This window comes from Saccoglossus kowalevskii, chromosome 20 (genome assembly GCF_978046115.1).
Source record: "Saccoglossus kowalevskii chromosome 20, keSacKowa6.1, whole genome shotgun sequence".
Classification (NCBI taxonomy): Eukaryota; Metazoa; Hemichordata; class Enteropneusta; family Harrimaniidae; genus Saccoglossus; species Saccoglossus kowalevskii.
Genome location: NC_140660.1, coordinates 24333729 through 24405817, shown reverse-complemented (window position 1 = coordinate 24405817; position 72089 = coordinate 24333729). Strand labels below are relative to the sequence as shown.

General features: G+C 37.4%; 3 protein-coding genes and 1 pseudogene across 3 annotated transcripts; 2 read left to right on the top strand and 2 right to left on the bottom strand.

Annotated features, from left to right (window-relative positions):
- Positions 1 to 14061: 14061 nt before the first annotated feature.
- On the top strand, positions 14062 to 30178 carry LOC146730160 (3-hydroxyisobutyrate dehydrogenase, mitochondrial-like; annotated as a pseudogene).
- Positions 30179 to 33391: 3213 nt separating this feature from the next.
- On the top strand, positions 33392 to 36643 carry LOC146730159 (fas apoptotic inhibitory molecule 1-like). The gene is made up of 2 exons (XM_085494326.1): positions 33392 to 33525; positions 34949 to 36643. The coding sequence occupies exons 1-2, from the start codon at positions 33517 to 33519 to the stop codon at positions 35105 to 35107; spliced, it is 168 nt and encodes a 55-aa protein (XP_085350452.1). The 5' UTR covers positions 33392 to 33516; the 3' UTR covers positions 35108 to 36643.
- A 7521-nt stretch (positions 36644 to 44164) lies between these two features.
- On the bottom strand, positions 44165 to 47209 carry LOC146730158 (bifunctional purine biosynthesis protein ATIC-like). The gene is made up of 4 exons (XM_085494195.1): positions 47097 to 47209; positions 45028 to 45149; positions 44677 to 44736; positions 44165 to 44191 (listed from the first exon to the last, which is right to left on the bottom strand). Exons 1-3 carry the CDS (start codon positions 47109 to 47111, stop codon positions 44703 to 44705), a joined length of 171 nt encoding a protein of 56 aa, XP_085350321.1. The 5' UTR covers positions 47112 to 47209; the 3' UTR covers positions 44165 to 44191; positions 44677 to 44702.
- Positions 47210 to 56433: 9224 nt separating this feature from the next.
- On the bottom strand, positions 56434 to 63711 carry LOC146730157 (bifunctional purine biosynthesis protein ATIC-like). The gene is made up of 5 exons (XM_085494461.1): positions 63474 to 63711; positions 57865 to 57991; positions 57465 to 57541; positions 56852 to 56918; positions 56434 to 56530 (listed from the first exon to the last, which is right to left on the bottom strand). The coding sequence occupies exons 1-5, from the start codon at positions 63709 to 63711 to the stop codon at positions 56434 to 56436; spliced, it is 606 nt and encodes a 201-aa protein (XP_085350587.1).
- Positions 63712 to 72089: the final 8378 nt, after the last annotated feature.

The following is a 72089-nucleotide window of genomic DNA, read 5'->3' as shown; positions in this document are numbered from 1 at the left end:
TGCCAAAAAATAATTTTTGGTTCTATACCTAGTGAATTTGTATGAAGCTTACTTACTAATAATTTTCTTAGTAATCTTCATCAAGTGCACAAAAACATAATAATAACTATAGTGTTTCTGGTCTCAGTGTGAATGATTAATTTTCATTTTTTTATTCAGAAATTAACATCATAAAATATAAAAAATAAACGTGTGTACCAACATCATGATTTTTTTTCACTCTGCTTTAAAGGGCTTGTACTACTGCTATAGTGTGTTGTGTTAACACAAAAACATAATTTTGTGGGGTTATGTATTGGGTTATTCATGTTATTCATTATCTTTTGTATATGTCAAAGTAAGGTGTCACAATTATTTATGTTTAAATTTTTGTTTTAAAAAAGGTGTGGATTGTGAAACCTGGATTGAATATTCCGCTGGCAAAAGTTGTGCATTGGGAAGGTGGTACCACATTGAATGTGTAAATTTAGAAGAAGATAACCTTCCAGGAGAAGATGAAGAGTGGTGGTGTTCACCAGACTGTGAAAAAAGTGTTTCATTTTGTTGTAAGGTGTATCAACCTGGTATAGAAGTTGTTAAATGTATGGCCGGTAATAACTGTCTGAATGGTGAACGTTTTCATGTTGACTGCAAAGGATTAGTTGAGTTGCCAGGTAATATATATACATTCATCAAGCCCATAGACACTTTCTTTTGTAGACTATATAATTACCTTCTCATGTATATTTATTTAAGAATACAGATAAGCTGTATGATTCAGAACTTGTTGTCATTATGTAAATATAAATTGGTAGCTGCAGTGTATTTGCTTGCTTACATTCAAATGAAGAAGTGTTTTAAATGTGTACTTTAATTATGTTTGCTAACCTATAGACAAACTTGTAACAGACAGCCACACAGCTATTACATTTTGTTCATCTGACAAAATTTTATTATCTAGTTGATGACTGGTATTGTTCAGTTGCCTGTTACAAGTATAAAGAAGCATCAGATAAAAAGGATCACATTGCAGAGTACACCACTGCATTGACCTGGAAAGGTTTGAAGTATTTCTGTGAAAAAGATTCGGAAAGAGAAAATGATGGTGAAGCAATGATGCGGACTTGGAGAATCAATATGATTGATTTTTGGTCAAACAATCACTACAAGTATCTTATACTTGGGCACAGATTATTGGCAGGTAATGATATGTTGCTATAATTATAACATGATTAAGTGCATACATAATTACTGTATTTGCTCTATTAATAGCACATACCGGTACTAGTGTAAATGACAGAGGTACTGATAAGGTGATAATTTGATAAATCATACAATTTAATAAATCAGTATACAATCAATGCAACTGTTGGCTTACAATTGGAGATGCTCTTCTAATATAGGAAATACGGTAATAGTTGCAAGTCAAAAGTCTCCATCACAAGGTATCTCTCACTATTATCACCACTACAGACAAAATCTGAAAGCTTGTATAAACCCAGACACCCATAATTGGCAAAGCACAACGTTGCAGAGAAGAACATTTTTACCTCTCCAAATAATAGTTTTCTTCATGTTTCAAGTTTGAAAAAAATGTTGGTGTGAATAATTGAACAAAATTTTACATTAAATTGTCTTTTATTTTCAATACAATTCTGAGAGTGCTAGTACTGGTACCACTGCCCCAATAATGTCTACAAAATATGTACAGTAAAACATAAGCTTTTACTATGCAAGATTTACAGATACTCTGATTAAGAGTAGATTGGTTTCTTATTAGAGATCATGCACTATGGTGCTAGTTTTTACAGTTAATCATCATGGGCAAATAAATAACCACACATGCAAAGTTATTAAGACAATATAAAATCACATTTATAGGCATAAATGGTTGGATGACACAAAGAATTAGGCATGAACTAAAGTATAACAGGACTGCAAAATTGACAGGTGGAGCTGGACATAATATTCCATTAGATTTGGTAAATGAATTCCTAAATAATGAATTCAAAGGTAAGTCTCTCTGACTAAAGTTAAACTCTTAACATATCTTGCATGAAATGGGATACATAATGCAATTTGAAATGAATAATTATACATGGTCAAGCAATTAATGAGCTATTTGGAGCACAACCAAACAAAGTATAGGTACATTTTGTTTCAGTCCAACATACAGTTCTAAAATTAACCTAAACAATGAATATACTGATCAGCTTTTTAATATCACCAGATATAATTGTCACCCTAAAGATCCTGTACAACACTTTGAATTATCTACATACCGTATTTGTCTTTTATGTGTTAAATACATCTTTAGATGTCTTTTCAATAGCCATAAACCCAATTGAATCATGAACTGTATAATTACATTAACTACATAACAGCTTAGCTAAATCAGCCAATATATCATGCTTGCTAAAAAGACATGTTTTACAGTGTACATGTACATACAATTTGGTTAAAAGTATTTCTGCAGACAGAAAGCACACACTAAACTTGCTTTAATACTTTTTCAGATAACTTGAAGCACACACATGGACAGTACAGTGATTCTCAGGTTGCACGTACCAGTCAATTGGTCGGGAATCTGGGCTCTAAGATGGACCAAGCCTATTTTTCTAAGGTCATTGACATTCATATTTCAAGGAGAAGAGCATCCAAAGAATCTTATGTAGATGATGTTAGGAAATTTATTTTAACATACAGACATGATGGCCTTTTTGATGTAGTGGATGGCAGGCGGCATAAAGATTTTCCTGACTTTGAAAACAAAATCACAATAGAAATGCCACAGAAATTAAGAACCAGATTGCACAAATATTCTACAAATTTAGATGCTGAAAGAAGTTGTCTCCCAACTGAGTAACATCAATTACAATAAATAGCGCCAAAATATATGTGGGGAAGGCTAGCAATTTGCCAAAATGGTCACTGCAGCACTGTATTTTGCCACCAATACATACTTTGTTTCCATGACATTCTATATATGTTTTTCATGAATATTATCACAACATCTGTTGACAAGTGTACATATGTTTTATTTATATCTAGACATAATGTAAAGTATAGGAAAGACAGTTTTTAGACATTAAGTGTTGATATTAGATTTTTACTGTTTTGTATTATGGCTTAAAAATAAAATTACGTGAAAATAAAGTATTACACAGTATTGGGTCATTCCAGTTTATATCTGCATCCCTTCATGCATAGTTATATTTCCAAATCACAATTCACCATATGATATGATGGAAATCCAAAAGTATAATCCTTGTAGTGTTAGGGAGTTCATTTGTGTCACCTTGATAGTTGTTTCCATACATAAGATTTCCGGGTCTCTTTTATCAAACAAGTATACAACCTGAATTATGAAATATTTTTCCCATAATAGTTTTGGAAAATTCTGCCTCATCAACAAAGGGTGCAGATATAAACTAGTATGGCCCATTGTAAGTCCTGCCATTCTTCTACAAAAATGATAAATATGCAGATTTGGGTAGCAATGTTCAGACCTTACAATATGTTTTGAAAAGGATGGAAAGTTGAGTTGTTTATTTCTGCAAATCAGTGTCATTATTACACTCAAATGTATCAATATTAGATAATGCATGTGGGCAATATATGTTGTAATGAAGTTTGGATTAGTGTGAAGGGGTTGTATGGCTATACTCCAGCTGATACATTTTGGCATGGACAGGCTCCTCTACAGATGCAGCAACATACACAGTGATGACATGTACATTTTCCCCCACATGCTTGTGTACACCTATCTCGATTAGTGAGACCCTTCAGGTATTCTGCATTCATTTCAGGTATTGTCAGCTCTTGAAGAATTGCAATTCGGAGACACTTCATTTTGCCTGTATTCAAGTTATTCCAAAGTTTCTTCATGTCTTCGTCACACCTTACAATATCGGTTTTAACTGCATAACAGTAAGCCTCACCCTTCCTTGTGACATCTCTCCCACATCGCCCAACTTCTTGCCAATATTGCAAAATATTATTGCTCCCTCCCCAGTGCAGTACCAAATCGACATCTGGGATATTGATCCCCATGCCAAATGCAACAGTAGCAACAACGCATCTGATTGTGCTGTCTGATAGAGCAAAGTTCTCCAGTACTCTTTTCTGGTCCTCTAATTCCACATTGGCATGAAAGACATCGACCATTCTACACCTTACATTTTTTTTCTGGTCAATGTATGCATGGTTGCCCAAGTAATTCATGATATTACTCCACTGTCTACCAGTTTGGGTTTGAGTTCTGGAATTTGTATTGACAACACAGTAGTGTTAAATTTGACATTAAATTAATTTATACTGTTAGTAGCCTATTAGTAGAACATTTGCTTATATAATACATTGTAACCATGTAATACTATGAAATCAAAACGTCATACTTTAATTAAAAAGTGATAGTCATCGCACTGCTCATGTGCATCGTTTGTGTTAATAAACAATTTATGATTTACCGTTAACACATCACTTTTCTTACAAAAATTGAACCAAGCAAGCAAATTTCCCTTATTTCTTTAACTTAATGGAAGCTCTCTTTCAGTCACAGTTGTATTTGTATTGCTAATGTAAACATTGCATCATGGGGTGTGTTGTCAACAAACTGCATGGAGTGTGACCTTGCTCAAGCACAGTATGATGACTAGTATTGCCCTTTAAGAGATCAAGTTTTACAAAAAATATCATTTTGGATGTACTTCTACTGATGATGTACTTCTAATAAAGTTATTTTTAATTTCTGATAATAGACATGTATAATTCGCTGAGAGGAGGTAAACAGAAGATGAAATATTTAGACCTGGTCTAGTCCATATTGTGAATACCCACTCTGGCAATTAAGGGCTATACATTATATTTTAGCCTGTTAATGCCACACTTATCAGTATACTGTAAAATACTTTATTTTCGGTTGGATTTAATTTTCACTATTTTCGCTGAAGGAGTGATTCAGTGAATATACCTTTTTTTCCTTTATTTTACATTCAAATCACCAAAAATCAGTGAAAAAAATGCCATACAAAACATCCAAAAAGTCTTTTCAGGGAAAATTAATTCCAGCTAAATTTAAGTATTTTACAGTATTTACTGATGCAGCAATATACATGTAAAACAAATTCCAGGTTAATAAACAAATAAAACTTCAAAGTTAATATTTTGATTACACTGTGTTTGTAGTTTATAAGTAAATCATGTACGGATAAAATAAACTCTTAAAACGTTTTGTCTTTCAAATGGCGTCTAATTGTGCTATAATCTTAACAGGAAACCTCCAAGTTAATTTATTTTTTTGTAAAAATGTTCATGGTTTTGTGCAGAGTGACAATGCAGTACATTTCCAATAATGTCAGAACATGTAATTATTTTTTTTACTCCAATTACAGTGTAAATGTATATACAGAAACATAACAAAAGAACAAGCATGCAATAATATATGTGAAAACAAAACATTTATTAGCATAAAATTAATTAGTTTACAAAAATATTTACTTCAAAGACTAATAAAAATTTGTTCATGAGAGAAACTTTTATCTTTTGTTACCGAATATTTGATTATATGCAACATAGATTAATTAAAAATACAGACCTCATGTATATAATTGCTTTTCTTGCATTTTTCCCCATTACTTTAATTTCATCAATATACCACCTAACATCCTCTAAAAACTTCATTCCTGGCTGACTCTTCATTGATAAATAAATATTAGGCCTATATAAAATGACATTTTCTTACATTAAACATTTTAACTATTCTAAAATAAAGATCAACATTATGTAATATTGTAGTTATTTACCTGTCAGGATGCCTAGCTATTGTAAAAACTTCTTTGGCTTCTAAATGCAAGGTGTTTAAAATAATCTTCTGTACTTTATCTGTGCATGTAGCACTCAATATGGCCAAACTTGCTCCTGTGAAATGGCCTCGGAAATCTCCAACTCGCTTGTAAACAGGCCTAAAAGTTTCTCCCCTACAGGTATTATGAAACTTCCATGAATATATGATATAAGCATGTATCAAATGAAAGGCATAGCATATTTTTGAAAATAAGAACACAGATTCACAAATTCAACATTGGTTTTTGTGTTCCTTTTTTTTTGTAATATGACCAGGGTAGTTACCAAACTCATTTAACATAATCTAGAATCAAGTATAAATATTTGTATGCAACAATATAAATTTGTTCAAATGCAATGTACAATGAAAAAAATGCTCCCATGTATGAGGGAGATAAAAACACAATTAAATATGTAAATGAGCTATTAATTAGGTGGCAACTCATAACTACATATTATACCCATCACCTGCCAAGTTCAGTCACAATAAATTTCAGTAGTTTATAAGATACTAACAAAACTTAAATATCAGTTAAACCTGCAAAGCGACTCATTAAGTGGAACTCGATGGTGCATTCCTCATAGATTAATACACAGTATGTTTTTTAGTCACATTTAAACTAACAGTTCACAAAATATCAACAAAAATTCAAAAATCAATATGCTAATGAGCACATTGATTAAATTAAATTAAATTAATAATAATCAAGAGTACATTTCTTATAGCTAAACACTACGTCGCTATTAAAAATTTTGTCACATTTGGACTAACAGTTCACGAGATATATAAATCAAAATAATAAAATATGCAAAAGAACCCGTTAATTGAATTGAAACTCTATATGGCATGGTGCAAAGCTCGTATGGAAATGTATAAGTATGCTTATACCATGTTTAGTCAATAACACTATCGATAGATGTTTAATTAAATATGCAAATAAGCTAATTAATTAAGTTGCATCTCAATAGTGCATATCTTATATGGAAATATAAAGTATGCTAAAACCAAGTTCACAGATATCAAAAAAAATTCAAAATTAATTAAATATGCAAATGAGATTGTTAATTAAGCTGCATAGTGCACACCTGGTAAGAAAATATAAAGTTTGTTTATACTAAGTTTGGAGTCATTTCGACTATTAGTTCATAAGATATTAACAAAAAATTAATTGATCAGTAACCTAATTAATGTTACAGAATTATAATTCCTCTTCAGTCTATTCAACTGTACATGTGTACCAAAGTTCAGCTAAATTGGATCAGCAGTGTCCGAGATACTAACAAAAGGGGAAATTATTTAATTGGATTTATCTTGAAGTAAATATGGCAACGAGATTACCATAACAATAGAAAACAAGAGACTGCCACTCCCATAGAAATAAACATCAAGTGCAATGGAATTGAAACTTTCTCCTTTAAAAGACATCTGTGTTCATGCAGGGACAAACATGGTTAATTCCATAAACTTTCTATAAGCTTTTGAGCTAAAAACATGGACATGACATCATAACAACGATTTCTTGTATTATAAACTAATTTTTGCCATTACTTTTACCTGAATTTATAGTAACTTAGGGATGTCGTAGGATAAGTTTAATTCTGTATAAAATATGGATGTGTAAAATAAATTCACTAACTAAATTTATTACCATGTGCAAATAACATGAGCCTCATCCAGTGCTACAAGACATACGCCTTTCGTGTATATTTCTGATTCTAAAATAAATGACCAGTCATCTATTTCCAAAACACTCTCTGGTGACATAAAAATTACACTGTATCTTCCTCTTTTCAGACCTTAAAAAATAATAGAAAAAAATGTGAGTCACTTTTGATAAAAGATATTTTATTTTTTGGTTGTGTAACAAAGTTATTATTATTTTTATTATGAGCTACTTCTATAAATCAAAAACTTTATTTCTGGTTAATTTTTATTTTGAGAGCAAAAATAAATAAACTCACCCTCAATGGTCTCCACCTCCATTTAATCTCTGTTTACAATGCCAGCACATTTTATTCCTTTTAATGACCAGTTGGCCACTTGATCCATAACCAAACTTTTTAGTGGACTCACAACCAGGGATATGTGGTGAATACCAGGCTCTGCTTGGTCCAACAATAAAGGCGGGGTGATGTATACATCAGATTTACCAAAACCTGTAGGCAATATGCCCATGATATGCCTTTTATTCATAATATTTGTTATGAGCGACAGTTGGTCCTTCTTCAACTCATAACCTAATAAGGTTTCCATCTTAACGCCAAACAACTGCCTCACAACTTCTGTTGTGTATGAACTCATTTTATTGTACAACACTGGCTTGTGTGAGAAAATACCCACAATTCATTTTTATTATTATCATTTTTTTTTCAAAATAAATAATTAAAATAATACAATTATTAATTTATATTATGTTATTTTATTTCTAATACCATGTTTCGATTTTTTTTTATACATTGCATATATATTTGTGGTAGTTTTCATCCATAATATTCATTAAATCTCAACACAACTCCAATCGAGTGGCTTATTCGTGAAATTGCGAGACTATGACGCGCCGTCACGTCACGGGTCAAAATTTCCAAGATGGCTGACCTTGAAGCGTAAATAGTGGTTTTTCGCCGGTATTCGTCTGATTTTAGTAGATAGCGTCGGTAATTTAGAACATCCAAATCAGAATAGTTGTCAGATGTGTTTAGATAACGATCGATCATACACAGGTGAGCGTAGACAGCCAATTTTGCTAATAAAGTGTCAATAACCTGGCCGACACGGATTTGTGTCGTCCGGTATGGTAACTGACTACGTCTCGTACTGTAGCTCTAGGGTTTCGCAATTACCAATAGACGACCGAATCAGACTACCGATGCAACAGAAAACGCCAAAAACGGACACCAGCGAAATCCAGAGCTACAGAACTGCAGCTACTGGTCTCCTAATGTTGTCATTGGTACCACAGTCAGCTGGCATCGGTGTCGCTGGGTGTATATGATAGAGGGCAGTTATGCAACCAAATTTGCCGAGTTCGAAGTTTTTCGCCGATAAAAAAATAACTAAGGCAAAAACTCGCGTTTTTTCAGCATTTTTGTAATAAAGACATTATTCTCTATCAATAATCCGCCCAAAATAGGAACATTTCTACCAATTCTTGTGTTTTTTTGACGTTTTTCGAAAAACCTGCGATTAGGCTGCGAAAGTAGAACATTCCGGAGGGGGTGAAACGAAAGAGCATTGCCAGGCGATGGACGCGGGGCTCTTTGGCAACGACCGCAAACGTATCGTGTCCAGCCATTGGTTGGCCACATATAATAATAATAATAATAATAATCTTTATTGCGTTCGTATCCCTATTATGATTTTGACTAAAATGCAATACAGATGTGAATAAAGACAAACAAACAATTAAAGTGAGAATAAAAATACACACAGGGAAATAAAAAAAAATAAATAAATAAAAAACAACTAGCAAATAAAAGTAGAAAAAAATAAAAAAATAATGGTAAAGTAAATTGGATTGTTTTCCACATTTGTGTTGGTGAATGTTTAGATTACTATTGCTTGTACATGACATTATCTTGAGATAGCTGACTATAATGTTTTCAGTTTTTCCTCTCTTGTTTTGAAACCATTCTCTATGTATTTTGCTATTTGTATTATTGTTTTCTCATCTTTATTATTTAAAATATATTTTAATTTTTCTTTATTGTTTGCTAAGTGTTGGGGTGATAACAGCTGATAAAGTTTTTTTTCTTTCTCCCGCGTAGAGATCACATGTTAAAAGAAAATGTTCTTCGACCTCTATGGCGTTATTTTCACAACATAGACATTTTCTGTCAGATATATCTGTGTTGTTATATCTCCCAGTCTCTATTTGTAGTCTGTGAGCACTAATCCTCAATTTTGTCATTGATGACCTGTGATGAGTATTTTTGACTACGTGTAAGTAGTTTTCAAAGCCAAAGTCTGTTTTCAGTTCTCTGTAAGTGCGCAATTTATTTTTGTGATTTTTCCCTTTGTTATCATTGTCTAAAATCTGTTTACAATTTTTTTCAAACTTTGTTTTTAGTTTCTCTGATATTATTTTATCTATATTTTTTTTTAATTTGTACATTAGTCCAGGGTGCCACACTGAGTCAAATGCTTTTTTGAAGTCAATAACACATGCAAAAATGTATTTCTTGTTGGTTAAGATATTTTGTGACCAGTTGTTTAAATACAAATATGTGATCTCTTGTTCCAAATTTTGGCATGAACCCAATTTGTTCCTTAATTATTATTTTATTGTCCTGTATATAGTTGGTTAGACGTTGTTTCTGAATTGATGTGAATAGTTTACTTAATGTGCTCAGAAGGGTGATTGCCCTGTAGTTGCTAGGGTCTGTTTTGTCACCTTTTTTATAGATGGGTTTAATGATACCTGTATTCCAGCTGCTTGGATACTTGCCACTAGATAAAATAAGATTGAACAATTTTTGTAAAGGTTTTATTAAAATATGTCTGCCTGTTTTCAGCATTTCGTTTTTAATTTTATCCAGACCTGGGCTTTTTCCAGCTTTCTGCTTATTTGTCCCCGTTCGGACGTAGTCCGAAAACAGGGACTTATGTTTTGCTCTGTGTGCGTTCGTGCATTCGTGCGTCCGTGATCACCTGTATCTCGAACATGCATGGACCGATTAAGTTCAAACTTCACTCATACATCACACACTATATGGAACATATGCACATGCATTTTTTTCATGATCTGATTAACGATAGCCGAATAGCGGCCATTTTAAGGACGAAAATGCATCAAAATTACACATTTTCACCATTCCGGACCTGGATCTCAGTTATGCATGGACGGATTTTGTTCAAATTCGGCCATTTTGTTTTAAAGAATTCAGTTCTGGATCCGTATCTGAGACATGCCTGGATTGATCGAGTTCAAACTTCACACACACAAGGTACATCATGTCACAAATATGTATGTGCATTTGTTTCATGATCTCATTAACGATAGCCAAATGGCGGCTGCTTTAAGGCCGAAAATGCATTGAAATCGCACATTTTCACCATTCCGGACCCGGATCTCAGTTATGCATGGACGGATTTTGTTCAAATTTGGTACATACATTAAACATAATAGCACCTTGATGCACGTCATTTTTTTTTCGGATCAAGTTCGAAATGGCCGACTGGTGGCCATTTTGTTTTAAAGAATTCAGTTCTGGATCCGTATCTGAGACATGTCTGGATTGATCAAGTTCAAACTTCACACACACATGGTACATCATGTCAGAAATAGATATGTGCATTTGTTTCATGATCTCATTAACGATAGCCAAATGGCGGCCGCTTTAAGGCCGAAAATGCATTGAAATCGCACATTTTCACCATTCCGGACCCGGATCTCAGTTATGCATGGACGGATTTTGTTCAAATTTGGTACATACATTAAACATAATAGCACCTTGATGCACGTCATTTTTTTTTCGGATCAAGTTCGAAATGGCCGACTGGTGGCCATTTTGTTTTAAAGAATTCAGTTCTGGATCCGTATCCGAGACATGTCTGGATTGATCAAGTTCAAACTTCACACACACATGGTACATCATGTCAGAAATAGATATGTGCATTTGTTTCATGATCTCATTAACGATAGCCAAATGGCGGCCGCTTTAAGGCCGAAAATGCATTGAAATCGCACATTTTCACCATTCCGGACCCGGATCTCAGTTATGCATGGACGGATTTTGTTCAAATTTGGTACATACATTAAACATAATAGCACCTTGATGCACGTCATTTTTTTTTTCCGGATCAAGTTCGAAATGGCCGACTGGTGGCCATTTTGTTTTAAAGAATTCAGTTCTGGATCCGTATCCGAGACATGTCTGGATTGATCAAGTTCAAACTTCACACACACATGGTACATCATGTCAGAAATAGATATGTGCATTTGTTTCATGATCCGCTTAACAATAGCTGAATGATGGCCATTTTAAGACCGAAAATGCATCAAAATCACGTATTTTCACAATTCCGGAACCGGATCTCAGTCATGCATGGATGGATTTTGTTCAGATTTAGTGTATATGTTAAACATAATATAAGCTTGATGCACACCAATTTTTCTTTGGATCAAGTTCAAAATGGCCAACTGGCGGCCATTTTGTTTTATAGAATTTAGTTTTCGATCCATATCTCGGACATGCCTGGACAGATCAAGTTCAAACTTCACATACACATCATACATTATATCATACATATGCCTGTGCATTTGGGCCAGTCCTTTTAAGGTCACAAATTCACAAAAATTGCACATTTTCACCATACCGGAACTGGATCTTAGTCATGCGTGGGCAAATTTAGTTTACATTTTTTTTTGGATTGTGTTGAAAATGGCTGACTGGTGGCTATTTTGTTTTACTGAATGCAGTTCAACATCCATATTGTTGCTGCTTTGAATGTATATGTCACTCAAATATGAACGGAACGGGGACGTGTCATTGACAATGACTTGTTTATTTCGTTTTGTATCTCAAGTTCTGAGATATTTTTGTCAAGCATATGTACTGTCTGAGAGCTCCATTCTAATAGGTCAATGTCTGCATCTCGGTTATAGTCTCTCATCTGCTCGGAAGAATTCAGTTCTTTAAAGTGTTCAAACCACTTTTCATCTTTAATGTTTTCAACATAGTTTTCATTTTGTTGGTTATTTTTAAGTTCTTTTATTTAGTCCCAGTACTTGTGTGGATTAAAGTTTCCCATGTTGTCTAGTCTATTAAGTATCTCATTTTTAAATTCTCTTTCTTTTTTTGATTAGACGTTTATAGTCTCTTTTAAGATTGTAACATTGTATTTTTAAATTTTTGTTGCCAGGATTTCTACTAAGGTTAGAACACAATTTAAATACTTCTCTTTTCATATTAGCTAGCTCATTTGTAAACCATTTGGCTTGTTTAGTTATGTTTTTTGATTTAACATGTGAAATGTTTTGTCGAATTATTTTTTTCTTCAGACTTTTGTCAGCTGCTCCAATGTACATATTTGATATCAATTCACATGCATGGTTAATTGACTCTATATTTTGGTTAAAAGTCTTTTTTATTGAATTCATCAATTAGCTTGCCTATTTCTTTACTCTGTAAAGCCCTGTTAAAGTGCAATTTAGATTCGTTATTCCATAAATATATAGTGCTTGTTGGTGTCTCAGATTTGTAGTTTATGTTGTCATTTTTATCTGAGGTAGCTTTAGTGTTTAGGTGATAGGATATCTGGCAGTGGTCAGAAAGAGATAGATCAAGTGGGTGGACAAAAAATAAATTGATTTTTTCAAATAAATTATCACTAACTATTGTATAATCAACGATGCTACTGCCTCTTCTTTGGTGGCAAGTAAACCTGCCTGTGTTATCACCCATGCATCTACCATTCAAGATAATAAGGTCAGTAGCCATGCAAAGATGTAGAAGTGATTCATCATATTTGTTTTTAGTTGAGTCTTGAGAGACTCTTTTTCTAAAGTTACAAGTTATGTCTAATGACTGGTAGTTGTGGTTGTTGTAAATCGCAACATCATTATTTCTGGTTCTATCATTTCATATAGGTCAAAATACGCATTCTATTTTTAAGCATTAAGTTTGGCTCTTCCGTTCCACCCCTCCGGAATGTTCTACTTTTGCAGCCTAATCGCAGGTTTTTCGAAACGCGTCGAAAAAACACAAGAATTAGAAGAAATGTTTCTGTTTTGGGCGTATCAGAATAGATACGATAGAGAATAATGTCTTAATTACAAAAATGCTGAAAAACCGTGAGTTTTTGCCTTAGTTATTCTTTTATTGGCGAAAAACTGCGAACTCGGCAAATTTGGTTGCACAACTTCCCTTTATCATCTACACCCAGCGACACCGATGCCAGCTGACTGTGATTGGCACGTACTCCACAGAAACTGTACAACACTAGTATTACAGCATTTCCAGGCACTGATTTGACGCTGAAGTAGTGCTAGATGTTGATAACTTACTACAGTAGGTTACACACTTTGTTTTCAAATTTACAGAAGTTGTAACTAGAAATATAAACATCGACTGCAGATCAGAGGAATGATTGGCAGATATTGCCCACGATGTTTTCTATTTTTGCTACAAAGTCAGGTACAGCTAGACTTTGAGGCGCGTCTTTCATTCACTTTTGGTCGGTCATCGTGTAGTTTGCGTCTACAAATCGGCATTTGTCCAAGTTGTTTAAGCACCACGATGGAGAAGCAAGGAGTCAAAAAACCAGTTGAAGTGAGAACAAGAGTTGTCGATTTGTATTTTCGTGGACTGTCGTTTGCTGAGATTAGAGATCGAAATGGTGTTTCAAAGCAGACAGCTTATAATATCGTCAAATGGGTTGTTACCACCGAGAGTAACCTGCCAGGAAACTGAAAACGTATAGACTATGTCGAATATTATAAAACATTGCGACCGTGCATTTATGGACGGGAAATTCGACAAAAACTACTTGTGTACGGCGGCAACCCTCCCCCGACGTGTGATCGTGTGTTGCCAGTGATAAGCTTTTTAAAGCGATTATTTGGTGGCACATCAACCTTTTGGTTCTCATCGTCGAGAACTACTTATGTATTTAATTTCATTATTGATATACTGGATGAAGTCTTTATAGGACATTGGTTGCAGGCAGTTTTCAGTTGTATACATCGACGTGATACGGATATTTCCATAGTAGGAATAATGAATGCCCTTTGATTAATAATTCTGTCATGATCAGTCGGTCAGCTGGTTCTGTAAAATAACGTTCTTTACAGTGCCACCACTGTATGCGCCCTCTCACTGAAATAACATGTGACGCAAATTGAAGTACAAAACTGAGTTGAGAGCCTTTATCTTTTACTGGAGGAGAAATTCAAAACTAATGTACCGCCGCTTGTATGGGCGGAGCTTTCTTTCGGTGTGCTTCAAATTGCAGACATACTGTCTGCATTATTTGTAACAACTTATGTAAATGTTAAAAATAAAGTGTGTAACCTATTGTAGTAAGTTATCAACATCTAGCACTACTTCAGCGTCAAATCAGTGCCTGGAATTGCTGTAAAATTAACTTTCCTTAATCAAAGAATTGTCTCGCACTTTGAAACACCAACGACCCGTACTAGGATATGGCATTGTATAATTTACATCAAATCACGTGTACAATGCATCTATACCGGTAATTCAGTTCAGATTGTTTAAATTATAGTCCAAAATATAATCTGACAACTTTCTTTTGTGAAGCGCCCCCGCTGGTAGAAATATCCATCGGCAACGAGATGTTGTTTTCAAACAGCACAGGAAAAATAATGCTCTCTGAAAAATTGAGTAGCCATGTACAAATACATAATAAATTACACAGAAACAGAAATTTGTGTTTTTTTAGATATTTATTCAGGCATACATGATATCTCATCCATACCAATTCAATTATGTACTCTCATTTTCATTTGAATGTGTGCAACAGTACGGTATATAAAAAAATTATTTTCGTCCTTCTTGTGTTTTACACACTAAAACGTCCATGACCAATCTATTCAGTATTTTGATCCAAATTAGCGAAATCTTAAGGGCTGGGCTTGTTGCGCAGCATGTATCGGTCATGACGTCACATTGTACATTGTATCACCATAGGTGGCCACCTGAGTTACTAAGGCAGGTATTTCCAGAGGTCAGGGTTCATCTCATTTTCATTGGTCTTCTTGTCTGCAGTTGATAAATTTTGCCTAAATTCATCATGGTTTTCTTTGCAATGCACCTTCATTTCATGTTAATTTGTGTCACCGACGATTGAGTATGATTATAATCTATGAGCAGTAAAAGATGCATAATATATATAATAGGGTGATCATGAGAATACCACCAAGTATGTACTCAGGCAGTGCAGGATTGCAACTACCTCTGCTATACAATGTTGATACAATCACAGTACTGCCTTTGTGTATACTTGTAATAGAGTAATCATGAGAATACCACAAAGTATGTACTCAGGCAGTACAGGATTGCAACTACCTCTGCTACACATTAGTTGATACAATCACAGTACTGCCTTTGTGTATACTTGTAATAGAGTAATCATGAGAATACCACAAAGTATGTACTCAGGCAGTGTAGGATTGCAACTACCTCTGCTACACATTGATTGATACAATCACAGTACTGCCTTTGTGTATACTTCACTGTATTCTTGTGATAAACTTGTACTATTCTTGCTATAACATATATAACAATACTCTCTGTCTTGCATACCTATGAAATGAAATAAAAAAATTGGTGAGACATTCATTTACTCATTACTTTTACCTGACAACTTAAACAAGTAAATGAAGATTAAATATGTCCTGGCACCACCCTCATTGTCACCCGAAATAAAATAATTTGGTCCAAGATGTCATTGTTGCCTTGTTTGATAATGGTGTTATAGTGATACGTTGACAACGAGGCACGTACGTTAGAGTTTACAAGCCTACAGTGAAATTGAAAAGGTATTATACTGTAAAATTCTTTTTTTTCACTTGGAATTAATTTTCACTATTTTCGCTAAAGGAATGATTCAGTGAAAATAAAATCCAGCAAATATATCTTTTTTTTCTATATTTTACATTCAATTTGTCAAAAATCTATGAAAATAAATTCCATACGAAACATCCAAAATGTCTTTTCAGCGAAAATTAATTCCAGCGAAAATAAAGTGTTCTACAGTAGTACTCAGGTGTGCTTAGTAAACAGAAGTGCCATGGCAACATTTTTCAAAAGTCACTGACACGTTCGCTGCCTACAAAATTTCACAATTTTAGTTGACTTATTGAATTTGTCTTACTAGTAAGTTAAAAATAAAGTGCTTTACAGTATTTGAAATACATTGTTTATAATAGGTATGAATTTGCATGTACGGGCAGACATTTTTGTGAATATTTGGTCTAATTAAGATTTCACTCATCTTCCCTATTTTATGAACAGTAAAACTGCATTTCATTCATTTTGTGTAACATGCCACCTAATTTTTCTTTCTTTTTTTTCAGTTTCCAGCGAGAGTAAGGTATGTTTACCTTTTTTATCTTGAAATCAAACAAAACTTGTGTTTCTTATCAGTGGAAGAGCTACTAAACAAAGTGCTTTGAAACAGAATTGGTGGGCTTGTCCATTGAAATTCAATTTTCCTGAGTTTACTTAGTGGGGCCTTGCATGCACTTTCAGATCAACGTAAGTGAGCTCTGTGTATGGATGAGTATGCTTTTTGATGCCTTGGATCTGAGTTGTACTGTATATCATTTCACAAAGATGGAGAGAATTAATTGTCACATTAGACTCTCGACTGGTAGACCCAAGTTTAAATCCTACCTTAAGCCTCCATTGATATTATTAAAGACCAATCACTAGTAACATAGTGGTTGTCACATTAGACTCATGATTGGTAGACCCAAGTTTAAATCCTACCTTAGGCTGAAAGAAAATAGGTTGGCACATACACTGGTTGAGTGTGCCACAGACTCGATGGGAAGGCCAATTCTACTGGCCGAGATTCATTCGCTAACAAATGTGGCTTCTGGGGATCCAGGTGCTTGTGTTTGACTGAGCCTGGTTGACGCCAGGATAGTGCATTAATATTACCATTTGACAGAGAGATGGCCACACAGCCCTGTCATGTAAAAATGCACCGCAATGTATGTGTCAGTACTAGCACTTGCAATTTGCACATACAAAAAAAATCAGGAGCAACAGTGACATTCAAATTCCGGAACTGTTGCCTGGCTCAAACTCATTTTTGAAAAAAGGGTATGTGTGAGTTATTTATTAATGTGTTAATTATTGTTTATTGTAAATTAAATTTGTCAGGCAAATGGTTCACCTGTAGGATTCATAGGTTTAGGTAACATGGGAGGACCCATGGCACAGAATTTGATAAAACGCGGTTACGCACTCGTTGATTACGATGTCTACCCAAAGCTATAACACCCATACAAGACTTAGGAGCACAGGTAGCAGAATCACCGGCTGAAGTTGCACAGCATACAGATCGAATTATAACAATGTTACCATCTAGTCCACATGTACAGAGTGTATATGCAGGAAGTGATTGCATATTTAAGGTAATTGGTCAATATGGAGTTCATTATATAATATTGGTTCATATAAAGTTCATTATTAGTCAATATGGATCTGATTATTTTTCACATTTGCACATTATTGGCCTGTACGGAGTTTATATTGGTTCATATAGAGTTCATTATTAGTAAATATGGATTTGATTATTTTTCACATTTGCACATTATTGGCCTGTATGGAGTTTATATTAGTTCATATGGAGTTCATTATTTAATATTGGTTCGACAATTAGTCCTAAACCGTAAGTCCAAATGCTTTGATATTTGCAGAAATGGTACTTGGGGGTGGTCCTTTGTCAGATTTGTTAAATTTGTGTCAAAATATCCAATTTGAATTTTTAGTGAATATTTTTGACATTTTGCAAACTGTGACACCAGACAGTGACATTTACCGTTGAGTCGCCGCTAAGGAAATACAAGTCACGACAGTCTTTCATCAATCAATAATATACATGTAGTACAACAACTTATAAAAGGCATAAACAGTTCACCTCTCTGTACTCACACACTGTACACATGCTGCCACTTGGTTTATCTCATTTTTCCTCATAAATCAGTGACATCAGTTGTGGAATCTAGAAGCATGCATATTAGATGGTGTGCAGATAACAGTGTCCTTACAAAATTATTATTATTGTAAATATTAAATTCACTACGTTCAATTACCCACCATAGACTCCGGTCAGTCAAAATGACTATTTTGAACTGTAGGCATTAATCAGCAATTCTGCCGGTGACAGAGAGATAGAATCTAGGTCAGGGGAAGCCCCATGACCTCAAGATTCTTTTACCCCTTACATCACGAACCCACGTGACCGAGGCCACCTGGCAGCGCCACAGGTAGCCGTTCTTCACTCTTAATTTCTCTCCGCCTCAAGTGGAGATGAAATCTAGCGAGCTCTGCTGGATCGCCTGCTTTTTTTCCTGTCCGGATATATAGCTTGGGTTGTTGCCGCTGCTCGGCATCCGACATGGTAGCTGGTAGGATAAGTTTTCCTTGTCTTTTTTTTACCCTCGTGTTGTTTTCCCCTTTGTGTGTAGTATTTTTCACAGCAAAGAAATCAAAATCCGGCGCCACTACGTAGTCACATGTTGATTTCATGGCGGCACCTTTTACAACTGTAATTCGTCTCCCTCATGCATGTCTTCTTTTATATTTAATGTATTTAGCAATATATCGATGTAATGACAGCTCCAAGGCTCGCTGCCTTTTTCTTCCGGTCCCCTCGTCTTTCGAGCCGACCGTACAGTGATTTATTCAGGATCTGCCAGCATAGAACTCGCATCCGAGATGCTTTGTCGTGGCTACGTGTGGGTTTCGGGTTTTTTTGCGTGAAAGCGTGTTTTTTTCACTGGAGTTCTGAGGCCTGAGATTTTCTTTCAGAGCCATCAAAATCGCTGACACTGACCGCGTCACAGCAAGGTCGCGCGTCCAGTAAACAAATTCGTTAAAGTGAGTTGCGTGTTTTGCATGAGTGGAAAGTCCTCACGCTCGGCTACCGGTACTTCATGTACCGGGACGTCGAGTAAGAGGCCCGACGGCGGAGGTACCGATATTTTCTCGGTCTCCCCCGCTGATCGGAAGGCATCCTCACAGTCTGTTTTTTCAGGCGGTGTTTTACCCGATTTTACCGGCTGCAGCGAGGCTGTGTCCCTGGAGGCTTTCCTCCTATGGGGCCCGTTGCGGGTCTCTTCGTGGACCCTTCCTCGCACGGCGCCGAGTTTGCCTCTGAGTTGAGGGCTTTGGTCGAAGGACTGTCGGGGCAATTGCATCCCTGGCAGGCTGGGTAGATCAAACGCAGTCCGAGCGAGCTGTCTCCACTGTGTCCCCTCAGTGGGCAAGCAGGAAGAGACACGAAAGCATGTTTGCATTCAAACACGTCTCTTCCGGGGAACCCCCGTTCCCAGGCACGGCTCTCGCACTATTTTGGGGGGTGGCCGAGGCCCAGGCTAATTGCCCAGGTCCTTCTCGGGATCCTCGGGCACTGAATGCCAACGGGGTGCTGGCAGCCAAGTCTCCGATCTTGGGGCAGGGCTTTCAGGGCAGGGCACACGTTGACCCCCCCTACTTTCAGCCAGCTATGGTTCGTTACGCGGTAACGGTACAATGGTAACAAGTTTTTCCTTGTGTCCGGTCCCCGCTGTGGGTTTTGACTCTTTTCTTACCAACCCACGGGCGTCCCCAGAGGGAACCGACCCTGTCATGAGACGCACAGTCGAACACGCTCCCTCTCACATATTAAAGTGAAAGGAGATGCAGTTCGCTCGCGTCGGATACAGCCGGTACTCCGGGCGTTCCCTCAGAGTCATCCATCTGTATGACTCGGTGAGCCACGCTTTTGGGGTGAGGCGGAGTATCATCGATCCCAGTGATACGATGTATATACCCCCACCCTTGATCCTAAAGCAACCACCTAAGGTTGCTTCAACGCTTATGGGATCACGGACGTCGGGATCCAAAGCAACCCCGTTGGCAAGTCTCTCCCTGTCCGCCTGAGTGCGGAGTGGGCGCAGAGCATGCAAATGGTGTTGATGGGTGGCGTTGGTCAGCCGTGGAGGATGTAATGCTTAAGGCCCCCGAGTGGGGATAACATAAGGCAACACTTCCCACTGGACCAAACGCTACCCGGTCGGTGTGGTTTCGGGATCAGACCCCATAGCGTGGGATGATACCAAAACACCCGCAACCGGATTCCAAGGCTCCTTCCCCAGACCCCGGTACCACGAATTTGGCAAACCAGGCAAAGGGGGATAGCCGCGTTCCATGGGTGTCCTTTCCAATTGAAGACGACCCATCTAGCCCTGAAGGCAGAGTTGCTTGAGCACATTATGCGTGACCAGCACTCTGGAGACCTTGGAGGCAGAACGCACCAGCCTCCTAGACCAGGCGACATTTTTACTGGTGGGCCACCGCACATCTACATGCGACACCCCCTAGTGTCGCCTGGCTCTCTTGACCAGGGCCACTACCGTGCTACGAGACGCGGCCTTAGACACACGTGTTTTCGCCAACAAGCTGAGCCGGGGTACGTCCCCACCTCAGTGACGCAGACTGGACTTCCTCCACCCTCTTTGTTCAGGGAATGGTGGGTACAGTCTCGGAGCTTTGGAGTGCAATGAACCGGAGGGTTCAGTTTGAATCCGCTAGCCAGTTGGTCTACCATGGGCAATCGGAGGGCACCCCAAGCACAGAAAACACAACGCCCTAGGGCGTTGTCCGCTAGCTGGAGTCAGCCAGGAGGCAAGCGCTTATACCCTTCCATGGGAGGGGAGGGTAGTGGCGCGCCCTCAGGGAGGTAAGAGCCAGGTGGTGGCTCCTCACCCTCCCTGGGCGGACGTCTACCCGGCAGCAAGGGGAGGCATGTTTGACGCTCACCTCTGCAACCGGGGGGACAGGCACGTGTTCGGTGAATGGCCAGGTCACAACTTAGTGACTACTTCAGGCCTTGGGGACTCACCTCATGGGGGAAGGAAGCACACCCCCCCTCGCAACTGCCGAACACGTGGCCACATATCCCTGTCAACACAGATTGCGTCGGTGTAGTCCGGTTTGGAGACAACGGGTGACCGATCCCTGGACCTTTCCAGGTGGTAACATCAGTTTACGGGATACCGCTGAAATCTCCTTTTCCCCCTGTCAGTGTCTCCCCTGTTGGGCACTGCCAGGGGACTCCCGCAAGGCGGAATCAATCAGACAGGAAGTAGCAGTTTGCTGGGAAAAGACGCCATACACAGGGTACATCAGCCGGGGCTAAATACCAAATCTACAAATGGCAGGCGTCCAGTTTTGGACCTAGGCAGACTGAATCAGTACGTGCTCCTCGATCGGTTCCACATGGAGACACCATTCAGGGTTCTTCTCTCCATCCACAGTTTTGACTGGCTAGCCCCGTTAGACTTGAGCGGGGCCTACCTGCACGTACCGATGCACCCAGCGAGTTGCCATCTCCTTCGAATCGCCGAGCTGGGCCAAGTATTCGAATCTCGGGTGCCTCCCCGTTCGGGTTAGGCACAGCGCCCTACGTGTTCACCAGAGTGATGAAACAGGTAGTGCTGCTGCTTCACCAGATGTCGGTACACCTCAATTCGTACCCAGACTTCCGGTTACCAACAACCTGGGCAAGGGGTAATAGCCGAACGTGTCAGGCTAACACAGGATTTACTTCACCAGTTGGGCTCATTGGTAAATCGACAAGTCCCACCTCGACCCAACGTGCAGTTGGTGTCCCTGGACATGGAGTTTTGACACAGAGGTATGCTTGGCTTAGCTATTTCAAGCGTATTGCTTAGCGCTAGGCAGCCTAGCCGAATGCCTAGTCAGCGTTCCCTCTGTGTCCCTCCGCGAACTAACACGGATCATCGAAATGATGACCTCGGTTCGAAGGGTCGTTCCCCAGGCCGCACTACGCAGCCGCCCGGTATAACGCTTGTTATAGCGCCGAGCTCTCCTATGGGAACTAGATAGGTGGGTTTCAATCTCGGCCCAAGTGAAGGAAGCCCTGCCCTGGTGGTTGTCACTGGCCAACCTCTGACAGGGGAGCCCCTTGGGCCCGCTCGCCGCAGGTATGACTCTGGTAACAGATACCTCCCCCTAGGGTTGGGGAGCGCATCTATTGGGCCAATAAGCCTGAGGATATGGCCCCGCATTAGTTTCGGGACTACCATATCAACCGGCTCGAACTGAGAGCAGTGTACTTAGCACTACCACGCTTTCTACCCGTAGTTCGAGACCACAGAGTCCTGCTCCGCACAGGCAACGCAGCGGTGGTCTCCTTCAAGAAGGAGGGGGGGAACGCGTTCCCCATCGTTGTCAGTCCTAGCGGAGCAAAATCCTACTTTGGTGCCTGGAATACAATGTGGAGCTAACCGCACACCACCTTCCAGGGGTAAGGAACAGTCTGGCGACGCCCTTTCAGGGCGGCTCCGTCTCCAGAACACGGAGTAGCTGATACCCCAGTGGGTAGCCTCTAGGCTGTTTTCGGCCGTGGGACGGTCCAAGGTTGGACCGTTTTGCCGCACTCCGGAACGCCAAGCTCCCGACGTACGTAACACTCCTGCTGACTCCAAAAGACTGGGCCAGGGTCACTTTGCTAGCCCCGTGGACCCACTTAGTTGTGTACGCCTTTCCTCCCTTCCCGCTAGTTCACCGACCACCGGAGAAAAGCTTCGACAGGTGCACACTCGCATATTATCATGGGTTGCACCCAATTGGCCAAGCAAGGCCTAGTTTCCACTTCTGTTGGGAAGGCTAGTCGAAGCGCCAGCAGTGCTTCCGGACTTACCGGACCTGCCGTCCCAACCAGACGGCGCACTACCAACGAGCCCAGCAGGTACCACTTACACGCATATTGATATTGTCACTGATATTGACAATCATATACATATGTAATAGTAAACATAGAGTTCATTATTGTTTTATATGGAATGCATTATTGGTTTATATGAAGTTAATTATTGGTTTATATGGAGTTCATTATTGGTTTATATGGAATGCATTATTGGTTTATATGAAGTTAATTATTGGTTTATATGAGTTCATTATTGGTTTATATTAAGTTCAATATTGGTTCATAAATATAATTTACTGTCAGAAAATTTTTTTTACTGTCTTGCTCATAATTGCACATCATATTTGTGTACATGTATGCAAAGCTAAGGTCATGTAATAAATGATTTGGAAATAACATTTTCTATAATTATATATTTTTTATTCAACAGTTCCGTGAAGCAAGGCAGTTTATTGATTGACAATAGTACAATAGATCCCGTAGTGTCTAAAGATATGGCAGCATTGGCTGAGAGAAAAGCCTGTGTGTTTATGGATGCACCAGTGTCTGGAGGTACATGTATGTGTTATACTAAGAAGATTAAAACCAAATTGAAATATTCAAACAAAATTGAAATATTCAAATTGAATTGAAACATTCAAATTAAATTGAAAGATTCAAACCAAATTGAAATATTCAAAGCAAATTGGAATATTTAAATTGAATTGGAATATTCAAATTGAATTGAAATATTCAAATTGAATTGAAAGATTCAAACCAAATTGAAATATTCATTAAAAGGGAACTAAATAGAGCCTTATTTGGTGTTTGTATTTATCAAGTTATGTATATTGATTATAAATTTGCAAAAAACAAAAATGATTATCTTCAGAGTTATGATGATTTAAATATGAGAAACCATAAACCTGCGAATGACTTCCATAAAAAAACGCCCTCGTGAGGTATAAACAGGAAAAGAAACAAAGCATGATGACGAAATAGTATCTGATTAAATATAAGCAACTTAGGGAGCCATAGTTGGCTGGACTGGTGAATTGACTTCTAGTCTAGGTTGTTTCGACTTTTACGTTAATGTTATTTACAAGCGTGTCAACATACAAACATTACGGATGTGCGACTGATCGAGACAGGCATTTTGTTTTCTTTTTTGTCTGTCTAATAAATGCTGTTTCCAGTACTGCACTGTGCGGCGTGCAAATTATTTCAAAGTCTGGATGCTGGAGTATGCAATCTTGAGTTTGTAGGGTGGTGGTGGTGGAAACATTTTCGTCCATGTATTCACGGGGCTGCACTGGCAAATCATGGGATAATTGTCACAGGAACACCAAGCTGATTGTTCACAGACTTCCATGTAATTTGAAATAAAACTATCATCCGAACAAGGGGCATCGTCGACGATATACTCTCATCACTCACACTGGACTGATCTGAATCTTCACAGTATACCGTACTTCCCTGATCATAAGCCCGGAGGCATGAACACGTAAAGGAAAAGTAAAGGATGAGCTTATACTCGAGGACCAACTCAGAAAAAATGATTTTGTTTTAGGGTTAAACACTGTAACCATATTGCCAACAATGAAAAATTATCCAAAAAAAAATATTCGTTCACCACGCCGGGCTCGGGAAAATAATACTTCTTTTTGAAAAAATGCGTCATTGATTTCTACAACACTTACAATGAAGAAACAAACATGTTCATACAAAACACACACATTTTATTACAATACGATTTACGGTACATACCGTCTGAATTTACGGTGAAATAATGGGTAGGGTCTGTGGGGAAACAGTCGAAGGCATTTATCATTATCTTCGTTTTTGTAACAACTTCCTTTGACCTAACAGGTCATGTCTTTCATTAACCAATCAAAATGATGTGTCGTAATGATGAAATTTTCCGATTATTTACGATGATTTGTTAACGCAATGCGGAAGTGAATTACCGCAATGTTAAAATACGAACTGCAGCACTGATTGCAATGTAAAAAACGATGATTTTTTCCCCCAAAAAATCGGCGATTCGCAATTTCCGAAAAGTAAACAAAGGTTAATAGTAACCGTGGGTAAACTAAGTGTGGAGGAAGAATTTAAACACCTTTCTCGGTCGCCAACATGTTTCCCATGTTGACAGGCGTTGGACGATTTTGAAGATCTTCCACCACTTCTTGAATTCCTTCTACCGCTTGTTGTGTCATTCTTTGGTCTCCAGCAATGGCTTGTGTCATTTGTCCAAGATGTTCCGTTAGAACTTCACGAATTCCTTCCATCATGTATGTCTTTTGTCTTGTAATCATACAGTGTTCCCAGGATGATTTTTGTGTTGAACACAATGCCCAAGGGTTATCCACCACGTGTGATAGGTATTTTTGATGGTTAACAACCTTTCACTTAGGTAACCGGGATTCGGTCGTTTCCACGCTAGGCTGACAAAAGACACACACAAGCTTCGTTCATGTTCCCAAAACGATTCTCTGCCAAGTCCCTTGTTTTCACTCGAGACAGCATTAAATCACTCTTTATTTCTTGTCACTCCTTAACCAATTACAATCAGTATAAGAGACTCCAAGGCCTTGCCTTCCAACAAACAACCAATCACATGAAAGTTTTACACATCATAATCAATTAATTACTCGTCAAGCTGTCTAGAGAAAACATTTCTATACATTGTCAACACTAACTAATATTGATGGGGTAATAATCTCGCACTAACATTCCACCAAGATACTACCTTTTTTAAACTCGCAAACAACATTGGTTTAGAATTACAGCTACTGTCTTGTATCTTAAAAACTGCAGAGTCATAAGATGTTTTTGGTTGATTTCGACCAGCTCGCCATCTGGTCTTGTCATTAACCTTTATCAGTATATGTCATGACAACCACTGTCAAACTGACTGAAATATAAATCATGATAGTAGTCTCAAAGTAAACCATGCCCAATAACCAGGTGCACGACTTAACGATCACATTTTTGGCTTTTCGAAAGCTACTACTCAAATAAATATGGATTACTCCAGTATTGCAACATCGGGGTTCATCCTGAGTAAATGACAGAATAGAGAGAATGCGAACCACGTTGTGACACGTTCGCCATGCACTCTGAATTTAATGCGAGTTTTCCCATAAAAGCACGAATCAAACTACCATGCCAATCACCATTATTATGAAATGAAACACAATTTTTACACGCATATTTTAAAGAATATCGTCGACGCCCAGTAAAAACACTCTGAGCTTATAATCTTGAATGCCCTCAACTCGATAAATGCCTAAAAATAGAAGGATGGGCTTCATACTCGGTAGGGACTTACGATCAGGGAAGTACGGTACTTTAACGCAATTGGGCTTCCTCTATCAGAATACTGTGGTTCAAACACATAATGCTCTAACCCAAGTTAACCCAAAATCTTTTTACTAGAATTCATAATCTCAGATGTTACTTTAGTAAATAACAAACATACAACTATAGTGTGAAAACCACCCTTTGTGACCCCAATGAAATGTTCATTGTTGTAACATTTTGAGAGGTTCTTTGACCTGATAAGAAAAAGTCTGTATTGAAAGATAACCTCATGTTATCTGTAACAAGAATGTTTAGAGGCTGCATTTAGGGACTCGTTATTTCCGGTGTGGGAGGGCTGCCAAAGCTTCAACGTTAACATTCATTCACAACTCGTTTCACATGGGGGGGGGGACTGCGATAGCTACAATGTTAACATTCACTCACAACTTGTTATTTCAGGTGTGGGGGCTGCAAAAGCTGCAACGTTAACGGTGGAAAAGAAACAGAGTTTCCAGCAGCAGAAGAGATTTTGAAATGTATGGGGAAAAATGTAGTACACTGTGGACCAGTAGGAACTGGTGAGGTAAGATTAATAATTATTGAGCTTCAAGCAGACAATTAAAATTATATTTTCAGCACACAGTGACATGCTGTTTTTGATATTTTTTTTGACTCCCATGTGCGAAGCACATAATGGGAGTCTTTGAAGTTAGTGTGTCTGTGTGTGTGTATGTGTGTATGTGTGTCCGACTGTTCCACTGCTATCTCAAGAACCATACATCGGTTTTTGATGAAACTTGGTACATAGATGCTCTGGGCCAATGCGCAGATTTGATTAGGTTTTGGTAAAAATCCATGCTCGTTAATTACCTAATTTGCATGATAATTAGCTGATTTTTAGCTGTTCTATGACTGTTCCACTGATATCTAAAGAACCACTCATTGGATTTTGATGAAACTTGGTACATAGATGCTCTGAACATATGTGCAGATTTGATTGGTTTTTGGTAAAAATCCGTGCATATTAATTACCTAATTTGCATGATAATTAGCTGATTTTTAGCTGTTCCATGATTGTTCCACTGATATCTAAACAACCACTCATTGGATTTTGATGAAACTTTGTACATACATGCTCTGTACTAATGTTAGGTTTTGATTAGTTTTTGGTAATAATCCGTGGATACTAATTACCTAATTTGCATAATGATTAGTCAATTTTCGGTTTTTCCACTGATATCTCAAGTACTAATCATCACATTTCAATGAAACTTGGTACATAGATGTCATATGACACTGTACAGACCTGATAGTTTTTATGGTAATATCAGTACATATTAATTACCTAATTTGCATAATTAATTAATTTTCAGCATTTGATATAAGTAATGAGCATTACATTTCAATGAAACTTGGTACTTACTTACTCAAGGACTATGCAGAGATTGATTGTTTCCAATAAATATTTGTGCATATTAATCACCTAATTTGCATAATTAGTTAATTTTCAGCTTTTCCACGGGTATCTCAAGTACTAATCATCGCATTTCAATGAAACTTGGTACATAGATCCTTTAGGACTATGCAGAGACCTGATTAGTTTTAGGGCAAATAATTGTGCATATTAATTAATTAACTAATTTGCATAATTCATTTTCAGCTTTTCTACTGATATCTAAAGTACTAATCATCACATTTCAATGAATCTAGAATTATGCAGACCCAATTAGTTTCCGGTAAATATTTGTGCATATTAATCACCTAATTTGCATAATTAACCAACTTTCACACTGATATCTCAGGTACTAAACATCACATTTCAATGAAACTTGGTACATAGATGTCATATGACACTGCACAGACCTGATAGTTTTTATGGTAATATCAGTGCATATTAATTACCTAATTTGCATAATTAATTTTCAGCATTTGATATAAGTACTAATCATCACATTTCAATGAAACTTGGTACATAGATGTCATATGACACTGCACAGACCTGATAGTTTTTATGGTAATATCAGTACATATTAATTACCTAATTTGCATAATTAATTAATTTTCAGCATTTGATATAAGTAGTGAACATTACATTTCAATGAAACTTGGTACTTACATACTCAAGGACTATGCAGAGATTAATTGTTTCCGATAAATATTTGTGCATATTAATCACCCAATTTGCATAATGATTAGTCAATTTTCGTTTTTTCCACTGATATCTCAAGTACTAATCATCACATTTCAATGAAACTTGGTACATAGATGTAATATGACACTGCACAGACCTGATAGTTTTATGGTAATATCAGTACATATTAATTACCTAATTTGCATAATTAATTAATTTTCAGCATTTGATATAAGTACTAATCATCACATTTCAATGAAACTTGGTACATAGATGTCATATGACACTGCACAGACCTGATACTTTTTATGGTAATATCAGTACATATTAATTACCTAATTTGCATAATTAATTAATTTTCAGCATTTGATATAAGTAGTGAGCATTACATTTCAATGAAACTTGGTACTTACATACTCGAGGACTATGCAGAGATTGATTGTTTCTGATAAATACTTGTGCATATTAATCATCTAATTTGTATAATTAGTTAATTTTCAGCTTTTCCACGGGTATCTCAAGTACTAATCATCGCATTTCAATGAAACTTGGTACATAGATCCTTTAGGACTATGCAAAGACCTGATTAGTTTTAGCGCAAATATTTGTGCATATTAATAAATAATTTGCATAATTAATTTTCAGCTTTTCTACTGATATCTAAAGTACTAATCATCACATTTCAATGAATCTAGAATTATGCAGACCCAATGAGTTTCTGGTAAATATTTGTGCATATTAGTCACCTAATTTGCATAATTAACCAACTTTCACACTGATATCTCGGGTACTGTACAACAATAGACTGACCTGGATAATTGTGGGTTAAAACCTGTACATATTAATTACCTAATTTGCATAATTAACCAATTTTAAGCTTTCACACTGATATCTAAAGTACTAATTATTCCATTTCAATGAAACTTAGTACAAAGATGCTCTAGGACAATGTACAAACCTAATTAGTTTGGGGTAAAAATCTGTTCATATTAATTCCCTAATAAGCATAATAATTCATAATTTTTTGGTTCTAATCACATTTCCATTAAACTTGGAAACATAGATTTTCTGTTACATTGCGCAGACCTCATTAGTTTTACACTCAAATCTGTTCATATTAATTTTCTGATTTGCATAATTAGTTTTCAGCTAAGTAATTTCGAATTATATTTAATGTGTCTCCAATACTCTCAGCACATGGGAGTTCTTTCTAAGCTTTCTTTGATTGTACTATTTTTTTATTACAGACTTGGATTGGACCATACATTATTAGCCAAAATATTAAACATGAGTAGTGGTAGATGCTGGTCTAGTTAGCTTTATAATCTGGTACCTGGTGTTGTCTTGCTGATAAGGCTTAATTTTGTACTATGTTTTTATTACAGACTTGGATTGGACCCTAAATTATTAGCCAAGATATTAAACATGAGTAGTGGTAGATGCTGGTCTAGTTAGCTTTATAATCTGGTACCTGTTGTTGTCTGGCTAATAAGGCTTAATTTTTGACTCCCGTGTGCGAAGCACAAAAAGGGAGTCTTTGCAGTTAGCGTGTCTGTCTGTCTGTCTGTCTGTCTGTCTGTCTGTCTGTCTGTCTGTCTGTCTGTCTGTGTGTCTGTCTGTGTGTCTGTGTGTCTGTCTGTCTGTCTGTCTGTCTGTCTGTCTGTCTGTCTGTCTGTCTGTCTGTGTGTGTGTGTGTTTTTTCAATCGATATCTCAAGAACCAATGCTCGGATTTCAATGAAACTTGGTATGTAGCTTGTCTGGGGCAATGCGCAGATTTGATTAGTTTTTGGTTGACATCCATGCATATTAATGAGCTCATCTGCATAATAATGTGTGAATTTTAAGCTATTTCAGTTATATCTCAAGAAGCATTAAAACGATTTTTATGTAACTTGGTAAGAATGTTACTAATGATTGGCTGCTGCAATTCATTGTTGTATTTTACATTTTAATTAAAATTTAGCATTTTTTATGTATTTTTTTTAAAGTTTGTTATGCCCAATTGCATGAATACAACTAATAGGAATCGGTGAGTGGACTAATTTGCATAATGATGCGCATGCGTGTTCTATTTTTTATGATCAGCAATTTATGATGGTGTCAGCCATTTTGTTATTTCCAGTGTGTTGTACAAAAACGAAGCAAGCGCTCGGGAGATGAAATGTATTTATCAGTTTACATTATGAAAAGGTCTAAGAAATTACATGTATGATTTTTTATTATCGTATAAGTAAATAAATAAATAAGTAATTGAACAAATGTATAACCTCAATGACTGTGAAACGAATTACTGTGCAAGCTAGTTTACATTCACGTGTGGTGTACAATTACATTCAAGCCACGGAACATTGAGCCCTGTGTGAGCCCAGTCAAGAAAATAATGAATGTGAGATTCATCATCGCCAAAACCATGGCAGTGTTGAAGATATGAAAATGGTTGGTAGGTTCAATTTCATGGTAAAATGTTGTGTAAATTCGTTGTACTTGTGAATCCTGATTTATCACCGTATTATTGAACGCGAGAACAAATATGGTGACCTCCAGCATCAGTGTAGTTGTATCAAGTCGCTGCCGTAAGGAGATATTTCCTTTGTATCACTTACCAACATTGTATTGTACTTCTTTCCTTTATTTTCCTTTACACATTTGGAAACTTGCATGGTGCACTTTCACCCCCCCCACCTTCCCCAAATTACGAAGCTATCATGTCGATTAGTAGGTATAGGATGTCTATGTGTGTTGTTGACTACGTCGTTGTGTAAGGGCTCCTCGTACGTAAAATGGAGCACATTCCCAGTAAAAATATCTATTTACACAGAGCTGAAAAAATTCGCCTACATGTGTAAATTCATGTTGGGATTTGGAGAAAAAAAAACTCGTAAAACATACCGAATTTACCGTGACAGGAGTGATCAATTTTGGTGCCGATTGTTGGTGGGCTGATCAGCATGTCGGATTATTTCTGAGAACGTTCTTCCTGTGGGAAATCACAAAATCATTAGCACTAAGTAAGCTGGTTTACCTTATTTTTGTGTCAGAGTACCCTGTACAAATGACATGAATCGACATGCGATGATTACCAAAACAATTTGACAATCGGTGTCTCATTTGTTTACCGCTCCCTCAACACGGTGATTTGTTATGACGGTGGTTTGTTATGAGCGGTATTTTTCCCCGGCCCTTTTCGTCGGAAATTACGAATTCATTGACTCTTACTAATATATCCTAGTTTACTTTAGTTGTTTCATCCGATTATTATGTACATTGATTTTACCACAGTCCCGGGACTGTGATTTTACCTAGCAAAGGAAATAATCGGTGTTTGGCTTTGTTATATTTACACTGTTGCAACACCTTATGTGGGCCCCCAGCGTGAGCCTCGTGTTTCACTATTTTTTTCATTGAATATTACACCGCACGATATCCCTCAAATCGGAAGGCACATTTATTACTCGAGTTACTGTTCCTATTAAGTTAAGCCATGGAGCAAAAAGAAAATATGGTTAAGCTGAATACCATGCTTCATGTGGAATGTATAGACCGTGATGTCGGCATTAACTACTGGATGCACAGTGGAAACCACTGGGGCAACGCCACGCTGACCGGCGTCTCCTGCCTGGTAAAAAAAACATGCGGGACGGGCTGCAGGGTTTTAAGCCATCGTAGATGTTTTCGAAACGAAAATTAGCGAATAGGTTTTGTTTCGAGCCACTTAAAATGTCCTGTGTGTATTTTTGGTTGGTACTCATCGCGTGCGACGTGCCCCAGATAGTGTAAATTTATACGTAGTAACAAATGAGACGCGATGGGGATTACTTTGAATTTTATGTACCGAGAAGTACGTCTGCCGTAAATTATTAATATTTGTTATGGTACTGAGCTGTACGATGGTTTTAATTTTACCATGTTGATTTTCGGGATATACGAACCAATCGAAAAGATTGTGATGCCTTCCTTATTAATATACGTAACTGAAAATAAATAAATATAATATTTATTGACACACATATTGATATTAAGATAGTGGTTTGAATTTTAGATATTTAGATTGTGATTGTTTGTCAGAAATTTATATAGTTGTTCTTGCTACTTCACGTTTTCCGTGTTAACTAAATTTCTAAAATATTTTTAAATGCCCTATAAGTTTATTTTGGACATTTATTTGTTTACTATTTTTGTTGCATTTCATTTTCCCCAATGTTTTATGAATTATTTCAGTTTTCTTTTTAATGTTGCAATTTTGTGTAGACTTTTTATGCATATTTTTAAGTAGGCTTATTGTAGGTATACGATGTCTATGTGTGTAGATGACTACTGGTGGCTCCTTATTTAATAGATTATTCATAATTTGTTTATCATTTTCAAATATTCCTGAATATTACATCATGATCCCTATTCCCTCAGCACACGGGGGTTCTTTCAAAGCTTTCTTTGATTGTACTATGTTTTTATTACAGACTTGTATTGGACTCTAAATTATTAGCCAAAATATCAAACATGAGTAGTGGTATATGCTGGTCTAGTTAGCTTTATAATCTGGTACCTGGTGTTGTCTTGCTGATAAGGCTTAATTTTGTACTATGTTTTTATTACAGACTTAGATTGGACCCTAAATTATTAGCCAAGATATTAAATATGAGTAGTGGTAGAAGCTGGTCCAGTTAGCTTTATAATCTGGTACCTGGTGTTGTCTTGCTGATAAGGCTTAATTTTGTACTATGTTTTTATTACAGACTTGGTTTGGACCCTAAATTATTAGCCAAGATATTAAACATGTGTAGTGGTCTAGTGAAGTTTATTATCCAGTTCCTGGTGTACTTGCATTACCATCCAGTAATAACTATCAAGGTGGTTTTGGAACCGCTCTCATGACGAAGGTAAAATATTCTGTTTTTGCACCAATAGTGTTTTTGCACCTGTCTGCCTGTCAATTTAGCCAGCCACCTGTCTGCCTGTCCTGTTAGCCATATACAGAGTAGGTAAAATCATAGAATTATACGAGTGAAGCCATAGAATGATGCAAGTGATGCCATAGGTTGACACGAGTGACATCATAGGTTGGCACGAGTGACATCATAGGTTGACACGAGTGACATCATAGGTTGACACGAGTGACATCATAGGTTGACACGAGTGACATCATAGGTTGACACGAGTGACATCATAGGTCGACACAAGTGACATCATGGGTCGACACTGGTGACATGGGTCGACACGGGTGACATCATGGGTTGACACGGGTGACATCATGGATCGACACGGGTGACATCATGGGTCGACACGGGTGACATCATGGGTCGACACGGGTGACATCATGGGTCGACACGGGTGACATCATGGGTCGACACGGGTGACATCATGGGTCGACACAGGTGACATCATGGGTCGACACGGGTGACGACATGGGTCGACACGGGTGACGACATGGGTCGACACGGGTGACGACACGGGTGACGACACGGGGGTCGACACGGGTGACGACATGGGTCGACACGGGTGACGACATGGGTCGACACGGGTGACGACATGGGTCGACACGGGTGACGACATGGGTCGACACGGGTGACGACATGGGTCGACACGGGTGACGACATGGGTCGACACGGGTGACGACATGGGTCGACACGGGTGACGACATGGGTCGACACCGGTGACGACATGGGTCGACACCGGTGACGACATGGGTCGACACGGGTGACGACATGGGTCGACACGGGTGACGACACGGGTCGACACGGGTGTCGACACGGGTCGACACAGGGGTCGACACGGGTGACACCGTGGGTCGACACGAGTGACGACGTGGGTCGACACGAGTGACGACGTGGGTCGACACGAGTGACGACGTGGGTCGACACGAGTGACGACGTGGGTCGACACGAGTGACGACGTGGGTCGACACGGGTGACGACGTGGGTCGACACGGGTGACGACGTGGGTCGACACGGGTGACGACGTGGGTCGACACGGGTGACGACGTGGGTCGACACGGGTGACGACGTGGGTCGACACGGGTGACGACGTGGGTCGACACGGGTGACGACGTGGGTCGACACGGGTGACGACGTGGGTCGACACGGGTGACGACGTGGGTCGACACGGGTGACGACGTGGGTCGACACGGGTGACGACGTGGGTCGACACGGGTGACATCGTGGGTCGACACGGATGACATCATGGGTCGACACGGGTGATGCCATAGGTTGATATGAACGTCATAGGTTGATATGAGTGATTTCATAGGCTCATATTATCCATGAAACAAAGGTGAAATTATTCTTTCATTTCTTTTATTTCTAGGGTAAATTTGTGGACGACGGAACAGAAACTTATTTCAAAGTATGTGATCATGCGTGTTATATAAAAGTGGTTAGCAGCGGTGAAAGACATGATTGGATCGTACACACACTCTTTGTAGATGGAAACAAAATATATGAATCAAGGGAAGAATCAGGCTGACCACCCCTATTTATATAATAGTCTAGTCCAAGAATTCTATTTCCTGTTGATCATAATACATATCCTTATACCTGAATTGATGAGATGCATGACCTTTAACCTCCAACATCCTGGCATTTTGTGACTTGCATATTTATATAGGTTATAACCAATAGTTGTTAAGGTGTTGACCATTAGAATCTGGGTGGGGGAGGGGGTGGAATAACTTGCACATGGACAAATTCTGTCTTGAAAAAAAAACTTGCACAGTTTCCTTCCCTCTCGTAGTTTCTAATGATTCCCCCCCTTAGCTCTGTGAAACGTGAATTCATCTCCATGACTTGCCAAACTGTCATGGCAACACTGCATCTGGTGATGATTAGCAAAACATATTTTTAGAGAGTTGCTAATAGCCTGGTGTGTATTTAGGGGAAAGCTTGCAAGGCCACACCAACAAATTATCTTGTTTATCTGATTTTTCTTTTGAAAAGCTTGGGACAACTAGTGTACTGTGAAATACTTAATTGTATCTGGAGTAAATTTTGCTGAAGACATTTTGTGTGTTTTGTATGGATTTTATACAAGTTGAATGTAAAATATACGAAAAACAGTATATTCGCTGCATTTTATTTTCTTTCAGCAAAAATAGCAAAAATTAATTCCAAGCGAAAATAAAGTATTTTTTGTTTATTGCCAAAAAGTTTAAATGTTTATACTCATCTTGGATGTTTTTCAAAAAATGTAAAAAAAAAAAACAATATTGCAAACATATTTCAGACAGTTTTTAATCAGTAGTCAACAATTGCTATGAATGTGGTTTATTCTTATGATTTTTTGGCACAAAAAAATAAAATCCAAAAATGTCGATGTGAGCGGTTCTGTTATTTTTTTTTTCGTCTGTCGTATTCCAGCCATGTTACATTTAAATGAACTGTTAATAGCACAGCTTGCATGACATATGTATAGACCAATTTTATTTGTCTTGATGAATATTGTTCAGACACAATGATAATGTGAAGTGTAATTTCTTTTGATAAGATCCATTGTAATTTAGTGGAATAATATGTACAACTGGTTTGCTCTTACATGGGACCCAAGCTGATTCTTTTGGGGAATGATATCATAAATTCAAGAATTTTGTTGAGCTGATTGTCAACCATAGTCCAGTTATTCACTTGTAATCTACCAAATGTCATCAGTGAACTGCTCACAAGCTCACTGAATGGGCTATGTTCTCTTCTATACAGATTCAAAGATGGCCTATCACAAATACCATTTACTTTCAAACTGCTTTACTTTTATTAGGGCTTTTATAAGCGTGTGCATTTGTTTGTTTCAAGTAACTTGTTGACAAAAATCAGTAATTCTCATCCAAAGATAAAATTATGACGTTGTTTGTTGCAGTTATTAAATAAACATGCATGTGTTCTGTTTACTCAAACTTATGGACAATGTTGTCATAGCAATTGCTGATCAGTGAAAACATTTATCATCAGACATTTGTATGCTGGTTGGCTTAAGTTTTACTTTTTGGTGGAATAAAATAAATATGATAGAGCTTTCTGTATTACTTTACATGTTACCGTATTCTATGGACAAACCAATTGGCAATTCTGGTCTAACAAAAAAAGGAGTACAGCCTCTACATTCTAGTGGTACAGCGGATATTGTCTGAGAGTAAATCCAATTTGTTGTACCAGTAGTTGTGTCCAATATTTAATTTACCCATTTTTAATAAAAAGGTCTGAGATATAAACAGTGCCCTTTAAAATGTAATCTAAATAACATCCACTCTTGTTATCAATGAGAATGTTGGCATTATTCCAAATTATATTGTTAGCAACTGTTTAAACTGGTTGCTGGCATTGTAATTTCCACCAACTGCACAATAGACTGTGATAGAAAGAAGGTAAAATAACAGGTAGTAGCTCAATTTTACAAGTCATCTGAAGATTACACAGCCCCCACTTGTCAGATGTGATTATAGTTGGCTATGAATTATATATGTATAAAATCGGATAGAAATATTAAGTTGAAAATCAAAAGCATGTTACTCAAAGTGAACGGGTAGGATATTGCTATTAAATTTTGTAAAATTTGCATCAATTTTAACAAAAATTCACAATTGAGTCAATATTAAATAGTGAAATACATGAACTATTAAATATTTCACAAGATATTATTAAAAGAATGGCTGCCACTAGTCTGCTATATTGATTTAAAAAAAAACGATGTGCATATACACCAGTGGTCTCTGTCAATCTATAAAGTTTGAAGTGCACTCATCTCGTAGAAATAACATGCCAAAAGGCTGGACTTTACTAGATTTGGACTGCTTTAGCGCCTTGTCAGGTAAGAGTGCAGTAGCCGAAAAGAACTGTTTATTCTTGGCAGGACTACCATAACTGCCGGTAAAATAACCAAGCCCTTGCCACAACATGCTTCTATTAATTTTTCACATCAAGGTTCATATGCTTGGAGTCAGATAAAATTCCAACTTTCCAGGAGTATATAGGTTACAAGATATTAACAAAAATTAAATATGCAAATGAACTCATTAAGTTGAAAGTCAATATTGCATAGCACATATCTTATATTGACCAAGTAAGTCTCGACCAAGTTTGGTCTCGTTCGGACAATTAGTTCACAAGATATTGTGAAAAATTCAAAATTAATTAAATGTACAAATCAGCTCGTTGATTAAGTTGAAACTCAATTGCATAGCATACATCTTGTATTGAAAAATCAAGTCTCTACCAAGTATGGTCTGATTTGGACTATTAGTTCACAAGAATTCAAATTAATAATTAAATGAGCTCATTGATTCCTTGAAAAAATAAATCAATGTGCAGTGCCAGTGGTCACTCTGTCTTTGTACCAAGTCTCAGAAAAATCGATCCAGGCATGAAATGATGGACACTCCCTAAATACTTTACAGTAGGCATATTTGATCAAATCAGGAAATACATCCATGTGAATATGAATACCTCCTGTGTCTTTGTACCTAGTATCATTGAAATCAGTCGAGGCATCTCCGAGAAACATCAATGGACAGCCAAAAGCCATGATTAACAATCAAAATGGCTACCAGTCAGCCATATTTTATCATTTCAAAAAAGTAAAACAACCTGAATCTGTATGGGTGGTCTCAACAAAATCGATCAAGCCATCTCCGAGAAATGACGATGGACACACCACAAGGACCAAATTTGACTGAATTTTGGCATTAAAAATGGCCGCCATATTTGATCGAATCAGAAAATAAATTCACATGAACGGTTGACCACTATGTCTTTGTACCAAGTTCCCAAAAAATTGGTCCAGCATCTCTGAGAAATCACTCTGGAGGGACCGACAAAGGCAAAATTACAAGCCCCCTCCCGGACTTTGTTTGGGTGGGGGGTAATAATTACCACCAAGGGGAAGCAGATAGTACAAGAAAAATTGTTTCCAGGGATAATTAATTTTTGGATTAAGATGCGCTGTTTCTATTTAACTTAAAAATATTTGACCTGGATTCCAGTCATTTTAAAAACAGTAGATTCTCAGAAAAAAATATTACATGAACTATTTTTCAAGAAATGGAAACTGGATGTAGTTTATCTATAGTTTAACATAGACTGCACCTTGTGCATTTTATTCTTGCATAAAGTACAGTTCATCTAATTTCACTGAGGATATCTAAATGGCTTTCATGAATGTTTTTTTTTTAATTTCAGTCCTTGACTTTAAAGTACGACATCGTCAAATAATCTTTGGTTTGTCCCAGTATATGACATATTAGTATGACTTACCTTTCTGTTAATAGTGTATGTACTTAGTATATAAATGACGAGTGTCTGTGGTCAAAATAATCCACTATAACAATACTGTATTTGCTCTATTCTCAGGGTGGACATCCATGCATTTCCATCGCTGGTTAATAGTGTACCACCACAATAACTTGACATTCTGCCAACACACAAATCACACATACAACAAGTACTTTGGTACAGAATTCATGGGGAAAGTATAGTTACCGAGTTACAAGTCTCATCAGTGATGCATTGTGGGTAATAATAACAACCGTACAGCAGTCTGTGCAATTGAAATTGCTTTAGTATTTAATGAGAATTCAGATCAGAATTTAACAACAAAGTTAAATAACAGAAGCAGGTTAGCAGTGACATAAAGCAATAACATTTTTAGTTTCTCAACCAGTAACCATAGTAACCATCGATTGATATTTACATGTTTACGTATCCATTAGTGTATACTGTAACTAACTGTTGCCACAAATTTGTTTACATACTTTGCTGAATGGCACAATCACTTTTTTCCTACCTGTCTGATAAACTGTTAACTATTATTTTTATTTCAACCTCTTACACATGTAGTACAAGAATACATGACTGTCAAAATTATGATAAAGATAGCAAATGTCAAAACCAAACTTTGGGCTGCATATATTTGTATAAACCCTGTAAACCAAAACCACAATTTAATTTTATATGTTGAATTAATATTGTAAAACCATTTATTTTCATTGGAATCTAACTTGGCAGGGAAACGATGAGTTCTATTATTTTCCCTGGTCACATAAACTTAGATATCAGTAAAAAATGAATGAACTTACAGTAATTTGTTTTTGAGGAAATCATCGCAATTCAGCAAAACTGTTTCATTGCATAAAATATGGGAATTTTTCAGGGCAAATGTGCACAAGAAATCACAAAAAAAATTTTAATTTTGGCCCAGAATACATCGCTAATTTTCACTACAGAACAGTTTGGCTAAAAATGACGGTATCCATGGAATGGCTGCTCATTGGGAATCACCAACTTCAGTTATTGTATTAACTTCTCGCACCAGTTCAGAAAATGTTAAATATTTCAAAAGCACAATATTTAATAATGGAATAAATAAAAACTGTTTGCAGAAAAAAATATAAAATAACTAACTTGACACATAGTGGCAATATTTGGAAATGAGGACGATTGATGATTAAAAATAAACGCAAGTCATTTGATTTGAGGGAAGTAGTAAAAGTTAGTTTAGTATTGTTTTCATAAAAATTAAAATAAGAGATGACACAAAAAAAATGTTAAACATGTGATACAAAAAACATCAATCAAATTTTTGACTCATTCTATTTTTTGCAACATTCATGTTGCGGATTGTTGAAGGCAGTCAAATATATCATTATAAACAGATCAACACTTCTTAACAAAAGTTGACGTTTGTTGATTAGTGTACCATGGTCTTAATATTGCATTTAGTTGTTGGATTCACATCGTCTATTTCAGTCAGTTGCATGCATTTATCTCAATCCAGTGTTGTATGACATCACGTGATGTCATATCTAGTGATTGAATAGTCTGGTATTTGTGAATACTAATGCAATGGAATGGTCGTTATAACCTGGTCTTGAGTTGATCCCGATGGTGAAGCAATGTCTTGAACACCACTCTGAAAATATAAAAAAATTCCACTCAGTTATACTAGTTCTGGGTCTGTTTAAATTTGTTTAACCCTGCATAAAATAGCAACCAGTCTGAACCAATATAATCTTGTGTAAACTAGAAACTGGTATAATCCTGTCTAAATCAGCAACCTGTATAAACTGGTCTAAACCAGTCTAACCCTGTATAAATTGGAACTCTTTTTAAACCAGTCAATCCCTGTAAAAACTAGCAACCTGTCTAACCCTGTACAACCCTGTATAAACTAGCAACCGTTCTGAACCTGTTCAAAGTGGTCTAAACTAGTCTAACTCAGTATAAACTAACAAACTGTCTCAACCAGTCTAACCCTGGATAAATTTGCAACCTGTTTAAACCAGTCTAACCCTGTATTAAACTAGCAACCGTTCTGAACCTGTTCAAACTGTTTAAACCAGAAATAACCCTGTTTAAACTGACAAACTGACAACCTGTTTTAAACCAGTCTAATCTTGTATAAACAAGCAAACTGTCTAACCCTGTATAAACTAGCAACCGATTTGAACCTGTTCAAACTGGTCTAAACCTATTTTAACTAGCAAACTGTCTAAACCAGTCTAACCCTGTATAAACCGACAAACTGACAACCTGTTTTAACCAGACTAACCTTCTATAAACAGGCAAACTGTCTAAACTAGCAACCATTCTGAACCAGCCTAACCCTGTTTAAACTGGCAAACTGACAACCTGTTTAAACCAGTCTTATCTTGTATAAACAAGCAAACTGTCTAATCCTGTATAAACTAGCAACCGATTTGAACCTGTTAAAACTGGTCTGAACCTGTTCAAACTGGTCTAAACCTATTTTAACTAGCAAACTGTCTAAACCACTCTAACCCTGTATAAACTGACAAACTGACAACCTGTTTTAACCAGACTAACCTTCTATAAACAGGCAAACTGTCTAAACTAGCAACCATTCTGAACCAGCCTAACCCTGTTTAAACTGGCAAACTGACAACCTGTTTAAACCAGTCTTATCTTGTATAAACAAGCAAACTGTCTAAACCAGTCTAACCCTTTTATAAACTAGCAACTGTTCTGAACCTGTTCAAACTGGTCTAACTCTGTATAAACTAGCAAAACTGTTTAAACCAGAAATAACCCTGTTTAAACTGGCAAACTGACAACCTGTTTTAAACCAGTCTAATCTTGTATAAGCAAGCAAACTGTCTAAACCAGTCTAACCCTGTATAAACTAGCAACCATTTTGAACCTGTTCAAACTGGTCTAAACCAGTCTATTTTTTATCAATTAGCAACTGTCTAAACCAGTCTTATCTTGTATAAACAAGCAAACTGTCTAATCCTGTATAAACTAGCAACCGATTTGAACCTGTTAAAACTGGTCTGAACCTGTTCAGGCTGGTCTAAACCTATTTTAACTAGCAAACTGTCTAAACCAGTCTAACCCTGTATAAACTGACAAACTGACAACCTGTTTTAACCAGACTAACCTTCTATAAACAGGCAAACTGTCTAAACTAGCAACCATTCTGAACCAGCCTAACCCTGTTTAAACTGGCAAACTGACAACCTGTTTAAACCAGTCTTATCTTGTATAAACAAGCAAACTGTCTAAACCAGTCTAACCCTTTTATAAACTAGCAACTGTTCTGAACCTGTTCAAACTGGTCTAACTCTGTATAAACTAGCAAAACTGTTTAAACCAGAAATAACCCTGTTTAAACTGGCAAACTGACAACCTGTTTTAAACCAGTCTAATCTTGTATAAGCAAGCAAACTGTCTAAACCAGTCTAACCCTGTATAAACTAGCAACCATTTTGAACCTGTTCAAACTGGTCTAAACCAGTCTAATTTTTATCAATTAGCAACTGTCTAAACCAGTCTTATCTTGTATAAACAAGCAAACTGTCTAATCCTGTATTAACTAGCAACCGATTTGAACCTGTTCAAACTGGTCTAAACCTATTTTAACTAGCAAACTGTCTAAACCAGTCTAACCCTGTATAAACTGACAACCTGTTTTAACCAGACTAACCTTCTATAAACAGGCAAACTGTCTAAACTAGCAACCAATCTGAACCAGCCTAACCCTGTTTAAACTGGCAAACTGACAACCTGTTTAAACCAGTCTTATCTTGTATAAACAAGCAAACTGTCTAAACCAGTCTAACCCTTTTATAAACTAGCAACTGTTCTGAACCTGTTCAAACTGGTCTAACTCTGTATAAACTAGCAAAACTGTTTAAACCAGAAATAACCCTGTTTAAACTGGCAAACTGACAACCAGTTTTAAACCAGTCTAATCTTGTATAAGCAAGCAAACTGTCTAAACCAGTCTAACCCTGTATAAACTAGCAACCATTTTGAACCTGTTCAAACTGGTCTAAACCAGTCTAATTTTTATCAATTAGCAACTGTCTAAACCAGTCTTATCTTGTATAAACAAGCAAACTGTCTAATCCTGTATAAACTAGCAACCGATTTGAACCTGTTAAAACTGGTCTGAACCTGTTCAGGCTGGTCTAAACCTATTTTAACTAGCAAACTGTCTAAACCAGTCTAACCCTGTATAAACTGACAACCTGTTTTAACCAGACTAACCTTCTATAAACAGGCAAACTGTCTAAACTAGCAACCAATCTGAACCAGCCTAACCCTGTTTAAACTGGCAAACTGACAACCTGTTTAAACCAGTCTTATCTTGTATAAACAAGCAAACTGTCTAAACCAGTCTAACCCTTTTATAAACTAGCAACTGTTCTGAACCTGTTCAAACTGGTCTAACTCTGTATAAACTAGCAAAACTGTTTAAACCAGAAATAACCCTGTTTAAACTGGCAAACTGACAACCAGTTTTAAACCAGTCTAATCTTGTATAAGCAAGCAAACTGTCTAAACCAGTCTAACCCTGTATAAACTAGCAACCATTTTGAACCTGTTCAAACTGGTCTAAACCAGTCTAATTTTTATCAATTAGCAACTGTCTAAACCAGTCTTATCTTGTATAAACAAGCAAACTGTCTAATCCTGTATAAACTAGCAACCGATTTGAACCTGTTAAAACTGGTCTGAACCTGTTCAAACTGGTCTAAACCGATTTTTAACTAGCAAACTGTCTAAACCACTCTAACCCTGTATAAACTGACAAACTGACAACCTGTTTTAACCAGACTAACCTTCTATAAACAGGCAAACTGTCTAAACTAGCAACCATTCTGAACCAGCCTAACCCTGTTTAAACTGGCAAACTGACAACCTGTTTAAACCAGTCTTATCTTGTATAAACAAGCAAACTGTCTAAACCAGTCTAACCCTTTTATAAACTAGCAACTGTTCTGAACCTGTTCAAACTGGTCTAACTCTGTATAAACTAGCAAACTGTCTAAACCAGTCTGACTCTGTATAAACTAGCAAACAGTCTAAACCAGTCTGACTCTGTATGAACTAGCAAACTCACTAAACCAGTCTAACCTGTATAAACTAGCAACTGATCTAACCCTGTATAAACTTTCACCCTGTCCAAACATTTTCTGCACAGTATTGGTAGACATATCAAACACTCACCTGATACACTGTCAATATTATCACAGAATGGAAAGAATGCATCTGAACTTAGTGCTACACCTTTCAGTTTTGATAACCACTGCTCACGCTCAGACTGCAGTAAGAATAACAAAGCAATAATTGATAAATTTGAAAATTGATTTCAAAATACTGTATTCAATACAAACAATGAATTCAGAATATGTAAATAATTACAATATATTCAGAATAAGATGAGTGAAAATATCTATATGTGTATACACGGTCAGAGCCATGTCGGGGCTCAACACTATCAGAGTTCAATCCCAAGGGTTTATTGGAGCTGAATGGGCTCCGATAAAATGCAGTTGTGTAAATGTAGCAACTGTCTCTCAATAACAAAGTCATTGTTCAAACCCTGCTTGGCCAAATTTTCAGTTATTGCCAAAGAACTCTCATTTATTTCTAAAGTTCCAAACCTTGACAATTGACCAAGCACTACACTTCAGAAATGCTTGATATTTAAAATTATGTACTTTACTTCATATGCACAAATCAAAACTGTTAGTGAGGCTGATTAAAAAAATCAACAAATATAAATGGTATAAATGCAGTTAGTACCTGTGTTAACTGTTCAGGTGGTTTCTCTAGCATACTCTCCCATGCAGATGTCTCCATGTCCTACAAAAAAAAATATTAAAATATTCACAGAAATCATAACGAGAAGTCATAATTATATTTATGTTAATTTCTAAATTACATTACAGTATTTAAGTGAATATACAGAGTGGTTTATATTTGATTGGCATTTATCTTGAACTGTTTAAGTTTGTTTTTTCCCTGACATTTATTTGATAGTAAGCTTTGTTCAAGTTAATGCATTCCAAGTACTTTAGGATGTTGACGGAATCACTTAGCAACACAATTTTGATTTTTTTTACAGTGAGTAGTTAATAACTAAAGTTAACTTACCAGTTATTAGCTTTATCACCAGTTAGTCTAGTACAATAGATACATGACTGTTGTCCAGCACCCATACCAATAACTTGACCATCTCTCATACTGAGTTTGACTGTGTATACTTCAATGCAATACTTGAAAAATATGATAAAAAGGAATTTCAGCAATCGTATCAACTAACACATCACAGAACAGACTCAAAATTGATTCCAATAGACTAATTTTCACTGAAGTTCCCTGTTATGCATGAAATCAACTGTAAACACAGGACAAACAAGCAGCTGAGATAGCTTCGCTGTTAGCAATGGACATTTCAATTAAATAACTGAAGATATCATTAGAAAATGAACAAATCTGAGAGAGGTGCACAAGGTATCTATATGTATAGTATTAAAGCAATCAGACTTGTGGTTTTCAACAAAATTGGAGAATTGAAGATATAATGAAAAAAAACAAATCTGCCCAAGGTACATATACACCAAGTATCAAAGCAATAAGAATTGTAGTTTTCAAGAAGAAGTCAAAAAAGATAAAAGTTGACACGGACGACGATGTGATGTGACACCAAGTGATGCGACAATGAATGATGTGACACCAAGTGATGCGACATTGAATGATGTGACACCATGTGATGCGACACCAAGTGATGCGACAATGAATGATGTGACACCATGTGATGCGACACCAAGTGATGCGACAATGAATGATGTGACACCATGTGATGTGACACCAAGTGATGCGACAATGAATGATGTGACACCATGTGATGTGACACCAAGTGATGCGACAATGAATGATGTGACACCATGTGATGTGACACCAAGTGATGCGACAATGAATGATGTGACACCATGTGATGCGACACCAAGTGATGCGACAATGAATGATGTGACACCATGTGATGTGACACCAAGTGATGCGACAATGAATGATGTGACACCATGTGATGTGACACCAAGTGATGCGACAATGAATGATGTGACACCATGTGATGTGACACCAAGTGATGCGACAATGAATGATGTGACACCATGTGATGTGACACTAAGTGATGTGACAATGAATGATGTGACACCATGTGATGCGACACCAAGTGATGCGACAATGAATGATGTGACACCATGTGATGTGACACCAAGTGATGTGACAATGAATGATGTGACACCATGTGATGTGACACCAAGTGATGCGACAATGAATGATGTGACACCATGTGATGTGACACCAAGTGATGCGACAATGAATGATGTGACACCATGTGATGTGACAATGAATGATGTGACATGATGTGATGTGACACCAAGTGATGCGACAATGAATGATGTGACACCATGTGATGCGACACCAAGTGATGCGACAATGAATGATGTGACACTATGTGATGTGACACCAAGTGATGCGACAATGAATGATGTGACACCATGTGATGCGACACCAAGTGATGCGACAATGAATGATGTGACACCATGTGATGTGACACCAAGTGATGCGACAATGAATGATGTGACACCATGTGATGTGACACCAAGTGATGCGACAATGAATGATGCGACACCAAGTGATTGACACCATGTGATGTGACACCATGTGATGTGACACCAAGTGATGCGACAATGAATGATGCGACACCATGTGATGCGACACCAAGTGATGCGACAATGAATAATGCGACACGATGTGATGTGACACGATGTGATGCGACAATGAATGATGTGACACCATGTGATGTGACACCAAGTGATGCGACAATGAATGATGTGACACGATGTGATGTGACACCAAGTGATGCGACAATGAATGATGTGACACCATGTGATGTGACACGATGTGATGCGACACCATGTGATGTGACAATGAATGATGTGACACCATGTGATGCGACACCAAGTGATGCGACAATGAATGATGCGACACCATGTGATGTGACACCAAGTGATGCGACAATGAATGATGTGACACCATGTGATGCGACACCAAGTGATGCGACAATGAATGATGCGACACCAAGTGATGCGACAATGAATGATGTGACACCATGTGATGCGACACCAAGTGATGCAGTCTTCAGTTCAAGTACTTACCTGCTGGGCTGACATGATTAAAAGATTCAGCAGCTGGTAGGTTGAGGGCAGTCTTCAGCTCTCTTACTAACTGCCCTGAATTGAAGTCACCCAGATTAATAAATCCAGGAGAACCATTCAGGACTTTGACTGGTAGTTGCCGTAGGTGTAGTGTATAACTGTGCTGGCTTTTGATGAGGATTCATTCCATATTGTAGCAGTAACTGAGACACCCTGACTGTATTCCTTTCGAAAATAATTTGAAATAGCGACATCTTACACCGCTGTGTGGTTAAATGCCTAGAAATGAATGACAGAATGTAATAAAAGAATGAATGCACTGTCAAGAAAGATTAAAATGACATTTTTTGGACAAATTTTTGTGATGTAAACAACATTTTGTAAATTTTTTGTGACAAAATCTTGAAAATTAAACGGTTTTCACCCCTTAATTTTCAAGATACGATTCCATTAATGACAACATTTCTTGAAAGTCATTGACATTCCATGTTGTAGGACACTAACAAAATTGTCACTGTTACAAAACAAGTAAAATCCTTGAAAATTCCTCACAGTCATTAAAACAGACTTGTCTCGAGTTTTATGAGTAATTTTCAAGAGAATCTGTCATGTAACTTTTTTTGATTGCCACATGAAAATATAATTTGTACAACAATCAAATTCAAAGAGAATGTAAAATATGAGTAGAAGTTTTAACCCAGTTCAGGTTTTTTTTCTAGAAATTCATCAAGTTGGGAAATAGGGTTCTCCCTACCAGCGTGTGGAGTTTTTGATAATTCTAAGTTAAAATGGAGCATTCTATGGCTTCCATGACAGGTCACAGATGAAGACTGTGGCCACATGTGATCGCTGGTCAATCAGAATTTTACAGTTGTCTGAGGATCTGCTCACCAGGGTAAGTGGGCGCATGGCCATGGCATGAGGGTGCTGTGCTCCTATTCCCTTGTTTAAACAAATCTCTGCAGTTAAATCTTGGTCTCAGTTTGTAGTCATTAGTCTGCACAACAGTCAAAGTCACCATCTTTGTTCATCTGAGACCCATATTTAGTGCATGCGTAGCACAACCAGCGTCCTTTAAGATTATTTCATGTCACATTCGATCACAGTTTACATCAAAAACTACAACAAAGCAGATGATAGAACTCTACGGAAATTATTGTGACAGAAAAATCTATCTGTCAGTGAACACAACCACTTTATTGCCATCATACATAAAAATCCCATAATATTATTGACTGAGTTGATACCAACCTTGACAACAAGCATTTACCTTGTATCAGGTTTTGTGTCATGAGTTTCCAAACTTTACATTTCATCATCATTTCAATAAACTTATTAATACAAGTCATGTTTTATAATGTAGTACTTGTCTACACTGACTACTGTAAAGGCATTAATTACTGCACAGATTTTATTTTTACAAATAAATCAAATCTTTTAAATAAACTTATTAATACAAGTCATGTTTTATAATGCAGTACTTATCTATTGCCTAGTGTACATGTACCTACCCAAGTAAGGTATGCCTAGTATACCCACCTATGCTTAGTATACCCACCTATTGCCACCATGACGTGTATATTCCCATATATTGCCTAGTGTACATGTACCTAACCAGGTAAGGTATGCCTAGTATACCAATCTATGCCTAGTATACCCATCTATGCCTTGTATACCCATCTATTGCCACCATGACATGTATATTCCCATATATTGCCTAGTGCACATGCACCTACCCAGGTAAGGTATGCCTAGTATACCCATCTATGCTTAGTATACCCACCTATTACCACCATGACGTGTATATTCCCATATATTGCCTAGTGTACATGTACCTAACCAGGTAAGGTATGCCTAGTATACCAATCTATGCCTAGTATACCCATCTATGCCTTGTATACCCATCTATTGCCACCATGACATGTATATTCCCATATATTGCCTAGTGTACATGCACCTACCCAAGTAAGGTATGCCTAGTATACCCATCTATGCTTAGTATACCCACCTATTGCCACCATGACATGTATATTCCCATATATTGCCTAGTGTACATGTACCTACCCAGGTAAGGTATGCCTAGTATACCCATCTATGCCTAGCATACCCACCTATTGCCACCATGACATGTATATTCCCATATACTGCCTAGTGTACATGTACCTACCCAGGTAAGGTATGCCTAGTATACCCATCTATGCTTAGTATACCCACCTATTGCCACCATGACATGTATATTCCCATATATTGCCTAGTGTACATGTACCTACCCAGGTAAGGTATGCCTAGTATACCCATCTATGCCTAGTATACCCACCTATTGCCACCATGACATGTATATTCCCATATATTGCCTAGTGTACATGCACCTACCCAAGTAAGGTATGCCTAGTATACCCATCTATGCTTAGTATACCCACCTATTGCCACCATGACATGTATATTCCCATATATTGCCTAGTGTACATGTACCTACCCAGGTAAGGTATGCCTAGTATACCCATCTATGCCTAGTATACCCACCTATTGCCACCATGACATGTATATTCCCATATATTGCCTAGTGTACATGTACCTACCCAGGTAAGGTATGCCTAGTATACCCATCTATGCTTAGTATACCCACCTATTGCCACCATGACATGTATATTCCCATATATTGCCTAGTGTACATGTACCTACCCAGGTAAGGTATGCCTAGTATACCAATCTATGCCTAGTATACCCATCTATGCCTTGTATACCCATCTATTGCCACCATGACATGTATATTCCCATATATTGCCTAGTGTACATGCACCTACCCAAGTAAGGTATGCCTAGTATACCCATCTATGCTTAGTATACCCACCTATTGCCACCATGACATGTATATTCCCATATATTGCCTAGTGTACATGTACCTATCCAGGTAAGGTATGCCTAGTATACCCATCTATGCCTAGTATACCCACCTATTGCCACCATGACATGTATATTCCCATATATTGCCTAGTGTACATGTACCTACCCAGGTAAGGTATGCCTAGTATACCAATCTATGCCTAGTATACCCATCTATGCCTTGTATACCCATCTATTGCCACCATGACATGTATATTCCCATATATTGCCTAGTGTACATGTACCTACCCAGATAAGGTATGCCTAGTATACCCATCTATGCTTAGTATACCCACATATTGCCACCATGACATGTATATTCCCATATATTGCCTAGTGTACATGTACCTACCCAGGTAAGGTATGCCTAGTATACCCATCTATGCCTAGTATATCCACCTATTGCCACCATGACATGTTTATTCCCATATATTGCCTAGTGTACATGTACCTACCCAAGTAAGGTATGCCTAGTATATCCATCTATGCCTAGTATACCCACCTATTGCCACCATAACATGTATATTACCATATATTGCCTAGTGTACATGTACCTACCCAGGTAAGGTATGCCTAGTATACCAATCTATGCCTAGTATACCCATCTATGCCTTGTATACCCATCTATTGCCACCATGACATGTATATTCCCATATATTGCCTAGTGTACATGTACCTACCCAAGTAAGGTATGCCTAGTATACCCATCTATTGCCACCATGACATGCATATTACCATATATTGCCTAGTGTACATGTACCTACCCAGGTAAGGTATGCCTAGTATACCCATACATGCCTAGTGTACCCACCTATTGCCACCATGACATGTATATTCCCAAATATTGCCTAGTGTACATGTACCTACCCAAGTAAGGTATGCCTATTATACCCATCTATGCCTAGTGTACCCACCTATTGCTACCATGACATGTATATTCCCAAATATTACCTAGTGTACATGGACCTACCCAAGTAAGGTATGCCTAGTATACCCATCTATGCCTAGTGTACCCACCTAATGCCACCATGACATGTATATTCCCAAATATTGCCTAGTGTACATGTACCTACCCAAGTAAGGTATGCCTAGTATACCCATCTATTGCCACCATGACATGCATATTACCATATATTGTCTAGTGTACATGTACCTACCCAGGTAAGGTATGCCTAGTATACCCATCCATGCCTAGTGTACCCACCTATTGCCACCATGACATGTATATTCCCAAATATTGCCTAGTGTACATGTACCTACCCAAGTAAGGTATGCCTAGTATACCCATCTATGCCTAGTGTACCCACCTATTGCCACCATGACATGTATATTCCCAAATATTGCCTAGTGTACATGTACCTACCCAAGTAAGGTATGCCTATTATACCCATCTATGCCTAGTATACCCACCTATTGCCACCATGACATGTATATTCCCATATATTGCCTAGTGTACATGTACCTAACCAGGTAAGGTATGCCTAGTATACCAATCTATGCCTAGTATACCCACCTATGCCTAGTATACCCACCTATTGCCACCATGACATGTATATTCCCATATATTGCCTAGTGTACATGTACCTACCCAGGTAAGGTATGCCTAGTATACCCGTCTATGCCTAGTATACCCACCTATTGCCACCATGACATGTATATTTCAAATATTGCCTAGTGTACATGTACCTACCCAGGTAAGGTATGCCTAGTATACCCATCTATGCCTAGTATACCCACCTATTGCCACCATGACTTGTATATATCCAAATATTGCCTAGTGTACATGTACCTACCCAAGTAAGGTATGCCTAGTATACCCATCTATGCCTAGTATACCCACATATTGCCACCATGACATGTATATTCCCATATATTGCCTAGTGTACATGTACCTCCCCAGGTAAGGTATGCCTAGTATACCCATCTATGCCTAGTATACCTACCTATTGCCACCATGACATGTATATTTCAAATATTGCCTAGTGTACATGTACCTACCCAAGTAAGGTATGCCTAGTATACCCATCTATGCCTAGTGTACCCACCTATTGCCACCATGACATGTATATTCCCAAATATTGCCTAGTGTACATGTACCTACCCAAGTAAGGTATGCCTATTATACCTATCTATGCCTAGTATACCCACCTATTGCCACCATGACATGTATATTCCCATATATTGCCTAGTGTACATGTACCTAACCAGGTAAGGTATGCCTAGTATACCAATCTATGCCTAGTATACCCACCTATGCCTAGTATACCCACCTATTGCCACCATGACATGTATATTCCCATATATTGCCTAGTGTACATGTACCTACCCAGGTAAGGTATGCCTAGTATACCCATCTATGCCTAGTATACCCACCTATTGCCACCATGACATGTATATTTCAAATATTGCCTAGTGTACATGTACCTACCCAGGTAAGGTATGCCTAGTATACCCATCTATGCCTAGTATACCCACCTATTGCCACCATGACTTGTATATATCCAAATATTGCCTAGTGTACATGTACCTACCCAAGTAAGGTATGCCTAGTATACCCATCTATGCCTAGTATACCCACATATTGCCACCATGACATGTATATTCCCATATATTGCCTAGTGTACATGTACCTCCCCAGGTAAGGTATGCCTAGTATACCCATCTATGCCTAGTATACCTACCTATTGCCACCATGACATGTATATTTCAAATATTGCCTAGTGTACATGTACCTACCCAGGTAAGGTATGCCTAATATACCCATCTATGCCTAGTATACCCGCCTATTGCCACCATGACTTGTATATATCCAAATATTGCCTAGTGTACATGTACCTACCCAGGTAAGGTATGCCTAGTATACCCATCTATGTCTAGTATACCCACCTATTGCCACCATGACATGTATATTTCAAATATTGCCTAGTGTACATGTACCTACCCAGGTAAGGTATGCCTAGTATACCCATCTATGCCTAGTATACCCACCTATTGCCACCATGACATGTATATTACCATATATTGCCTAATGTACATGTACCTACCCAGGTAAGGTATGCCTAGTATACCCATCTATGCCTAGTATACCCACCTATTGAAACCATGACATGTATATTCCCAAATATTGCCTAGCGTGCATGTACCTACCCAGGTAAGGTATGCCTAGTATACCCATCTATGGCAAGTATACCCATCTATTGCCACCATGACATGTATATTACCATATATTGCCTAGTGTACATGTACCTACCCAGGTAAGATATGCCTAGTTTACCCACCTATTGCCACCATGACATGTATATTTCAAATATTGCCTAGTGTACATGTACCTACCCAGGTAAGGTATGCCTATTATACCCATCCATGCCTAGTATACCCACCTATTGCCACCATGACATTATATTCCCATATATTGCCTAGTGTACATGTACCTACCCAAGTAAGGTATGCCTAGTATACCCATATATGCCTAGTATACCCACCTATTGCCACCATGACATGTATAATCCCATATATTGCCTTGTGTACATGTACCTACCCAGGTAAGGTATGCCTATTATACCCATCTATGCCTAGTATACCCACCTATTGCCACCATGACATGTATATTACCATATATTGCCTAGTGTACATGTACCTACCCAAGTAAGGTATGCCTATTATACCCATCTATGCCTAGTATACCCACCTATTGCCACCATGACATGTATATTACCATATATTGCTTAGTGTACATGTACCTACCCAAGTAAGATATGCCGAGTATACCCATCTATGCCTAGTATACATGTACCTACCCAGGTAAGGTATGCCTAGTATACCCACCTATTGCCACCATGACATGCATATTACCATATATTGCCTAGTGTACATGTACCTACCTAGGTAAGGTATGCCTATTATACCCATCTATGCCTAGTATACCCACCTATTGCCACCATGACATGTATATTCCCAAATATTGCCTAGTGTACATGTACCTACCCAAGTAAGGTATGCCTAGTATACCCATCTATGCCTAGTATACCCACCTATTGCTACCATGACATGTATATTACCATATATTGCCTAGTGTACATGTACCCAGGTAAGGTATGCCTAGTATACCCATCTATGCCTAGTATACATGTATCTACCCAAGTAAGGTATGCCTAGTATACCCATCTATACCTAGTATACCCGCCTATTGCCACCATGACATGTATATTACCATATATTGCCTAGTGTACATGTACCTACCTAGGTAAGGTATGCCTATTATACCTATCTATGCCTAGTATACCTACCTATTGCCACCATGACATGTATATTACCATATATTGCCTAGTGTACATGTACCTATCGAGGTAAGATATGCCTAGTATACCTAGTACACCCATCTATTGCCACCATGACTTACATGTATATATACCCAACTATTGCACCAATGTTACATCACCTATAACTTGTATACCAACTACCACCTAGTATACCAACTACTGCCCAGAGAGTTTTTAAACAAAGGAACAGGGTGCAGCACCCTCATGCCATGGTCCCTTACCCTAGGGAGCAGATCCTCTGGCAACCATAAAATTCACTTGGTGGCGCCGCTAAATTGCAGTGCTCCTGCAGTTTTTCCCTAGAAAAAACCCTGACTGCCCAGTATACCAGCCCATGTGAAGTATACCCACACATGCCATTTATATACCCATATTTATATACATTTACATTGCCTAGTATACCCACCCATGTGAAGTATACCCACACATGCCATTTATATACCCATATTTATATACATTTACATTGCCTAGTATACCCACCCATGTGAAGTATACCCACACATGCCATTTATATACCCATATTTATATACATTTACATTGCCTAGTATATCCACCCATGTGAAGTATACCCACACATGCCATTTATATACCCATATTTATATACATTTACATTGCCTAGTATACCCACCCATGTGAAGTATATCCACACATGGCATTTATATACCCATATTTATATACATTTACATTGCCTAGTATATCCACCCATGTGAGGTATACCCACACATGCCATTTATATACCCATATTTATATACATTTACATTGCCTAGTATACCCACCCATGTGAAGTATACCCACACATGCCATTTATATACCCATATTTATATATATTTACATTGCCAAGTATACCCACCCATGTGAGGTATACCCACACATGCCATTTATATACTCATATTTATATACATTTACATTACCTAGTATACCCACCCATGTGAAGTATACCCACACATGCCATTTATATACCCATATTTATATACATTTACATTGCATAGTATACCCACCCATGTGAAGTATACCCACACATGCCATTTATATACCCATATTTATATACATTTACATTGCCTAGTATACCCACCCATGTGAGGTATACCCACACATGCCATTTATATCCCCATATTTATATACATTTACATTGCCTAGTATACCCACCCATGTGAGGTATACCCACACATGCCATTTATATACCCATATTTATATACATTTACATTGCCAAGTATACCCACCCATGTGAGGTATACCCACACATGCCATTTATATACTCATATTTATATACATTTACATTGCCTAGTATACCCACCCATGTGAAGTATACCCACACATGCCATTTATATACCCATATTTATATACATTTACATTGCCTAGTATACCTACCCATGTGAGGTATACCCACACATGCCATTTATATACCCATATTTATATACATTTACATTGCCTAGTATACCCACCCATGTGAAGTATACCCACACATGCCATTTATATACCCATATTTATATACATTTACATTGCCTAGTATACCTACCCATGTTAAGTATACCCACACATGCCATTTATATACCCATATTTATATACATTTACATTGCCTAGTATACCAACCCATGTGAAGTATACCCACCCATGCCATTTATATACCCATATTTATATACATTTACATTGCCTAGTATACCCACCCATGTGAAGTATACCCACACATGCCATTTATATACCCATATTTATATACATTTACATTGCCTAGTATACCCACCCATGTGAAGTATACCCACACATGCCATTTATATACCCATATTTATATACATTTACATTGCCTAGTATACCCACCCATGTGAAGTATACCCACACATGCTATTTATATACCCATATTTATATACATTTACATTGCCTAGTATACCCACCCATGTGAAGTATACCCATACATGCCATTTATATACCCATATTTATATACATTTACATTGCCTAGTATACCTACCCATGTGAGGTATACCCACACATGCCATTTATATACCCATATTTATATACATTTACAGTGCCCTGTATACCCACCATGTGAAGTATACCCACACATGCCATTTATATACCCATATTTATATACATTTACAGTGCTTCGTATACCCAGTCATATTAGCTAAACTACCATCACTTCTTTACTTACCAATATCAATTTGTTCCACAGCTTCTGCTACAGTAACACCTCCTTTTGATACAGTGTTTACAAATGGATACAAATTACAAGCAACCAACCTACAGATAAACAGCATAATGGTAATGAGACAAATAGATATTTATAATATTTAACAGTCAACGCTCAAATCAAATTGTGAATGAGAGCAAATAGAAAGGTGTTCTGTAATTGGTTAGTTGGTAGGTATGAAGGATTGAATGACCAATGAGAGCAAATAGAAAGGTGTTCTGTAATTGGTTAGTTGGTAGGTATGAAGGATTGAATGACCAATGAGAGCAAATAGAAAGGTGTTCTGTAATTGGTTAGCTGGTAGGTATGAAGGATTGAATGACCAATGAGATGCATTTTGTATAAGCGTTTGGCACTCTGTCATAACTTACTTGATGTATTTAAAATCTTGTTTTTCCATGTCAGCACGGTCGCTTTCTGAATTACGTGCCAAAATGCCTGCAAGAACATAACACATAATAATCTAAGAACAGAACATAAATTATGAGAAATATTACATTACATATTAACTAAAGCCAATAGTGTTCTCTGATTCCTACATATGTTATGCCATCAAAATTTAAACTATGAATATTAATGAGGTTATTTGAATACAACAAAGCACATTTATCGAACAACACACAGCAGAGATCGTTGCGAGTCAGTACTGCTCCAGTCCATACTTTGCGGAATGATTTTTCTGTTTGTACTAATAAATGTAATTTACTAAAAGATGATAGCAAAAAATGCTGATGAAAATTGTTTTTCTCTGTGTGAACATTTGTGATCAGTGACAGGATTATGGTTTTATAACGAGTTACATGTATACATTTCTGTATCCAATGTAAACACAGGAAGGTGTTCTAATGTGACATAACATATTTAATATTGGTGATGTGGTTTACCCCATAATCACCTGACATTTGAGTACAACACACAGACATCACAACAGCTGCTGTTTTCTGTTATCACAAAATCTAATGAAATTATCATTTACTGTCATACCTCCATGTACAGCTGGATGTAACGTCTTAACTCTACCTCCCAACATTTCAGGTGCACCAGTTACATCAGACACATCGCTATAATACAAAAACAAGAAATAAAATGAAAAATTATTATTATTGAGCGGGTATGTAACTTTATTGCGTCTACAACGGTCATTGGAGTGTCTAGGAAAGTGTCTGGGGATGTTGCTAAGTCCCTGAGTAATTGCCTACCAGGTGCGGGAGTATTTAAATATCTTGTGTCCGCTGTAAACATTTTTTAAGGAGATTCTCATTATAATTTTTGTTCTGTTGATTGTGAAAGTTAAAATTAAATTCCCTAAAGTCTCAATTTATAATGCTTGTCAGTATTTATAGAATGTGACAAGATATTATTTTGTCAAAAAATAAGACATCACCTGATTGGAATACCAGCATCTCTGATGGCTTCTGCTGTCCCACCGGATCCAATCAACTTTAGTCCCAGGTTGTGCAGCTTCTCAGCAAACGACACCAATCCTGTCTTGTCAGACACACTCAGTAAAGCTATAAATAGAAAGTATTTGTGTCATATTATTATAACATGATATTGATTAGTAGAAATGTGCAGAGGTGTCCATGGCAACAGTACATGTACCTCATAATGTAATGATCTAGTTAAACAATAATGACACCCCCTCCACCAACAGCACCATAACTGAACACATACAAAGAAATAGAAAATGAAGAGCACTTCTTTCTTAAAAGCGGTCTTTATAAAAAAAGAAATGCGCTTCTCAAAAATATGCTGCTATCTCCCAAACTTTCTGACAAATAAAAAATATTATTATTACAACATACAATACTGTTTTTGCTCTATTAATACCACATGTGTAGAGGTGTGTCTACCATGGTCAATCACTAGGAATGAATCAAAGTCAGATTTTAACAATCCAGCATAAAATACAATAAATACATTTTTTTTTGGCTTTTGGAACATGTATAGATGATCATCTAATAAAGTAAAAATTAGGAATTAGTGAAAGGGATTGGTTTTGTAATGGTTTAAAATTGGAACATTGTTGAAAATCATTTTAAATATTTACCAGTATGATTACAAATACTTTTAATCCATGACAGTGTTTGATTGGGCAGTCGATGACTGAATGTAATCAATGCCTACTCTACAACGTGATGGGAGTCCTGATATACACTAAGCTAGCCACAGCCCACAAGTAATTCTATGCACGCTGCTAAAAGCTACTGTTTCAATACATGTACCAGTAGATAATCAATATTTTGGAAATATATAGAAATATGCACCCCATTCTACATCGTACTATTCAACAACAATGTCTTGTATTATTCATTCATTCTCTGACTGATGTCCAAATACTAGACAACAGCCACGGCTACGCTAGACATACATGTACAGCCATGGCTACGCTAGACATACAGCCACGGCTACGCTAGACAACAGCCACGGCTACGCTAGACATACAGCCACGGCTACGCAAGACATACAGCCACGGCTACGCTAGACATACAGCCACGGCTACGCTAGACAACAGCCACGGCTACGCTAGACAACAGCCACGGCTACGCTAGACATACAGCCACGGCTACGCTAGACAACAGCCACGGCTACGCTAGACATACAGCCACGGCTACGCTAGACATACAGCCACGGCTACGCTAGACAACAGCCACGGCTACGCTAGACAACAGCCACGGCTACGCTAGACATACAGCCACGGCTACGCTAGACATACAGCCACGGCTACGCTAGACAACAGCCACGGCTACGCTAGACAACAGCCACGGCTACGCTAGACATACAGCCACGGCTACGCTAGACATACAGCCACGGCTACGCTAGACAACAGCCACGGCTACGCTAGACATACAGCCACGGCTACGCTAGACATACAGCCACGGCTACGCTAGACAACAGCCACGGCTACGCTAGACATACAGCCACGGCTACGCTAGACATACAGCCACGGCTACGCTAGACATACAGCCACGGCTACGCTAGACAACAGCCACGCCTACGCTAGACATACAGCCACGGCTACGCTAGACATACAGCCACGGCTACGCTAGACATACAGCCACGGCTACGCTAGACATACAGCCACGGCTACGCTAGACATACAGCCAATGTTACTTTGGTAATCCACTATGGGAAGTGACCGAAATCAAACTGGGCGGTTTCCCGCGGTGCTCCGACAACACCCGGGAAGTCAGCAGAAGCTCCTTGACGGGCCGATGGTTCCTGTCAACACTGACACATTTCCGGGGTTAGCCGGCGCTTATTGTTCATGATTATAATCCTATTGTTCAAATGTTCTCACCTTTCCCTGAAAAGGAGTACCACTTTTATCAACGAGTTACTACATTCGTTGCGATGTTTTCACTGTCTAGCGCATCTGCGTATTTAATATATTCACGCAAATTGACCCATGTCTGACCTCTAGTCTTGACAAGATATGTGTTGGGCAACGTTATGCAGAACTTCCAAGTGCTGAGTTTAAGTTCCACGATTGAAAAAAAAATAAAATAACATACAGCTCCATTCTATATCAGGTCATTGTTGTTAATATTGTACTCAGTTTAAAATGACAGCACTCCGTATTATGTAATTGTACAGAATATTCGTTGTCGACCGTACCGCTGACCAAATGTATGGGCAGTCAAACAATTCACATTCGTATCATATAAATTATGCCATTGTGCTTGTTGTGAATATTATTTAGCCGGTCCAACTGGCGTTGTAGCAGCGTGTATGATATACATAGTGATAAGCTCCTTGGCCACCGAGGGTCCCCGCCAACACAGGTACTTAACCGGGGTAAACCGGCGCTCATTTTTCATTATTATAGTCTCATTGTTCGCATGTTTCCACCTTTCCAAAGACAAAAAACGACTGACTTTTTACATGTCCCAAAAGAGGAGTGCCACTTTTATCAACGAGTGACATGTTGCTACATTCATTGCGATGTTTTCAATGTCTAGCGCGTCTAGATTTAATATATTCAGGCAATTTCACCCATGTCTGACCTCTAGTCTAGGCAAGATTGGCATTTATTTACTTATTGACTCTTACACAATCCCCGGAGGGAAAGAAAATGGCATTAGCAACGTTCTGCAGAACTTCCAAGTGCTGAGTTTAAGTTCCACGATTGAAAAAAATAAAATAACATACAGTCTCATTTTATATCAAACTAATGTTGTTATTATTTCATTGGTGATATAGAGTGAATGCCGTAATTGTAGTCGGATTAATGTGAAATATTTACAAACATTCTCGACCCAACCCCTAGTGAAAAAATACATTAAATACAACCCACGGAAGATGAATGTGAAATATTTACAAACATTTTCGAACTAAAATTAACCCCAGTGCAAAAAATTCATTTAAATACGACCCACGGAACATGAACGCGAAATATTTACAGACATTCTCGACCCAACCCCTAGTGAAAAAATATATTTAAATACGACCCACGGAACATGAACGCGAAATATTTACAGACATTCTCGACCCAACCCCTAGTGAAAAAAATATATTTAAATACGACCCGCGGAAGATGAACGTGAAATATTTACAGACATTCTCGACCCAACCCCTAGTCAAAAAAATATATTTAAATACGACCCACGGAAGATGAACGCGAAATATTTACAGACATTCTCGACCCAACCCCTAGTTAAAAAAATATATTTAAATACGACCCACGGAAGATGAACGTGAAATATTTACAAACATTCTCGACCCAACTTCTAGTGAAAAAATACATTAAGTACGTCCCACGGAAGATGAACGTGAACTATTTACAGACATTCTCGATCCAACCCCTAGTCAAAAAAATATATTTAAATACGACCCACGGACGGAACATGAACGCAAAATATTTACAGACATTCTCGACCCAACCCCTAGTCAAAAAAATATATTTAAATACGTCCCACGGAAGATGAACGTGAAATATTTACAGACATTCTCGACCCAACCCCTAGTCAAAAAATACATTAAATACGACCCACGGAAGATGAACATGAAATATTTACAAACATTTTCAAACGAAAATTAACCCCAGTGCAAAAAATTCATTTAAATACAACCCACGGAACATGAACGCGAAATATTTACAGACATTCTCGACCCAACCCCTAGTGAAAAAAATACATTAAATACGACCCACGGAAGATGAATGTGAAATATTTACAAACATTTTCGAACTAAAATTAACCCCAGTGCAAAAAATTCATTTAAATACGACCCACGGAACATGAACGCGAAATATTTACAGACATTCTCGACCCAACCCCTAGTGAAAAAATATATTTAAATACGACCCACGGAACATGAACGCGAAATATTTACAGACATTCTCGACCCAACCCCTAGTGAAAAAAATGTATTTAAATACGACCCGCGGAAGATGAACGTGAAATATTTACAGACATTCTCGACCCAACCCCTAGTCAAAAAAATATATTTAAATACGACCCACGGAAGATGAACGCGAAATATTTACAGACATTCTCGACCCAACCCCTAGTTAAAAAAATATATTTAAATACGACCCACGGAAGATGAACGTGAAATATTTACAAACATTCTCGACCCAACCTCTAGTGAAAAAATACATTAAGTACGTCCCACGGAAGATGAACGAGAACTATTTACAGACATTCTCGATCCAACCCCTAGTCAAAAAAATATATTTAAATACGACCCACGGACGGAACATGAACGCAAAATATTTACAGACATTCTCGACCCAACCCCTAGTCAAAAAAATATATTTAAATACGACCCACGGAACATGAACGTGAAATATTTACAGACATTCTCGACCCAACCTCTAGTCAAAAAAATATATTTAAATACGACCCACGGAAGATGAACGCGAAATATTTACAGACATTCTCGACCCAACCCCTAGTTAAAAAAATATATTTAAATACGACCCACGGAAGATGAACGTGAAATATTTACAAACATTCTCGACCCAACCTCTAGTGAAAAAATACATTAAGTACGTCCCACGGAAGATGAACGAGAACTATTTACAGACATTCTCGATCCAACCCCTAGTCAAAGAAATATATTTAAATACGACCCACGGACGGAACATGAACGCAAAATATTTACAGACATTCTCGACCCAACCCCTAGTCAAAAAAATATATTTAAATACGACCCACGGAACATGAACGTGAAATATTTACAGACATTCTCGACCCAACCTCTAGTCAAAAAAATATATTTAAATACGTCCCACGGAAGATGAACGTGAAATATTTACAGACATTCTCGACCCAACCCCTAGTCAAAAAAATATATTTAAATACGACCCACGGAACATGAACGCGAAATATTTACAAACATTGTCGACCCAACCCCTAGTCAAAAAATACATTAAATACGACCCACGGAAGATGAACATGAAATATTTACAAACATTCTCGAACTAAAATTAACCCCAGTGCAAAAATACATTTAAATACGACCCAGGGAACATGAACGCGAAATATTTACAGACATTCTCGACCCAACCGCTAGCCAAAAAAATATATTTAAATACGATCCACGGAATTTGAACGCGAAATATTTACAGACATTCTCGACCCAACCCCTAGTAAACAAAAAAAAAATTAAAAACGACCTACAAAACATGAATGCGAAATATTTACAAACGTGGACGAAAAATAATGAAGTGAATATTCGACCCGGTCCCTAGTAAACATAAAATAAACGACCCGCGTACGCTAAATATTTGCAATTCGACCCGGATCCAAAATACTTAATCTTCGCGGATGAAATATACGAGTGTGTCGCATCTTGTCAGCAGTACATGTAAATACATATGATGGGCATTTACTGCAAACGCCAAGTCAGAGTTTAATAAATACATACACATGTATGATGGGCATTGACTGCAAACGCCAAGTCAGAGTTTGATAAATTTCGGCATGTAACTGTTTGAAACGGCAAGTGGCGGGAGGTCCGACAATTGTATAAAACTAAGAAACTGGCCGTCTTCATTATTTGCCGGTGAGGGAGAGGGTAATCCAGTTTCTTTTAAAAATAACATCGCTTTCTTGGCTTGAACTGGATACATGTTGCAGTGGTCGCCTTCAGGGTTTTCACACTTTGTAAATATAATCGTTCCTATTCGCTTCTGTAAATGGGCATTCATAAATTTCATTTCCTTAAATATGTCTGCGTTTTCTGGTTGATTTGAATATACCACAGAGTGACTGTGAATAGACATTGTTTCATAAATAAAGTTTTATTATGGCTACATAATAATGCATTTGCTACATTACACCAACTAATTTCCCTTGGCAACTATGTTACGTAAAATGCGTCGTCTGGCGAATTTCTGATGCACATTTCTGTTGATTAAATTTGATCATCACGCTCCGAAACCACGAAAATCACTAATACTTGTTTCCGGCCGATCAGCTTGCACTATATATATGTTTCGGAGCGTGATGATCAAATTTAATAACATATGCTTGCTTTACATTACTAAACTGTTTTAATTCTATAATTTCTATTATTTTGAGCAAGGACAAGGTCCTGTACCGGGACATAGTCGCTCGGTCCCATAGACGTCCATGCATTGAGACGAATAGATCGTCAGGCCCCTATGAAATTAACGTCCTATATTATCACATTTTGTGATTTCGATTTCTACATGCGACCATTTTTATCCTAAATGCGATGATTTCGATTCTGTGACGGCATGCAACCATTTTTATCCTAAATGCGATGATTTCGATTCTGTGACGGCATGCAACCATTTTAATCCTAAATGCGATGATTTCGATTCTGTGACGGCATGCAACCATTTTAATCCTAAATGCGATGATTTCGATTCTGTGACGGCATGCAACCATTTTAATCCTAAATGCGATGATTTCGATTCCTACATGCGATCATAATCACCTCTGCATATAGAGGGCGCTGTTATTAATATATCACTCCTTTGGAACACAGTAGACAACGAAAAAATAAAACAGCGGTAATATTGTAATAAAAAATCATACATTTACCATGACAGGTATATTCAAACATATTTACTAGGATGTGTGGATGTTTTTATAGACATCATTTCGTACATTTTTCTTTGGCGACAACATTGACCCGACAACCGTTTTATGAAACGCAAATCTATACAAAATAGTATGTTCACCGTGAAGTCATGCTAAGAACCGTTTTATAAATTTCACAATTCTTTGTTTAAATCGTGTTTGTGAAGTTCCCATGACCACTTTCCAGGATATCCAAGTTTCCCAAATCACGATATCTGGACTAGCTAGAAGGCGATTTGCAAGACTACCTACATATTCAACTTGAATGTTTGCCATAAAGTTTACCGTTAATGAACAGGCTGTCCATTGATAAATTGTGTCTTATTGTTCCTTTTATATGCGCTATCAATAACAGCATAGAGTTGCCTTTTATTTTGCAACCTTCTTTAAAATAGTCCTCGGCGATAAACATGACTGATTATTTCAGGGCGGTTTTTAGTTTCATGATTTTGTTAGATTTTGTCGTGATGTGACGTGGTATTGTTTTCGATCGAATGCCTTGGATCTTAAATTCAGTAGCACGTCACACACGATATCATAGCAGTTTTCATTGTTGGTTCCCTTCAGACCTCAATACCTCAGACAACTATTAGTTGCCTGTGTCAAAACCGAACATTATAACTTCTAGAAAACAGTCTCAGTCATTTTCCTACCTTTACCTCCAATTAACAAAGTAGTGCCGACAACAACAACATTTTGTTTAATTCCTCAACTCATCATTCGTCATTTTAAGCGAGTGTTCAGAGTCAGTTCCGCACTGACCCACAATTCATTGCGGACTTTATTATCCGGACTAACCTTAAATCAGGTGAAATGTCGAATAAATTTGGATAGAATCGACTTTGGGACAATCGACCGTTCACTATGTATTTCCTTCATCATATTGCAAGGAGATTGAGTGAATCAAGTGGGTTTTTCTCGCAATTCAAAATGCAATGACAACCGCATTATATAAATATAGAATGTAGTTGTACAAGAAATATTATCGAGTATAGTTTTACGTTGAACCAGGTCAGACGTTTCAGTGAGCGTAGAATATGTTCATAGAATACAGATCGCTTTCTAGCTCCGTGGGACTATGGTTAAACTGAGTCATCAAAGATAAAGCTTATGAACTCTTAAGTAAGATTATTGGATTAATCTAAGTTGTGTGAAAAACATGGATATCTGTTGTGGATGAGTTCTAGAAATAGACAATATTGACGTGAGTTTATAAAAAATATAGGGACATGGGAATGAGGTTTCTGTCAGTGATGTACAGCGAACAATCAGTATTCTTCGGACTGTCAGGTTATCACCCCGGTGGCATCATGGGAAATTCACCAAAGGCAATCGGTATAGCGGTATATTTCCTATTATCACTAATACTAAACTAAACACGTTTTTTTCTGAGACTGTTTGATGTTAAGTGTTGATTGTGGCCTCGTCACACTAAATTACGTATCCATGGTTTCGAGGTCACCCAAATTCCAGAGATATACTTGGCATACTTGAAGAAATTCATGACAAAACACAGTTTGCCCTTTGTCAACAGTAAATGAAGTAAATTGAGATTTGTTTTAATTTACGAAACATTCCAAGATGAATTGTAAAAAATACATTATGATGGGAAATGCGTCCGTGTTCTGTTCTCTGTTTTAAATTACCACAGGGTCACTAAAAAAATCTAGAGATCCAGATGATTCGCCGCTGAGTTTCGAATTCCTGTTCACATGGTTGCTACGTTACTAACTGTCATGAAGGCGCGACAATGTCATATAAATCATTATCGGATAATTATCGTCTAATAAAATCTTATGAAATGTTGGCAGAGATGTCTAACTTAGACATTATTAGACGCCCAGACAGACCTGTCTAACTTAGACATTATTATACATTGTTAGACGATATTATCGATACTATCGAATAAAAACGAACTGACCCATTAGTCGCCCAGACAGACCTGTCTAACTTAGACATTTTTAGACATTGTTAGACGATATTATCGATAATATCGGAGAAAAACAAACTGTCCCACAAATAATGTCTAATAAAGTCTAAGTTAGGCACCCATGTCTAGGCAACTACTGGGAAGATTGTTTTTCTACGATATTATCGGACAATATCGTCTAATAAAATCTAATGAAGTATTCGCATCAATACCTCGTGTTACTGGTTTTCTCCGATATTGTCGTCTAATAAAGTCTAAGTTTGACAACCATGTGCGGGCAACCATTGGGTAAGTAAGTTTTTATCCGATATTATCGTCTAATAAAGTCTAAGTTTGACAACCATGTGCGGGCAACCATTGGGTAAGTAAGTTTTTATCCGATATTATCGGTAATATCAAAATTATCGTCTAAGAATGTATAAGTTAGACACACACTTTTAGACATTAATAGACGATTTTATCGATAATATCGGGGGGAAACGAACTGTCCCAATAGTTGCCCAGACAGACCTGTCTAACTTAGACATTTTCAGACATTGTTAGACGATTTTATCGATATTATCGATAATATCGGTGAAAAAACGAACTGTCCCAATAGTTGCCCAGACGGACCTGTCTAACTTAGACATTTTTAGACATTGTTAGACGATATTATCGATAATATCGGAGAAAAACGAACTGTCCCAATAGTTGCCCAGACAGACCAGTCTAACTTAGAAATTTTAAGACATTATTAGACGATTTTATCGATATTATCGAAAATATCGGAGAAAGACGAACTGTCCCAATAGTTGCCCAGACAGACCTGTCTAACTTAGACATTGTTAGACGATATTATCGATAATATCGGTGAAAAAACGAACTGTCCTAATAGTTGCCCAGACGGACCTGTCTAACTTAGACATTTTTAGACATTGTTAGACAATATTATCGATAATATCGGAGAAAAACGAACTGTCCCAATAGTTGCTCATACAGACCAGTCTAACTTAGAAATTTTAAGACATTATTAGACGATTTTATCGATATTATCGAAAATATCGGAGAAAGACGAACTGTCCCAATAGTTGCCCAGACAGACCTGTCTAACTGAGACATTGTTAGACGATATTATCGATAATATCGGAGAAAAACGAACTGTCCCAATAGTTGCCCAGACAGACCTGTCAAACTTAGACATTTTTAGATATTGTTAGACGATATTATCGATAATATCGGAGAAAAACGAACTGTCCCAATAGTTGCCTAAAAAAGGCTTGTCTAACTTTGACATTTTTAAACGATAATATCGGATAACGTTAAAAAGTGTAATGTCGCGCCTTCCTCCTAACTGTGTTCTCAGTACAGAAAGATATGTCGATTTTATAAACAGTTGTCCGGTAGCGCAATGCAGAATAACATTTTCTAAACAAATGAAACTGCCTGCTTATCGGAAGTGAATGTACATGGATTCGAGCCCCATTCGTGGCCATGATAGATGTGCGACTTTATACAGAATAACCGAAGAGAGTAACTAAAGTTCGAAGAGTATGTGTGTGTAGAATTATATAGAAGATATTCGGGGGGATAGAGATAACGGATGCGAGATAACAGTGGCTTGAAGAATTAACGAGGTTTATTATACTAACATAACACAGCATCTGACAAGTACGAGGACAATTTCTCAATTTATAGGGGAATGGTGCATTTTTGTATTTAGGCGGGAAGGGGATATATTACATGTTTGTGATAGGTCAATAAGGAGGGTATATGATTGGCTAAAATATATGCGTTGCAGATTACGCTAATACACGTGACTCTATGGCGAACAATGGAGGGAGAAAGGGCGATCAAAAAACGCAATTAGAAATAGGTTTTGATTAAAAAAAAAATCAATATAATGAAATATTGTGATGAAAACTGTATTTTTATGGATCTTAGTTTATCGCACGCATGAATGCATACATAGCCATATTAAAATAATTATAGTTCATTTTTATTCTGAATTCTGAACTTTCAAAAATGAATCGAAATAGCTTATTACTTGCTCACACAACTGCACAAAAAACAAAAATGAAACTGTAACTTCAAACCCAACTTTGATATGCACAGGTACAGTTTGTGTGACATAACGCCCTCTTGTGGTACTGTTATGCAAATACTGTAGGATTTTTAATAATGAGTACTTTATTTAATTAATTGTTTCAGTCACGAACAAAACTTGTAAATTCATAGTTTTGTAATTTATGGCGTATTGTGCGTTATCATGTGAACGTGTAAAGGGCCACTTTGTTGAGATCTTTGAAGACGTTACATTGGAGGAGAGAAACAACGAATGCTCTAACAGCAGTGGAAGAATAGTCATTGAGTCATGGCGGTTTACAAAATGTATCACATGCAACGAGGACACTCATTGTCTTTAAAGGAGTAATACAACTGTTTGGAACATCTAAACCTGCGTGGAATACTTCGAAACTCTGAGAGATAGTGGTGCAGAAAGTTACGCCTTTGTGATTGGCGCCTCGCTGGATCGACTGCCAGATAAACCCGGGATATTATTTAGCTGAAATGGTGTCTTGGTGAGTAACTTATTCTGAAAGGGATCCAAAGTTATTTGTAAACTGTTCTCACATGAACATTTCTTGCGTGAACTCGGGGGACTTTCTATTTTCTTGTCTTGCATTCTTCTTTGGTGGTAGTAAATATTCTCTTTTTAGTCCACACAAATAAGTACAAGTTGACAGTAATTGCACGATGTGCAGACGACAGCTGTCATTATTATAAAATCATTGACGACATTCTTGATCCAGTTTTCAATGATGAAGTACCCCTTTGGTTAACGTCAACACTGTGATTTTTGAGTAATACCCTATAGATGGTATTTAGGGAAATTTAACTTCGTGGATAAAATAGGAAAAAATAACACTCCGACAGTAACTGTTATGTTTGTTGTATATCGGTATTACGGGTATCAACACTTTCTGGACCCAGTATTATTTTATCTAATTATGGTATAATGCAATATGGCTGGACTGTCTTACTTCTGTCCAGGCGCACACATTTGTATGTAATTGCAAAATAGTGTTGTAAACATGAAATTTACATGAGTTGAAAACACCCTTATAAGCTATTTCTTTAATCACAGTCCCTCTATCCCCGGTCTGGAAACGACTAGCGTTCTTTTGTCTCGAACCAAGGTGCTGGTAAACAAACCGTTCACACCCGGGCCGAGGGAGTCAGGAAGTCAGACAGATTACAATACCAGAAAATTTACCATCATGCAAAGTGATATCTCATTGTATGACTTCACTTTGACTTCAAATTCGGGCAACCCCACTGTAAACAAACATGTAAACAAAATTATCACTATGAAATTTGGGCTTTTTGAACCCTGATACGCATCCAGCCTACCAACTTATAAACATCCAGTCCCTGCAATGCAAAGATTAGTATCGGGAATTATGTTCATGTTCTCGTTTGATTGGGAAAAAACTTCGCATGCCAACATGCGACATCGCTAAACAAATCTTGTCAAAATGGTGTCATTCATGTTAACGTAGTCGATCGAAAAACCTGTGATATTTCTGATTCTTGGGGGGGTTCATAACAGTTCAAGTCAACTATAGAACAACTAATGACTTTATTCTATGCAAAAGTATATAACAGTGCTTCAATGTTTGTATATAAATGATTTTTTAGCACAGAATTGAGTACATTGTAATTTCAAAACGTCGCCATTTGCATTTACGATCTAAAAAGCATCCATAAAAGTCGCTCAATTTAACATTAATAAAATGCGGTGTGACAAATAACAAATCAGCCCACCAATTTTTAATGATATGTTTCGATCATAAAATGTCAAAATCAAAGACAAATATTGGTTTTGCGAGTTCATTTCAATCACCCCAAAATATAAAAACAAATATCTGGGTAAAGGTTTGAAAATTTGTTGAGAAAATGTGTTGCTGCTGGTAAAATAGATAAATTAAAGAAATACTCGCCGGCTAAAATATGACCTAATACAGATATCCTGATTAAAAAATTATGTGAAAAAGCACGAATTCTGGAATAAACAACTAAGTTGTAAAAAAAAACATAACACTGACGATGTCAAAAATATTGGCCGGCTGCGTACTGATCACGTGACAATGCTTTGCCGATACTCACAATGCGCCTTTGCCAGGGAAGGAGGCCAATTCACACCTAATACAATGACTGTTTCCAGACCGAGGATAGAGGGACTGTGCTTGAATGCATTCTAAACCAGGGTGCTATCTTATAATTAATTATGAAAATCTGTTATCAGTTAGGTCAAGAACTACATAAGTAGAATAAACAGCCAATGTCAACCAAGGTGTTAAAAATGGATTAAGTACTGGCAAATCAAACTAACCTTCAACTACATTGTATTGTTTTAATAAGCTATAAAAATAATAAACCTTTTGTTTGTTCTAAGCATGGAAGGTACCTAGTTAGTACCTTCCATGTTCCATGCACGTTCTAAGAATGATGAAAGTCTGTATTTAATTAATTTTCCATTTCAAGGTATACAAGTATATAAATTACCATTTTTAATAATAATAATCTTTATTGAATTAAACATGAGATGACAATCAAAAGACGAGACAAAATCAACAAAATACATATCAGAAAAATGATAGAAAATAAATCTAGAAAAGATAAATAACATGGCAAAATTATTATGAGGAAGCTGACAATTTTATTTTTTCCCCCCGTAAATTAAAACAGATAGTACTCCCTCATTTTCACTGGTCATGATGACTTTCATATTTCTCTCTATTTGATGTGATACTTCATTATAAATTGTTCTGCTTCACTTACGAGAAATTTTCTCTCACTTGTGAATAATTTATTGATTTCACTTTCATCACAGATTTGATATCTGGGTCATTGCAATATATTCCTACTGGTATCTCCTATCTGTAAAACATGTGAACTGAATGGGTTTTTAATTTTTGATATTTTTCAAACTTGGAATTGTTTTAGCAGTCAATACACATACATGACATGTGTGTATCTACAAAGATTATTTTTGTGGTTAATTACTTGTATATTATTTTATTGTGATTTGGGTATTTACTTCAAATTTAGTAATTTAATTTTTTAGTGATTAGTTTGTTTAATTAGGAGATTTAAATGTTCAATATATTCTTTCTTCCATGGTGCTTTCCACACTATTGGATTTTAATACATACAGTTTTGAATACCAGATTTATTCAGAGTGATTGTAGGAATGCCGGACATTTGGGCAGTGGACGTTTCGGCCAAAGGTTTTGACCAAGGTGGACATTTTGGCCTAAGTAGTGTTCAATGGTAATATGATCTTTGCCACAGAATGACTATGCATAAAATATTTCTGTAAACAACTGTATGCCGACATCACTAATAGACTATGTATTAAATATTTCTGTAAACAACTGTACGCCGAAATTAGATTTTACAAGTATTCTCCTGTAAAACTGAGTGCTTTGAAAAAAATACAGGTATGTTGTTCAGTGTTCTCCACAATCCAAATTAGCTGGTGGGCGGTCTAATTAGCATAAATTTGCATATTAATTTGCATATCATTTACATACAGCATTCTGGCATTTATGAAAGTTATTTACTATTCTCTTTTTAATT

Excerpts from the sequence above, each read along its gene's own strand:
- LOC146730158 (XM_085494195.1), bottom strand. Across the intron at positions 44,737-45,027 it reads GGTGATAAAGCTAATAACTG|GACATGGAGACATCTGCATG; the intron begins GTAAGTTAACTT and ends TTTTTTTTGTAG.
- LOC146730157 (XM_085494461.1), bottom strand. The coding sequence starts at position 63,711 with ATGTCTATTCACAGTCACTCTGTGGTATATTCAAATCAACCAGAAAAC. Across the intron at positions 57,992-63,473 it reads ACCGGCAAATAATGAAGACG|CTTTACTGAGTGTGTCTGAC; the intron begins GCCAGTTTCTTA and ends TTCTATTTATAG. Across the intron at positions 56,919-57,464 it reads ACATCCAGCTGTACATGGAG|GCATTTTGGCACGTAATTCA; the intron begins GTATGACAGTAA and ends ATGTTCTTGCAG.